Raw genomic sequence first — 72,089 nt, forward strand, 5'->3', positions numbered from 1 at the left:
GCTGCCAGGCATTCCTCATACGTTAACCCTTTAATTCCTACAATCATTCTCGTGAATCTTCTCTGAGCCCTCTATAATGTCAGTATATTCTTTATAAAATAAGCAGCCCGAATCTGCACACAATACTCTCTCACGGGTGCCTTATATAGCCTCAACTTCACATCCCTGCTCTTATATTCTACAATTCTAGAGGTGAATGTGAACATTGCTTACACTTTCTTCACCAGCAATTTAAACTGGAAGTTAACCTTTTGGGTATCGTACACAAGGACTCACAAGTCCATTTGCATTTCTGCATTTTAAAGTCTTCCCCCATCTAAATGGTCTGACCGTTTACTTGTTCCACCAAAGTGCAGAACCATTCACTTTCCAACATTGTATTTCATTTGCCACTTCTTTGCCCATTCGTCTAAACTATCTAATTGTTTCTGCAGGCCCTCTGTTTCCTCAATGCTGCCCGCTCCTCCACCTATCTTTGCATCATTAGCAATTTTAACCACAGATCCATTAATACTGTAGTTCAAATCATAGACATACATCGTAAAAAGCAGCGTCCCAAAATTGACCCCTGTGGAACTCCACTGGAAACTGGCAGCCAGCCAGAATACGATATATTTATTCCCACTCTTCTGCTGACCTAGCAATGTTCAACCACGCCAGTAACTTCCCTGTAATTCCATGACCTCTTATTGCTAAGCGGCCTCATGTGCAGCACCTTGTCAAAGGATTTCTGAAAATCCAAGTACACTATATCTATTTCATGTCCTTTGTCAACCTGGCTTGTCATTTCCTTGAAAATTTACAGTAGATTTCTCAGACAGGGTTTTCCTTTCAGGAATTCATGCTGGCTTTGGCATCTCTTGTCATGTGTCTCAGATACTCCATAATCTCATCCCTAAAAAATCGCTTCCAACAACTTCCCAACCACTGATGCCATGCTAAAAGGATTATAGCTTCCTTTCTTCCGCCTCCCTCCCTTCTTAAATTGCGGATAACTCTTGCAATTTTCCACTCATCCGGTACAATGCCAGAATCTGTTGTTTCTTGAAAGATCATCGTCAAGGCCTCTGCAGTCTCTCCAGTTACTTCCTTCATAATCCGAGGGAGCATTCCATCAGGTTCAGGAGATTTATCTACACTCAGACCATTATCTTCTTAAGCACCTTCTCAGTCGTAACTGTTACTGCACAAACTTCACTTCCCTAATACTCTTGAATGTCTGATATACTGTAGACATCTTCCACTGTGAAGACTGATGCAAACTACTCATTCAGTTCCACTGCCATCTCTGCATTTCTCACTACAGTAATTCCAGCGTAATTTTCTATAAATCCTATATCGACACTCAACTCTCTTTTACTCGTTACACACTTAAAGAAATAAATATATATATATATATATATTAGCCGCCATCTTCCCTTCATAATTCATCTTTTATCTTCCTAATGTATTTCTTAGTATCCATCTACAAGTTTTTTAAACCTTCCGAATCCTTTATTTTCCCACATGGTTTGGCTTCCTTGTCTGCCCTCTCTTTTACTTTTACAATGGCTCTGACTTAATTTGTCAGCCACGGTAATATCCTTCTTCCATTTAATTTTTATTTTCTTATTTGGAATATACCTGTCTTGCACTTCCATCACCTTTCGCAGAAACTTGTGCCATTGCTGGTCTGCTGCTCCTCCTGCTGGTGCGTCTTTCCCGTCAACTTTGGCATGTTTCCCCTCTTATGCCATTTTAATTTCCTATATTCCACTGAAATACTGACGCATTGGATTTCAAAGTGAATTCGAACATGGACGGGCTTTGGGGGATAAGGAGGTGAGACAGACGCCACAGGATTCCTAGCCCTTGACGTGCTCTAATAGCCAAGGTAGTTATATGGTTCAGTTCCCTATCTATGGAAATCCACAGGATGCTGATAGCCGAAAATTCAATGTTTGCAATGCCACTGAATATCAAAGTATGATGTTTAGATACTCTGCTGTTGGAGACAGTCATTCCTTGCACTGCGGGGTTCATAACTGAGGCTAAGCCTTGATACATCCAGGTCCTGCTGCACTTAGGGATGAAGTGCTTGACTATCTGAGGAGCCACGAATGGTCCAGAACACTGTGCAGTCATCTGCGCACATCCTGAGTTCTGACATTACGACGGAACGAAGGACATCGATGAAGCAGCTGAAGAACTCCTGCAGTGGGGTCCTGAAGATAGATGATTGAGCTCCAGACACCACAACTATCTTCCTTTCGTTCAACCAGCGGAGGGTTTCCCCCGTAAATCCCATTGACTACATTTCAGATAGGGGTTTATGAGTCATACCTGAACAAATGCTGCTTGATATCGAGGGCTATTACTCCAGGCTCACCTCTAATATTTATCTCGTTGGTCCATGTTTGGATCAAGGAGGTGATGAGGTCAGTGCTGAGTACATTGACGGAATCCAAACTGGGCAGCAGCAAGCAGGTTCTGACCTAGTAGTGCTGCATGACAGCACTGTTGATGACCACTTCCATCATTTTGCTGATGATGGACGGTAGGCTGGTAGAGCGGTGACTGGCTGTGTTGTCTGTCCTGTCTCTTGTGCACAGGACATACGTGGACAATCTTAAGCATTACCAACTAAATCCAGATACTGCAGATGTGGAACGAGTATATATGTACTGTCGATATACATAGCCTGATTAAAGATAGTCAGCGTGGCTTCGTGCATGGTAGTTCATTTCTAACCAATCTTGTACATTTTATTAAAGAATTTACCAGTAAAGTGGCTGAAGGCAAGGAAGTGGACGTTGTGTATATTGACTTTAGAAAGCCATTTGACAAGGTCCCGCATGGGAGAATCGTTGAGACAGGTTAATGGATGGGCAGTCAACAGAAGGCAGTAAATCAGACTGGGCATTGGCTTTCTGAAAGAATCCAGCGAGTGCTAAAAGATAGTTGCTTCTCTGATTGAAGCCCCATGACTTGTGGATTACCTCAGGGTTGATGCTTGTCATTAATAAGTGCTAGGAGGGAGATGGGTGGTCAGGGACAAATGGACAAGGATCCCTTTGGAAAGCACAAATTGGGAGTAGAAGAATTTGCATTTTGTTGGGATCCCGTTGGTGATTGCGGATGTTTGCGGACAATTATGTGCTGGATGCAGAAACTGGTGGTATGGCAGGTGAGGTCAAAAGTTCCCTATCATAGGTGAGGTGGAGTGAGGGTGGTGAGAGGGCAGATCTGCGGGAAATTGAAAAGATGCGGTTGGAGGACCGCGTTGATGGTGGAGGAAAAGCATTACCTTACTTTGAAATATATATTCTTCGTCTTGAAATGAAAAGCCTCATCCAGAGAGCATAAGAGGTGGAGATGGGAGGAATTGAGAGAAGGAAATGGTATTGTTACAAGTAACAGGATGGGAAACGGTACATTCCAGGTATCGTGATAGTCAATGGGTTTATAATAGACAACAGTAGTTAAGCTGTCTTTGGAAATAGAATGAGAGAGATCGAGGAAGGGAAGAGGGTTGTCGAAATTGACCAGGTAAACTTGAAAGCAGGGGGAATTTGGAAGCGGTTGATGAAGGCGACGAGCTAGCATTCATCGATGTCGCATAGGAAAAGTCGGAGTGTGACACCACTGTTGGTTTGGACCAAAGAATGTTTCACCGAGCGGACAAAATAGCAGGCATATCTGAGATCCATGTGTATGTCCATGGTTACAGGGCTATTTCAGGGGCGGGGGAAGTGAGTACTTCTTTATAGGCGCTGTATTTGTTATCTGGCTAGCGAGAATTGACAGGTTAATACATTTAGTCGAAACGAATCTGAGCTGGGTTTAGATAACCAGTGCCATTGCTGCCGGTGATGCCTGAGATCCCTCTTTGGTCGTCTGGTTCTGCTGACTGACGTCTTTAAGTTCAGATATTGTCGTTATGTCAGTGACGCGACAGTATAAGGAGCGAACTTATTGTTAAAATAAAATGATGGCTCTATATTAGCAGCTTCGTTCTCAAGAATTCCGGAGATGGGACATGGTTCATAATGAATGTATCTGAATATTAAAAGAAAATACGCATATAATGTATCTTCTGGTTTAAAACTTGAAGAAAGTCAGATGTGTCACGCTGTTGAGAACTTCGATCCGTACTGAAGGAAAAGACAATATTAATAGGTTCTTGGTGTTGGATATTGTCTTCAGCCACTGTACGAAAGGTGCACATATTTGAAATTTCTGATTTGTTATCCACCAACCTGCGACAAGGTGTTCATGTTAACTTTGAACGGCTTTCGCGCTGAAATGATCCTGAGAATCACGTGCAAGGAAATGTCACCATTAACGGACAGAAATATGTATTGGAAAACAGTCGGTCATATTGGATCCCTCCAACTGTAACCATGGTTCATTGCGAAGATTAACAATGATACAGCGAGTTTTTCAGTCAAAAGATTGAGCTATTCCCGAGATTATGCGTAAGAAATTAACAAAATTCAACGTTAAATGTCTTCGATAGTGCGGTCACTCGCTGGGATGCTTGTCCATTAATGACTTTACTCCAAGCTCTATAATATCAAGTTCAAGATAATTTTCAGGACAGTTCTGTTCGCAGCATCAGTAATATCTTGGTCTGACAGGGTTTGCAATGCTGTATTTAATGTAAATGCTGGATCGATTGTCAGCATTTCTTGCAAACGAACCGATCCTGGAAATGAAATATATTACCAATGAGATACACGTTGCGCCCAAATAATCAGTGCCGGTGTAGAAATATTTTCTGGAGTAGATTTTCAGGAATAAGGGAGAGTTGTGCGCAAGACCGACTAAATAGATATCTCCTGGCAGTGGAGATGGGGGAGGGGAAGTTGTGCCTGGTGGTTGAGTCGCAATGGAGATGGTGGAAGATGAGGGAAAAGAAGTCTTGCATGAGATGGCTCATGAGGACAATGAGACTCAATCCCTTTTATTATTTTCGGTGGGATGCAATGGCAATACCCGCAAAAACTGCGTCAGAGAATGGAGACGGCAGCAACGATCGTGGTGGAAGGGAATTTCCATTTACTGTAAAATGTCGAGAGTAAATTCTCAGGCAAGGAAATAATAGAATGGAATGTCAGTTTTGCAAGAGTCCGTGTGGCAGGAGGTATCGTCAATGTAACTGTGAGAGTCAATAGCTTAGCTTTGTGCAAGATGTCGGTCTCTCCCGTTGAGGACAGAGAGATCGAGAGACAAGAGAAGTGCCAGAAAGGGACAAACCTGATCTGCGGCAACGTGTAAAGTTGTAGGCAAGGTAGCTGAAATTGACGAGCTCAGCGTGGGTGCAGGAAGCAGCACTAATTGAGCCTTCAATGGACTCGCAGAAGCAATTGAGTCGTCACTGTAGGCTTGTTTCGGAAACACAGATGCCCTTGCAGGAGTATGGCCTTGCAGTTGCACCAATGTATCCGGCCGTGCAGAAGGACTACACGATGGAACGATGGCTCTAAACGTACTAAGAGCCGTAGGGCGGCCATGCGAAAATAGAGTGCCGAATGAGGGATGAGCATCGTGGCTGTGTAACGACCCTTCCATTACATTGCCGCTTGCAAGGTCTGAGTGGAAGAAAGATAGCGCGGGGCCTAGAAGAACCGACAGTACCCGCAATGTATAAAACGATAATTGGATCAGGGCAAGAGACGCCACTAATTCACGACTTCTTCGGAACAATGAGAGCGAGTGGAGATTTTACCACATTCTTCAGCTGCTCTCTGAACTTGGTCTGTGTCACGGCGTAAAAAGGCCATGTTTGTACAACAGCTCAGAAGCTGCAGAATTGCGCCCATCTCTCGCAACGAATAAGGAAGACGCACAGAAAGGGTAGAATCAAACAGCCGGTTCCACGCAGTGAACACAGTGAAAGGTGCCCACAGCAGGATGAAATTGCCCGAGACGATCAGCAAGAAAACGAGGGATTTCCTGCGTTTCTCCATCTCGTGTCTCTGGTGTTCTGCCCGTTTCCGGGAACCCTGAGTCTACTGCGACCTCTGCTAGTGACTAAGATGTACCTAACGGTGCAGCCATTCGTCAGCAGAACCAGAACAAAAAGGACTACACGGCTGAGGAAATAATAAAAGATTTCAATCTGAATCATGGTAAATAAATTCAAATGATGCGTACGCTCCCTGCAAATTAATGGAAAAACTATCCATGTGTAACTCTCTGACAGCCGAAAATACTAATTAATATTCTTTAAACAGTTGATCACCGTCACAGTTCCCAAAACCACGGCTGCAAATTTCCCAGTGCCATATTTTGTTTTAAGGATGTGGCAACAAATCTAGATAAACCGATCAAAGTTGATCGTGACGGTGAACTAGACCGAACAGATGTTGACGGTGTAAAGTAGAACAGCGTGGATATTACACCCTTTCTTCATTCATTGTCAGAAAACGTCAGTTGTAATGCCCAGTAGAGGAATCTTGCTCTATGTCAGGTCCAGGAAGAGAACCAGAAGATCCGCCATTGCCATGGCAACTAGGTAGCAAGCGACAACTCTGGAGAGGCCGCACTTTTCCCGAAACAAGATGAATATGGTCACCATGTTCACTGCGAACAGAAGAATCAATCAGGAAAATCACACCAGGAAGGGTTTTCTTAACGTAAGCATATAAACTAATCCCCTTTTCACATGTGACAATGTCAGACATGAGTGAAATGGACGTAATAATACAATCCTAGCGACTATCTTCCAATAAATATTAAACCATTTCGCAATTGTGTGTGTACTCAATTCATTCTGTTGGTCCGAATATCAGTTAGGAAACAGAGCACGAAAATTACAAATAGCGATTGTTGATGATTGGGGGATTTCGGATATGTTGGGGCAAAAAGAGCTGAATGTTGCTTCATCGATTAAATCTGTGGCATTTAAACTGTCGTGAAATAAGCATCATTGACAGCTACCACCTTTAGATAAAGAGCAGCTTTCCGTCAATGATCGTTACCCAAGGCTCCGTGATTTGCAAAAAGCGCAGGAGCCCAACACCCTACCAGTGCCTCCCATTTCCTCTTTCCGACTTTCAGGGAATGAGTATTACCTTCAAATTATACCGCAAGGGTCACCGTCTCCTCCTTGAACTTTAGCCTTTATACTCGTATGCTGTTCATTGAAGTTTCGAGAACGCTTTACTCTCTCAGCAGCCACGATATTGATTTGTCACCGCAACAATGCGTCATGATCAGTATTTCAAGAACTCCAGTGGCCTATCATGTTTTCAGAAATGTGTTACTTGGTCAAAACACCGTCAAATGCAGTTAGCGGGGAAGTCTCCATTAAGGATCTTTGCATTTTATAATTTTTGGATCCGAATCGGAAAACTGCATTTTAAGAACACAGTTGGGGATGGGCCGGAAGAAGGCCAGATGCAGAAGAGGGAATTCGCGATTATATCCACGGAGACAATGCTTCCTTTCCTTCAATGGGAACTCGCACAGCAAGTGAAAGTTGAAAAGGTGATCAGGGATTTATTATGTTTTATAGACAATAGGTGCAGAAGTAGACCATTCGGCCCTTCGAGCCTGCACCGCCATTCTGAGATCATGGCTGATCATCTACTATCAATACCCGATTCCTGCCTTGTCCCCATATCCCTTGATTCCCCTACCCATAAGATACCTATCTAGATCCTTCTTGAAAGCATTGAATTGGCCTCCACTGCCTTCCGAGGCAGTGCATTCCAGACCCCCAAAACTCTCTGGGAGAAGAAGTTTCTCCTTAACTCTGTCCTAAAACACCTACCCCTTATTCCCAAACAATGCCCTCTGGTACTGGACTCTCCCAGCATTTGGAACATATTTCCTGCCTCTATCCTGTCTAATCCCTCAAAAATCTTATATGTTGCAATCAGATCCCCTCTCAATCCCCTTAATTCCAGCATGTACAAGCCCAGTCTCGCTAACCTATCTGCGTAAGACGTTCCAGACATCCCAAGAATTAACCTCGTGAATCTACACTGCACTTCCTCTATAGCCAAGATGTCCTTCCTTAACCCTGGAGACCAAAACTGTACACAATACTCCAGGTGTGGTCTCACCAGGGCCCTGTATAAATGCAAAAGGATTTCCTTGCTCTTGTACTCAATTCCCTTGGTAATAAATGTCAACATTCCACTAGCCTTCTTCACTGCCTGCTGCACTGACTCATTCACCTTCAGTGAGTGATGAACAAAGACTCCTGGATCTCTTTATTTTTCTCTCTTACCTAACTCTACACCGCTCAGAGAATAATCTGCTTCATTTCCTTACTCCCAAAGTGGACAACCTCAAACTTATCGGTTGTATTCCAACCGATGCTGGTTAAAATGACATGGGAGAAACTGAGGAGGCGTGTTCATAATAAGGTTAATGTTTCTATGCGACAACAGATAATAAGATACACTGTTCTCAGAAACCTGCTCTGGATCATCACAATTGACAATATATATTTTCTTAGACAGGATTCCTAGATTCAGTAAATTATCGAAGTGCATACAGCAAGGATTTGCTTAATCATCAACTGGTACGTGCAAGAGCAGCATTAATTATTATTAGGAGAGATACACAGGAGAAGGGAAATGTACAGTGAAATGTGGTTTCATAATTTATCTTTGGAAAGATTCACCGGGAACAGCAATGATGGCGAGGACAGGGAATGAAATCACTTGAATGATCAGTAGAAAATTCATTATACGAATATCTAATGCTCATCTGAAAAATTAGGTCCAACAATCCAGAAGACATTTTTCCCATTTCCTGTTACATTCCAAGCTGTCCTTCCCGGATTCTGATTCATGACAGAGCAAGCCAGTCTGTCCTTACTTTCCCTCTTTGTGCCTCTCCGGATCTTAGCCTGTAGCAGGAGAAGCTAGGCCCGCATGTGTGTTTCATTGGATTTCCAGCATCTACAGGAATCCATGTGTTTAAGATATTGAAATGTACATATATTTTGAAAATCGGAAAAAGACGGAGACACATGGATGAGTGAATCCATAAGACCATCAGATATAGGAGCAGAAATAGGCCATTTGAGCCATCCAGTCTGCTCCACCATTCAACCGTGGGCTGATCAAATTCTTCTAGTCATCTCCACTCCCCTGAATCACCCCATACCCTTTGATGCCCTGACTAATCAAGAACCTTTCTATCTCTTCCTTAAATACAAGCACTGACTTGGCCTCCATGGCTGCCCGTAGCAACAAATTCCAGAGATTTACCATCCTCTGACTAGAGTGATTTGTCCGCATTTCAGTTCCAAATGGACGTCCTCAAATTCTGAAGTCGTGCCCTCTTGTCCAAGAATCCCTTACCATGGGAAATTAATTAATCCCCTACCATGCAGATGATACTAAGGTAGGTGGCGTTGTGGATAATGAAGTAGGTTTTCAAAGCTTGCAGAGAGATTTAGGCCAGTTATAAGAGTGGGCTAAACGATGACGGATGGAGTTTAATGCTGATAATTGCGAAGTGCTGTATTTTGGTAGGAATAATCCAAATAGGACATACATGGTAAATGGTAGAGCTTTGAAGAATGCAGTAGAACAGAGTGATCTAGGAATAATGGTGCATAGTTCCCTGACGGTGGTATCTCATGTGGATAGGGTGGTGAAGAAAGCTTTTGGTATGCTAGCCTTTATAAATCAGAGCATTGAGTATAGGAGTTGTGATGTAATGTTAAAATTGTACAAAGCATTGCTAAGGCCGAATTCGGAGTAATGTGTACCGTTCTGGTCAACGAATTATAGGAAAGATGTCAACAAAATAGACAGAGTACTGAGAAGATTTACTAGAATGTTCCTTGGGTTTCAGCACCTAAGATACAGAGAAAGGTTGAACAAGTTAGGTCTTTATTCTTTGGAGCGCAGAAGGTTGAGGGGAACTTGATAGAGGTATTTATAATTATGAAGGGAATAAATCGACTTGCCATGGATAGGCGTTTTCCATTGAGAGTAGGGGAGATTCAAATAAGAGGACATGATTTGAAAAGTTTAAGGGTAACAGTAGGGGAATTTCTTTACTCAGAAAGTGGTAGCTGTGCGGAACACACAGTAGAAGTGGTAGAGGCAGGTTCGATATTGGCATTTAAAGTTAAATTAGATAGTTATATGGACAGGGAAGGAATGGAGGGTTATGGGCTGAGTGCGGGTCGGTGGGAGTAGGTGAGAGTAAGCGTTCGGCACGGACTAGAAGGACAGAGATGGCCTGCTTTCGTGCCGTAATTGTTATATGGTTATGGTTATTAACTTTACCATATCTAATCTGTTCAGGACTTTTAACATTCTGAATGCCTCTATGAGACTCCCCTTCATTCTCTTGAACTCCAGAGAATACAGTCCAAAAGCTGTCAGACGCTCCTCATACGGTAACCCTTTCATTCCTGGAATCATTCTTGTGAATCTCCTCTGAACCTCTCCAATATCAGTATATCGTTTCTAAAATAAGGATCCTAAAACTGCACACAATTCTCGAAGTGTTGTCTCCCGAGTGTCTTGTAGAGCCTCAACATCACATCCCTGCTCTTATAGCCTGTAAGTCGGGTAATGAACGCCAACATTGCATTTGCTGCCTTCACCACCGACTCAAACTGGAAATTAACTTTAAGGGTATCCTGCACAAGGACTCCCAAGTCCATTTGCCTCTCTGTATTTTGAAGAATCTCCCCATCTAAATAATACTCTGCCCGTTTATTTCTTCCACCAGAGTGCATGACCATCCACTTTCCAACTTTATATTTCATTTGCCATTTCTTTGCTCGTTCCCCTAAACTAGCTGAGTCTCTCTGCAATCTTTATGTTTCCTCAACACTACCCGCTCCTCCACCTATCTTTGTATCATCGGCAATTTTATCCACAAATCCATTAATACTGTAGTCCAAGTCATAGACATACATCGTAAAAAGCAGCGATCCCAAAATTGATCCCTGTGGAACTCCACTGGTAACTGGCAACCAGTCAGAAAACGATATATTTATTCCCACTCTTCTGCTGACCTAGCAATGTTCAACCACGCCAGTAACTTCCCTGTAATTCCATGACCTCTTATTGCTAAGCGGCCTCATGTGCAGCACCTTGTCAAAGGATTTCTGAAAATCCAAGTACACTATATCTATTTCATGTCATTTGTCTACCTGGCTTGTAATTTTCTTGAAAAATTGCAGTAGTTTTCTCAGGCATGGTTTTCCTTTCAGGAATCCATGCTGGCTTTGGCATCTCTTGTCATGTGTCTCAGATACTCCATAATCTCATCCCTAAAAATCGCTTCCAACAACTTCCCAACCACCGATGCCAGGCTAACAGGACTATAGGTTCCTTTCTTCTGCCTCCCTCTCTTCTGAAATTGCGGATAACATTTGCAATTTACCAGTCATCCGGTACAATGCCAGAATCTGACGTTTCTTGAAAGATCATCGTTAAGGCCTCTGCAGTCTTTCCAGTTACTTCCTTCAGGACCCGAGGGTGTATTCCATCAGGTCCAGGAGATTTATCTACACTCAGACCATTATCTTCCTCAGCACCTTCTCAGTCGTAATTGTAACTGCACGGACTTCACTTCCCTAATACTCTTGAATGTCTGATATACTGTAGACATCTTCCACTGTGAAGACTGATGCAAACTACTCATTCAGTTCCACTGCCATCTCTGCATTTCTCATTACAATATCTCCAGCATCATTCTGTATTGGTCCTATATCTACCCTTGACTCTCTTTTACCTTTTATATACTTAAAAAAAGCTTTTAGTATCCTCTTTGAAATTAGTCCCATGCTTCATCGCATCATTCATCAGTTCCTTCTGAATGACCTTCCTGGATTTCTTCTGCATGTTTTTAAAAGCCTCCAATCCTCTATCTTCCCACTAGCTCTGACTTCCTTGTACACCGTCTTTTGTTTTTACTTTGGCTCTGACTTCACTTATCAGCCTTGCTCTTTTCAATGTTTTGGGTGATTTTCACTAACTTCAAAGGACTGTGCCTTAGACAGCTGAGTTGGTGCAATTCACCTCTCAAGTCTGACAGCAGAGTAAGGAGTGAATCTTCGATGGAGCAGAATCAGAAACCAAAGGGTTGCCAGCATGATTCATGGCTTTCTGGCTCAAGAAAGAGATGGGGCCTGGAGTTTACAAAGAGGAGGAAGACGAGGAATCAGACCAACAGGATGTGGCTACAAATGATAGATCAGAAACATTTAGAAACTGGTTGATTGAAAAAAAGGTGGTTTATTTCTGAAAAATACTGGTGGAAATCAACAGATCAGGAAGCAAATATGGAGAAGAATAAATAGACAAAATTTTGGACAAGTCCCTTCAGCATGCCTGGACTATGCTTAGCTGCTGCACGAATTGCAGATTTCCTCCTGCATTTTATGTGTATGTGTCTACATTTCCAGCAACAGCAGAATGTCTTGTGTTTCATATCTGCATTTTTAAGAAGGTTCTACTTTGGCAATAAACACGCGGAAAGTTTGCTGATATTAATTGTATTCTTTATGGGAGCTGTTTTCTGTGTTAAAGGAGCTGCTGAGTTTTCTACACCAAAAAAAAATGATATGGGATGTAACTGGTGTCTGCTGAAACTTTTAATGGCACCGTGATGACCCAGAAAGCGCTGCAATAATAAATTCGCCAGCTCTGAAGCCTTGATTGAATGCGCAGGCGTCTAAGATGCGAATGTTGCGCATGCGCAGTTTACAAAAGGCCTCGGGATCTCGGCGCAGGTAAGAACGATTCTCCGGTTCAGCCTTAAAAACACCAACTGAGGGACAATTGCAGTGAGTCTAGTCACTCTGACCCTTATTCCCGGCACAGTCCTGCTCTCGTCCCTCTTTCTCAGCCCCACGATCCGTACTCGGGCCCCGGGGAGCTTCCAGCTGATGAGGGAATGGGAACCGATGGATCTCTCAAACAGAGCTGAGCTCCAGCTATCTGAATGTGAGGATTGGGAACTCGGAGATAGGGCACAACAATCTTTTACATCAGCTCTTGAGAAAATCACATTTGTTTACCTCCAATCCCAAACAGGAGAAAATCTGCAGATGCTGGAAATCCAAGCAACACACACAAAATGCCGGAGGAACTCAGCATTAGTACTCTTTTCCATAGATGGTGCCTGGCCTGCTGAGTTCCTCCAGCATTTTGTGTGTGTTGCTTTGTTCCACCTCCTCCTGGTCTGAACTTTTCTACCCGTGAGAACATGTTTTGACTCATTCTCTCTGGGAAGGTAATTATATCAAACAGCTTTTTGCCCTTCATCACAAATGTGCCAGATGTCTCCAATGAGACAGTCTACTCCCCTTCCATTCAGATTCATAGGCATTGCCATCAATGAGTTCACCTAGGGGAGGGTTTGGGGAAATATTTATGTACAATACATAAACTGGTATTATCTGTGTCTATTGTGGAGATGCAAAAGTTGCTGGAGAATTTACAAGTGGGAAAAAGTGGAGTGATACTTGGAAATGTTACTTTTTGAATTGTAATTTAGCAAGCAATCCACATATGGACAAAGTGCAAAAGCTCTGGTGAGAAAATCCTTCATTACCTGTTACAGGCCTGTTACATAGGTTGTGTGACAGTGCAGCTGAACTTGATTAGACCCAGAGGAGATCAAAGTTGTTATCGACAGTGATTTGCTTGCTGTGAAAATGAATACCTCTCTATATGAAATTCACTGTGCACATGTTGACACTGGATTAACAAACATGCACAATAAAGGCTTCATGTGCACACTGGTCATTACAAGTTAGAGGGGACATTGGTGGGTAGGTGGGGAGACCTCCAGTGTTCCTGACACCCTCACCTACAAGATGCACATCCAGCTGCAGCTTGTAACCCTGCACTTAAGGAGTTGGAGCTGGAAATGGATGAATTCTGGATCATCCAGGAATTGGAGGAGGTGATTAATATAACATGAAGAGAGGTATTACACCCAAGGTGCAGGACACAGGAAACTGGGTGAGAGTCAGGAAGGGAAATGAGGTTAAACAGCCCTCACAGAGTACGCTTGTGGTCAACCCCACAACAACAGGTAGACCACTTTAGAAACTGTTTGGGATTACCTGGCAGAGGTAATTCAAAGGGTTGATAGAAGATTCGTTAGTTAGGGGAACAGAACAAGAAGGTAAAGCTTACTACAGCTAGTGTCGGGGGGTGGGGATGATCTGTTTTAAATAAGTTGTAGGGGGAATGGGAGCCAGAATGAGAGAGCAGATAGTGGAAAGGGTAAATTGAATTGATTTTATTACATACATCCTTCATATACATGAGGAGTAGATATCTTTTGTTTACGTCTCCATCTAAATGTGCAATCTGTAATTCATATAAATAGTTTGCACTTAGGACAGTCTATATAACATAGAAATCAATTAATCAGACTGATGGCCTGGTGGAACATGATGTCCTGGAGCCTGCTGGTCCTTTTGCTGCGGCACCGTTTCCTGGACGGCAGCAGCAGGAACAGTTTGTGGTTGTGGTGAATTGGGTCCTCAATATCCTTTGGGCCCTTCTTCGTCGGTACAGCTGCTCACCCTCTCAACAGCAAAGGGGATTACCCTGTCTCCATTCCTTCTGTAATCCACAACCAGCTCTTTTGTTTTTTCGACATTGAGGGAGAGGTTGTTTTCTTGACACCAGACAGATGTTGTTCAGACCTGTTAGTTTGTAAAAGCTTCCCAATATTTTTCGCTCAATTATTTAACCTCTCTTTGGCTTTTATGTTGGCTTTGGCTTCTCATTTCAGCCATTGTTCTGTCCTCCTGCCATTCTAATGCTTCATTGGGATGTATCTACCATGCAGCTCCCGAATTGTTCCCCGAAACTCCAGCCATTGCTGCTCCATCGACATTCCTACCGGTTTCCCTTTCCAATCAATTTTGTCCAGCTTCTCTGTCATAGAAACCTGGAGAAGTTCAGTGCAGAAACAGACCATATGTCCCATTGAGACAATGCTGAAAACATTTAAGCTGTCTGATGCAATGACCTGCACTGGGACAATAGCCCTCCATACCCCTACCATCCAGGTTCCTATCCAAACTTCTCTTAAATGGTGAAATCGAGCTCACATGCACCAGTGTGCTGGCATCTCATTCCACACTCTCACAATTGATTCAGTGAAGAGGTTTTCCACATGTTCCCGTTAAATTTTCACCTTCCCCACTTACCCATCACCTCTGGTTGTCATCACACCCAACCTCAGTGGAAAAAACCTCCTTGCATTTACCCTATCTGTACCCTCATAATTTTGCATACTTCCAACAAACCCTCAAAACAATGTATAGTTTGTTTGTTTATGCTTAGAGCCTTGTTTAGGTGAATAAGATGGTGAGGGGCTTTGATTGTGTGGATATTCAGAGGCTTTTCCCAGGGCTGAAATGGCTAACAGGAGGGGGCTTGGAAATAGATACCGAGGGAAAGTCAGGGGTAAGTCTTTATACAGAGAGTGGTGGGTGTGTGGAATGTACTGCCAGTAGCGGTGGTCGAGGCAGATACAGTAGGGTCTTTTAACATCCTCTTATACAGGTACATGGAGCAAAGTAAAATAGAGGGCTATGCGCTAGGGAAACTCTAGGCAGTTTCTAGAGTAAGTTGCATGGTTGGCACAACATTGTGGGCTGAATGGCTTGGAATATGCTGTGGATTTCAATGTTTTATGTTGAACAGTGAAATAACTTTGGCTATCCTACAATCCTCTAATAACCAACCCCGGTTCACCAAGGATGATTTGGTTATCTCTGCCAGGGGCCCGACAACTTCTGCACTTGCCTCCTGTAGGGTCCGAGGGGGTGCCAAGTCATGTCCTTTTCCACGCTCCCATAGACCCTGTGTCCATCTCCTGAGAAAATAGAGATGAAAAGATATTTAACATCTCCCCATCTGCTTTGGTTCCACACGTGGATTGCCATTCCGGTCTTCCAGAGGACCAACTTTGTGCCTTGCAATCCTTTTGCTATAAATCTATCTCCAGAATCCCTGAGGATTATCCTTCATTTTTTCTGCCATGGCAACCTCATGCCTTCTTTTAGTCATCCTGATTTATTTCTTATTTGTTCTCTTGCATTGCTTATACTCCAGAAGAACCTACCTGCCTATCCCTGTTTTATAACTCCGTTTTGTGCTTCACCAGGGTCTCAATATTTCTTGAAATCCAAGGTTCTCTACAGTTTCTATCTGTACCATTTATTCTAAGAAGCACATACCCACTTTGTACTTTCAAAATTTCACTTTGAAGGACCCCCACTGACCAAGCACACCTTTGCCATAAAGCAGCCTGTCCCAGTCCACAGGTGCCAGATACTGGTGTCAGAATTTGAGGTGTTGATCCATCCCTGAACACATCAGCCTTTCCTACGCTGCTCCTTGTATTGAAATATATAGTGTTCAGCATATTCACTGCACCATGCTCACCGTTTTTCATTCCTGACTTTGTCTGAGGTCTGTTCCACAACCCCTCCACTATCTGTTCTGTTATTCAGGCTCCCATTTGCCCTGCAACTTTAGTTTAAACACTCCCCTTACACCCACCTCCCACGATGCAGCACTATCACCGCTTTGGCTTTCCTCTCCCAGATCAATAAAAAGGAGGTGCATACCAAGTTCAGGCAGATAGGTACAAATGGGGTATGAAGTACAGGAAATTCAACTGAACACTTATGAAAGAAATAAAAGAAGGCATGAGGTTGACCCATCAGAGAACCTGAAGGGGAATCCTCAGGGATTCTGCAGATATGTTAAGAGCAAAAAGATTGCAAGCAAAAAAAAAAATAATGCTATAGAAGATCAGAATGGTAATCCATATGAGGAGACAAAATATATGGGGGAGATTTAAAAAATTTTTTTTGCATCCGTATTTACTCAGGAGATGGTCACAGAGTATAGAATTGAGGCAAAGCAGCATGAACTTCATGGACCCTGTACAGATTACAGAGGTGGAGATGTTTGTTGTCCGAAGGCAAATTAGCATGGCTAAATCCCCAGGGTCTGACAAGTTGTTCCCTGGGACTCCGTGGAGGATGTGCAGAAATTGTCGGGTCCCAAGCACAGATATTTAAATCATCATCAGTGACAGGTGAGGTACTGGAGGATTGGAGGACAGTCAATGTTGTTCCGCTGTTCAAGAATGGCTCTAAAAATGAACAAGAAAATTGTACATTGGTGAGCTTGTCATCAGTGGTGGGAAAGTTATTGGAACGTATGCGCAGGAACCAGATGTATAAGTATTTGGATAGATGTGGACTGATTAAGTATAGGCAGCATGGGGTTGTGCATGGTAGGTCATGTCTAACCAGTCTTATAGAGTCTCTCGAGGAACTTAACAGGAAAGTGGATGAAGACAAGGCAATGGATGTTGTCTACATGGACTTCAGCAAAGTCGTACATGGGGGTGGGTCAGAAAGGTTCAGTTACTCAGCTTTCAGGATGAGATAGTAAACTGGATGAGACACTGTCTTTGGGAGAAGCCAGAGTGTGGTTGCAGATGGTTGCCTGTCTGACCAGAGGCCTGTGTCTAGTGGTGTGTCATAGGGATCACTGCTGGATCTGTTGTTTTTGTCATCTATATCAGTAATCTGGATGATAACATGGTTAACTGAATCAGCAAATTTGTGGATGACACCAAGACTGGAGGTGTAGTGGACAGCGAGGAAGACTGTCATGGCTTGCCGTGTGATCTGGACTAGCTGGAAAAATGGGTTGAGAAACGGAAAATGGAATTTATTGGAGACAAGAGGGAAGTGTTGTATTTGGTAGAACCTATGTCTTACACAGTGACTGGTCGGGCTCTGAGGAGTGCTCGAGACAAAAGTGATTTGGGAATACAGGTCCATAATTCACTGAAAATGGTGTCACAGTTCAATGGGAATAGAAAGAAAGATTTGCCACTTTGGCCTTCATAAACCAAAGTACAGAGTACAGTAGATGGATGTTATGTTGACATTGGTGAGGCCTAATTTGGAGTGTTGTGTGCAGTTTTGGTCACCAATCTACAGGAAAGTAAAAGAGGCTGAAAGAGTTCAGAGAAAATTCAGAAGGCTGTTGTCAGGTCTGGAGAACTTGGGCCATAAGGAGCGATTGAACAGGTCTGAGCTTTATTCCTTGTAATGGAGAAGATTGAGGGGAGATTTGATAAAGGTATACCAAAATTATGAGGGGTATAGATCGGGTAAATACAAGCTGGCTTTTACCACTGAGATGGGTTGGGACTACAACTGGAGGCCATAGGTTTTGGGTGAAAGGTGAAACATTAAGGGGAACATGAGGAGAAACTTCTTCACACAGATCGTCATCTGGGTGTGGAATGAGCCAACAACCCAACTGGTGCAGGCAAGCTCGATTTAAACATTTAAGAGGTTTGTATAGGTACCTGGATGGGAGTAGACAGTTTAAATAGTTCAACACAAACTAGATGGGCCAAGAAGTCTGTTTCTGTGATGTACTTTTCTATGACTGTGACAAGAACCTGAAATAAGGAATTAGAGCAAATATTAGTATTTTAACAGCTGTTGTAACGTTCTCCTTTGGGTGTAACGAAACGCCGAATTTAACGTCCGGATAAACCACAGTTAATAAGAACCAGATCGCAGTAAGATTAACCATTTACTGTTCACTCTTCACATTAACATATGGTGAAAACTGTTGATAAAACAATACAAGATTGATACAGTATTTGTTCCTTCCTTAATATCACATTTCAAGTGTAAATACTTGCAAAGGTGACTATAACTACATTACACTAAGGTGCAGTATACAGGGAGAGTTTACCTGCTCCATTGACTACTTTAAATACACTTCCATGCAAACTATCCGCGACTCTTTAACTAACGAAAGCATAAACATTATCTACCGTCGTTACCTCTAACAGGATCAGCATTAACATCTTAGTTCAATATATCGATTATCTATTAACTTACAGCGTTGCTCTCACTGTGATTTCTCATGCCTGCAAAACTGCTTGTGCTCAGGTGAGCCTCGTGGAAAGCCCCCACCCTCGCGCTAATTTCAAACCGGTATTTTCCCACAAGACGCGGCGAAACCGGATGTGACGTCATCGCATGCCGATATATTTTACATGCAATGAATACACTTTAAACACTTCTAATTCTAACTAGAAAATACTATTGAATGAATTACTAAGCGAAAATATTATAAACTAAATAACTGTCGTAAAGACAGCACACTCCCCGCTTGACCTTCGTAAGGTCACAATGAGCAGAGTACAAAACTTAGTCTCTTAATCAGTCATTGGGTAGAAGTAGAATAACTTCTGTAACTGGCCCTTGGTAAATTTTCACATCGCCTTGGTCGGTAGTCTTCAATTCGATCTTCCTGACATGTCCATCCTCGCTAGGGAATGTAGCAGTGATTCTGGCCGTTGGCCAGATTCCTGTGGGGTCCTGTCCACTTTTGTCTCTGTTGCAACAAAGGTAGATATTTTTGTCTCCAGCGAGGCCAGAACTGATTTGCCAGAGCCTGGACTTGTCTCCATTGCTTTGTGTACAGATCCCTGTCTGAAAAGTCTCCTGGTGGAGGAGGTGCTCCTGCCTTCTGCATAAGGAGCGTTGATGGCGAAAGTATAAAGGGGTTTTCTGGGTCAGAAGACACAGGTAGGAATGATTGTGCGTTTATAATGGCTGTGACCTCTGCCATTAGGGTGCACAGTACCTCGTGGGCCAATCGGGTGCGTTGCTGTATCTCAGGTTTCCTTTTCCAGATTTTCCGTAAGGACGTGAACCGTTTGACTGCCTGCTCTTTGTTATCTGGTGAGCGCTGGCGTGGTTCTCTGATTGGCAATGGGGCAACCCCATTATTTGCTTCATCTCTGAAGACCTTGGTGTCTTTGGGTTTTAAAGAAATGGTATCTTGAGCTGATTGTGCAAGTTTGTTGTCATACTTCGTTTGAACGAAAACTGACTGACCTAGCGTCTCGTCGGTTACTTTATACTTGGTAATGTCTTGTTGTGCTTCTTTAGGGTACACCTCAGTGAGGCAGATCTCGGAACAAGAACGGCTTGACTGAGTTTGACCGCAAACTTCTGTACAGTTCGAGCTGACAATTGTTGTCCTGGAGTGAACCTCTCCCTCCCCGCCGTCCTGTTGTGGGGGTGAAGGAGCGTTGTCGGTTCTTTCATTCTTGACTTCGTCACGGAGCCGTGAGGGTAAATTTCCTTCCTCGTATGGATGTGATGCAATCGTGACTCTCTGAGGTTCCTCGTAGCTGGGGAAGTTATCGAATACGTATGGAGAGGGAAGACGAGCCTGCCTGTCTATTTGAGATTGTACATAGTCGTTTGTGCGTTCCAGTCTGGTCCTTTCTAAAGTAGATCTTGCTTCGGTCAGATCACGCGACCCTTCAGCTTCTTCTATGTACTTTGCTTCCGCCATGGCAGCTTCTTCTTCTCTTTCTCGCTGCAGCACTTGCAACTCTGTCGATATTTTTGCCATTTCCAACTGGGTTTCGGCTTCTCTGGCGGCCCTTTCTTTCTGGATTTCGGCTTCTCTGGCAGCCTCTTCTCTTTGTCTGGCGACCCTTTCGGCTTCTCTGGCGGCCCTTTCTTTCTGGATTTCGGCTTCTCTGGTGGCCAGTTTCATTTTCAAAACTGCTTCTTGTCTGGCGTAACGCAGTAGCACCTTGGCGGCTTCTGCCTTTCTGGCGGCCCTTTCGGCTTCTCTGGCAGCCAGTTTAATTTTCAAAACTGCTTCTTGTTTGGCGTAATGCAGTCGCACCTTGGCGGCTTCTGCCTTGGCTCTTGCCTGTGCGGACTTACTTGATGTCGTTCTACTGCCCTTGTCGCTGGGTGCCATCGACTTGATCCCAGATCGAGCTGACATTGCAGCACTTGGAACACCTGATAACGCCTGGGTGGGCTTACTTGATGTCGGTTTACTGCCCTTGTCGCTGGGCGGCGTCGACTTGATGCTGGATTGAGCTGACATTGCAGCACTTGAAACACCTGATAATGCCGCTTTTTCACTGTAACGTTCTCCTTCGGGTGTAACGAAACGCCGAATTTAACGTCCGGATAAACCACAGTTAATAAGAACCAGATCGCAGTAAGATTAACCATTTACTGTTCACTCTTCACATTAACATATGGTGAAAACTGTTGATAAAACAATACAAGATTGATACAGTATTTGTTCCTTCCTTAATATCACATTTCAAGTGTAAATACTTGCAAAGGTGACTATAACTACATTACACTAAGGTGCAGTATACAGGGAGAGTTTACCTGCTCCATTGACTACTTTAAATACACTTCCATGCAAACTATCCGCGACTCTTTAACTAACGAAAGCATAAACATTATCTACCGTCGCTACCTCTAACAGGATCAGCATTAACATCTTAGTTCAATATATCGATTATCTATTAACTTACAGCGTTGCTCTCACTGTGATTTCTCATGCCTGCAAAACTGCTTGTGCTCAGGTGAGCCTCGTGGAAAGCCCCCACCCTCGCGCTAATTTCAAACCGGTATTTTCCCACAAGACGCGGCGAAACCGGATGTGACGTCATCGCATGCCGATATATTTTACATGCAATGAATACACTTTAAACACTTCTAATTCTAACTAGAAAATACTATTGAATGAATTACTAAGCGAAAATATTATAAACTAAATAACTGTCGTAAAGACAGCACAGCTGTGCAGAGCAACTATGCATCTGAGTAGGAGATATTTACATGGCATTAAACTGTGGTACTTTAAATTAACAGTACATAAAAGAAAATCCCAGCTGCAGGTTAACAATGCTATTTGTGTGAGTGTTTCATTTACTGTGGGGCCAGGCCCCCATGCAGCTCAGTGGGAACAGGGAATAATACCAATGGAGACAGTCAAACTGAGCCAGGTCACAGATTGGAGATGACAGAAATGCCCCATTCTCATAGAGACAGGAAGGGCATCAGAGAGTTTGATGGTCATTCCAGACACCAGCTCTGTGCCCAGTTAGAAGATGATTTCTCTCTCCAGCTTGGGTTGCACCTCACTGTAACAGTGTGATTATCAGATCACACCTTGGCAGCTAAAGTGATCTCATCTGAAATGTTCTTCACCCATTGATGGATTTTGTAAATCTTTTTTACAGGTTAAAAATGACAAGGAATTTGTTAATGGAAATTCAAACACAACAGACCAGTTTTGTCTAGATATTTAAGAAGTGCAACAAGGGATTCAATCAACAATCCTTCCTGCTCAGACTGTGGGGAGGAATTCACTCAGTCATCTAACCGACTGGCACGCCTGTTATTTTACACGGGGGAGAGGCCATTCACTTGCTCAGACAGTGGGAGTGGATTCAGTTGGTCATCACAACTGAAGGTACATCAGCAAATTCACACTGGGACAAGGCTATTCACCTATTCTGTGGGTGAGAAGGGATTCAGTCGGTCATCCCACCTGTGGACACACCAGTCAGTTCACACTGGGCAGAGGCTGGTCATCTGCTGAATTTGCGGGGAAGGATTCTCTCGGTCATCTGACCTAATGGCTCATCAGCGAGTTGACACCGGGGAGCGGCCGTTCACCTGCTTGGACTACGGGAAGAGATTCTCTGAATCATCTAAGTTGAAGGTACATCAAGGAGTTCATACTGGGGAGAGGCCATTCACCTGCTCAGACTGTGGAAAGAGATTCACTCGGTCATCTCACCTACTGCTACATCGGTTAGTTCACACTGCAGAGAGGGATTTCACCTGCTCAGATTGTGGGAAGAGATTCACTCACTCTTCCACCCTACAGAGACACCAGTCAGTTCACACCAGGGAGAGGCCATTCACTTGCTCAGTCTGTGGGAAGAGATTCACACAGTCATCACACCTACAGAGACACCAGCAAGTTCACACTGGGGAGAAGCCTTTCACCTGCTCAGACTGTGGGAAGAGATTCACACAGTCATCCACCCTACAGAGACACCAGTCAGTTCACACTGGGGAGTGGCGGTTCACCTGCTCAGAATGTGGGAAGGGATTCACACAGTTATCCAAACTACTGGCACACCAGTCAGTTCACAGTGGGGAGTGGCCATTCACCTGCTCAGACTGTGGGAAGGGATTCACTCGGTCATCTGATCTGCTGACACACGGGCGAGTTCACACCGGGGAGAGGCCATTCACCTGCTGTGAATGTGGGAAGGGATTCGCTCGGTCATCTGATCTACAGATACACCAGCGAGTTCACACTGGCGAGAGGCCGTTTACCTGCTCAGTCTGTGGGAAGGGATTCCATCAATCATCCAACTTTCATAGACACCAGCAATTTCACACTGGGGTGAAGCAGTTCACCTGCTCAGACTGTGGGAAGGGATTCAGTCGGTCATCCTCACTATTGGCACACCAGTCAGTTCACACTGGGGAGTGGCCATTCACCTGCACAGAATGTGGGAAAGGATTCACTCAGTCATCTGAACTACTGGTACACCAGTCAGTTCACAGTGGGGTGTGGCCGTTCACCTGCTCAGAATGTGGGAAGGGATTCACTCAGTCATCCAACCTACAGAGACACCAGTCAGTTCACACTGGGGAGAAGCCGTTCACCTGCTGTGAATGTGGGAAGGGATTCACTCGGTCATCCTCACTATTAGCACATCAGCGAGTTCACACTGGGGAGAGGCCGTTCATCTGCTGTGAATGTGGGAAGGGATTCACTCAGTCATCTCATCTGCTGGCACACCAGCGAGTTCACAGTGGGTAGAGACCGTTCACCTGCTCAGAACGTGGGAAGGGATTCACTCAGTCATCCAATCTACAAAGACACCAGCAAGTTCACTTCGGGTAAAGGCCGATCACCTGCTGAGACGTTGGGAAGTGTTTTCTCAGCCATCTCCATCAAATGTGCATCATTGGGTTCACACTGTGGAGAGGCCGTTCACCTGCTGTGAATGTGGGAAGGGATTCACTCAGTAATCTAACCTTGTGACACAGTACCGGGTTCACACTGGGGAGAAAGTTTCAATAAGCTGCATGCTGGATATTTGTCCATCATTGTTGCAGAATGCAATTTCGAGAGTGACTGTCGGTGCTGAACTCTGCAATTATTGCTGCTATTCACCACACACAGTTCTGCACCCTGGTCACTGGGCATGGGAGGAGTTTCTACTGCTGCCTAGTCACCTTTAATGAAACTGGATCTGAGACAAATAAATCAGTTCTATTTTAAACTCTGTCTCTGGTACTTAGTGCATTTATAACACGCCTAGTGTACAGTAGAGAGTCAACTCAGGCCAGCTGGACCCTGCCAGTTATTCATTTCCATGACAGTCTATTTAAATCCCACCCCCCCCCCCCCCATTGCTCATCTCTCACTCTCCCTCTGGTGATGGGTTCCAAACAGTCATCATCTGTGGGTGAAAACGTTTTGCTTGAATTTTCTGCAGACTGAAGAAGTCGAGCTGATTGCAGTTCTGTCTGAGATGTTCTTCACCCCTCAAATCTCTGGGCTGAGGAAGAATGACATTGGTTGTTAATCTCCATAATCACGACTAATTTCCACATAATGGATCATTTTCCCTGCTGCTAAAGGGTTTTTAGAGAACATCACTGTCCCCTAAAGGCCGAAAACACAATGGGAAACCATCAGTTGGATGTTTAACTTAGCAGGGTCAGATACCAGAGGTGGGTCTGCACAGGGCAGAATTTGGGGCTCTGGACGATGGTCGGGTTAAGAACTTATGATGAGGAGAAGGGAATCAGCAGTGGGGTGTGGCAACAAATGTCAGAGTAGCAACATTTGGAAGCTGATTGACAGAGACAATCATTCGATTGACTGATGACACAAACAATGCCTGTGGTGAGGTTCTCCACTGGTTGAGGTACATGTGTGTTGGGAATGGTTTTATCCATTGAGGGATTTGTTCCTGCTTGTTTATCCAGTAATATTATATCCAGATGGTTATCATGGATTATCCTCTCTGAAATAATGTATTGATTATCAAATAATTTGTACAAACGTTTGTAAGATCTTGACTCTAAAACTGGGTCAGGCTTGAATTCATGGTGCCTTTATTAAGTTATGGTGGGCATTGATGAGTTTGTATTTTAAAGCAAGATTTTGATGAATGATATTTGCCACTTGATTGTACCTTTGTAGGTAATCAGATTGAGTTAAACTGCTGCGGGATCCTGGAATGTGTTGGATTGTGTCTGGTTTCTCTTGTCATTTTCTGCACTTACTGCCTTGTTTGTTTTTATGTCATGTATTTTTGTTTTTTTTTCCTTTTGTTAACCACCTTGCCCTGTATTTCTGCAAGAAACCCTTGGGTTTCTGTGAAGAGGTCTCCAACTCTCAGTCAGGTGCATGGTGCTTCCTTGTCACCATCTCATCTGCTCAGATCGTTGAGATGTCTCCCATGGAGGGTCATACTCATTCCACTGTTTAATGTTTTCTTCCAGAGTGATGATTTATTTTTCTGATTTGGCCTCTCATTGAAGTTTTCTGGTCTGTATTTCTTATCATGATTGCATATACACACATGGAGTGCTAAATCCTGTTCATTTTTGATGAAAGTATATACTTAGAAGTTTTACCTGACTGTTGTCTGACTTTTTTTCATGTGTGTTTTTCTTCTTCCTCCTTGTATCCAAGGTGGTGTTAACCTGAATGTGTCACTCCTGGTGAAGGGGTTCAGCCCGAATCATTGTCACTACCTCCTCCCATAGATGCTGTCTGGCCTGCTGAGTTCTGCCAGCATTTTGTGCTTTTATTTATTTCCAGCATCTGCAGATTCACTGGTGTCTGAGTGTGAATAGACTTTTCTAAAGTTCTTATTTATCTTTGTAAACTCTACTGATTGAAATTGGGCCAAGATGTTTTTATTAAAAAATGTCAGTGTCGGTATTGATGAAAGTGTTTATTACCTTTGTTGTATTTGTTAACTATTGAGCTCTGTTTGCCAAGATTTTTAAGTCTTGAACTAAATTCTGTCAAAGGCTTTCTCTATTTCGCACTACTTGCTTGTTGATATTCCAGATACGTGGGTATCAAGAGTCTCGATAAACTGTCTTGGCCCAAAATGTTGATTCCCATCCATAGATGTTGCCTGACATGCTGAGTTCCTCCAACACTTTGTGTGTAGTTCTCTAGATTTCTAGCATCTGCAGGTCGTCTTGTTTCACAGTTAATTATGTATCTTGAAAGAACAAGCTGGTAGTGGGGTTGTGTGGCTGTGTTGGTAAAATTTAATATTGGCATAGGGTTGGAAGGTGTAGAATCTGTGGGTAGAATAAAGGAACTGGAAACATAAAAAAAAAGATCCCTAATGGGAATTGTATAGAGACCTCCAAACAGTAGTAAGGATGTGGTCCACAAGTTACAATGGGAGATAGAAAATGTGTGCCAAAAGGGCAACGGTACAACAGGGGCTGTCATGCAAGTGATAAGGAAAATTAGGATGGTGTTGGTCTCAAGAGGAGGAACTCCCAGAATGCCTATAGGATGCTTTTTTAGAACAGCTCGTGGTTGAGCCCACTTGGGGATCAGTTATTCTGGATTGGGTGTTGTCATGATCCAAAAATTATTAGGTCTCTTAAGTTCAAAGAACACTAAGGGGCAAGTGATCGTAATGTGATCAAATTCACCCTGACATCAGAGAAGTAGAAGTTAAAGTCTGATGTGGAATAAAGAGAATTAGAGAGACTTGAGAGAATATATGGTCAAAATTGATTTGAGAAGAACACAGGCAAGGATGAAAACAGAGCAGCAATGGCTGGAATTTCTGGAAGTAATTTGGAAGGAACAGGATATATACACTGGCATGCAGAAGTTTGAGCACCCATGGTCAAAATTTCTTTTACTGTGAATAGCTAAACGAGTAAAAGATGACCTGATTTCCAAAAGGCATAAAGTTAAAGATGAGACATTTCTTTAATGGTTTAAGCAAGGATGTTTTTTTTTTAATTTCCATCTTTTACAATTTCAAAATATCAAAAAAGAAAAAGGGCCAGAAGCAAATGTTTGGGCAGCCTGCATGGTCAGTACTTAGTAACACCCACTTTAGCGAGTGTCATAGCATGTAAGCGCTTACTGTAGCCAGTTAAATGTCTTTCAATTCTTTTGTGTAAATTTCTGGGTTCAGTCATTAGCAGCAAAACACTGACAGTGGAAATTACGGATCAGAATATTATAAGAGTCACAAACCCCAGCAGTACCAAAACAGGCCCTTTGACCCTTCTCATCAATGCTGACCTGCTTTTATTTTTACTGCCTGGTTCCAACTACCTGCCCCAGAGCCTCCATACACCTACCATCCATGTCCTCACTCAGATTTCTCTCTTGTGTCTAAATCGAACCCACATCCAACACTTCCACTGGCAGCTCATTCCGCTCTCACCAAACTGTGAGTGAAGAATTCCCCGTCAGGTTCCCCAAAAATAATTCACTTTCACCCTGAACTTATGTCCAATGTCAGGGTGACAGGGCAGACAGTAAGGGCAGGGGGTGGTCAAGTGCGGAGAGGGAAACAGAGCTGAGAATTTATACTTAATATCTTTCAGAAAAACTAATTGTTTGTATCTACTGGCTATAAACCTACTATCCATGCCCTGTACGTCCTCAACCTAATTCTTGATCCAGATGACAAGTAGCAATGTTCAAAGTTCAAAGTATATCTTGTTATCAGAGTACACATTTGTTACCACATATGACCCTGAGATTTTTTTCTTCCCTAAAGGAACACTTTGCAAATCTATAGAATAGTAACTGGATGGCACAATGAAAGATCAAGTAGAGCATAGAATTCAACTAACTGTGAAAATGCAAATATAATTAAATATCAATGAATAATGAAAGCAATGGCTGTAACTCTGGGGAACCTCACTAGTCTGGGCCCTGAGTCCAATAAACTCTCTGCTTACTACCATCAAGACAACTGTGCATCCAGTTCTCCCTGGATCCCATGTGATCTGACTTTCCACAGCAACTTACCGTGCTGAACCTTAGCAAAGGCCTCACTGATGCCCATATTGGCCTCGATCCTGGGACAGAGGTGTCACAGCTCAGAGAGCATAGATGTAAGCAGAGGATGAAGAGGTTTCGACGGATCTGAGGAAGAGATTTTTCACTCAGAGGGTAGTTGAAATCTGGAACACACTGTCCGAGGTGGTGATGGAGGCAGGTCCCTTCACAATATTTACAAAGTTGATGAGCATTGAAACTGCTGAGGTACAGTTGGCTATGAACCAAGTGCTGATAAATGGTACCAGTGTAGACAGTGAGTGGATGGTCAGGACAGGTATGGCCGTCCAAAGGTCTGTTTCCGTGCTGTGTGACCCTCAACTCTGGATACACTAAATTAACAATCGTGGCATCAGAAGGGATTGGTTTCAAAACTCCACACCCCTGTCCAACCTGAAATAAACCAGATTGCACCCCTTTGTCGTCACTGCAAGTATCTGTTTCTCTCAAGTTAACATAGATTGGTCACTTCTGCTGATCAACTGGCAATTGATGAAGTTCCTGTGTCTTCTTCCATTAATATTGCTTCCTTACAGCAAAACTAACCCTCTCACTGTGACAGAATCAGTGATTAAATCTGCCCCTAAACACTGCTTTCATCCCTGCACATTGTAAGATGAACCATTTCACTGAGTGTCTGATGGACACACAACGCCTGCCCCTGCTTCTGACATTTTAAATACCCACAGAATGGTTCTCTGATACAGTCTGAAGGTTATGGCACATTCAGCTCGTCGTCAGACCTGACAAATCGTGCCTTCCCGCCGCTGGTCCTCCTGTTGGTGTGTCCTCTTTCCTCCACCTCCAGGGAAGCAGCATCTCCACACAAATTCCTCACTTCAGTCGATTGTCAATACCCTTGACACAGGAAATCACATCACTGTCACTAATCCAGCTACCACCATCCAGTAAGCGGAACCGCAACATAAAAGGCAGGACCAACAGGCTCTGGGACAGCTTCTTCCACCAGGACATCAGACTGATGAACTGACACTGATTTGAGTGTACTCTATATTACATTGTCGGTTTTATTTATTATAAACTATTATAAATTACTAAGATTGCACATTTCGATGGAAACGTAACGTAAAGATTTTTACTCTTCTTGGATGTAAGAAATAAAGTCAATTCAATTCAGTTCAATTCCTGATTCTGTATCTGACCTACTCGCCTCTGGGTATCCTCCGTCAACAAGCTTCTTCCTCAGTCACCACCTGTGAGGTTACACACAAAAAAAATCAAAACGATCTATTAGTCAGCTCCGGTATCCCTCCACCCTTGAACAGGTTCCCCTGTTAAAACTCTCTCCTCAGCCCCTTCTCTCTTACCTTTCCATTTCAGACTCCCGATGTGCCAGCAGATATCACAGGAGACTGGACAAACCCGTGACTTTCTCTGATGCACAGGTCAGTGACATCTTACCCTATCTGCACTCGCAGCCCATGGCGGCTGTCCTAGATTCTGGGGCTCTGTAACACACAATGTTGGAGAACGTAATCTTCTTAGCAGCAAGATTAGACAGTCATTAATATGAAGAGAGAATTGTTTCCTGAAAGGACATGCGAGCTAAGCTGTCTGATCCAATTCACGAGATCCTCCCTTGTTTACGACTAAATTCGTCTCGGGACCCGGACCCACATTCCACTCATAACCTCTACCCACACACAGACTGAGCCGCCTCTTCACCCCTTACCCCTCGGAGAACCATAAGGAATTGATTCCACAGTCGGGGCTCGGTCGCAAAGTGAAAACCGGGGCTGAGGAGAGCCTGGAGCCTCCAGTCGAGACAAAACCGCGCTGCCCACTCAGTCAACAACTGGGCACCGCCTGACCCAGGACTTTACGTCACACAGCACCGGATTCAGTGCTGAAACCGAAGTTTAATTTTGTTGTTCCAAATCGTACGGAACGAAAGGTGTTTTAAAATTGAAGCGCCCCCCTCACGTGACGTCACACAGGAGCACCTACGCGCCTGACGTCACCCAGGGTCTCCTCATATCTGCATCTGCTGTCATGACCACGGTGCTTCCCGTCACGCGCGCTGCTGAGCTCGAGCTGTTTCGGTTTCAGGGCTGAGCAATTAAGCACGAGCCAACGCCCACCCCCCCTCCCCGAACAGTCAACCGAGGAATTGAATTGACCGCAGAGCTGCGCTATTCCCATTGGTGCGAAATGACGTCAATCACTGGTTTCACCCAGTAATGAAGGCGGACCAGCTGAGAGGGGTTGAGCCGTCTCCCACTGCAGCTCGAACAGCACGTTAAAGCGGAACAAATTTCAAAGAAAATGTCCCGCTTTTTGATTTATATCTATTTCCATCCAAGGAAAGTTGGGGGCGTTTGTGAAGCGTCTGAGGAGGGAGTAGGAGACCATACGATCCATCGCTTGATGCCGCTTCCCCGTGGAGGGATCACGACATAAAATGTGAGGAGAGGGGGAATTTTATTGAAAGGATGAAGATGGTGTGAGAGGGGGCGGACAGGATGTTTGTCCCGGTGGGGACAGGAGGTGCTCATATGTGGAAATGCCTGAGCCCACGGTGGTGGTGAGCAGAGGGATTCACCACATTGGGGGAGGGGGGGGCAAACACCGGCAGACTGTTGCCATGCAAGCGGGGCCAATGGTCCGGACAAAGTGACAATTATGTGGGATTTGTTGAGATTGTACTTGGAATACGGTGAAAAATCCCGCTCCACATACTAACACGAGTTATACAGACCAAAGAACAAACTGCCGGAGGAACTCAGTAGGTCGGGCAGCATCTGTGGAGGGAAATGGGCCTTCAACATTTCGGGCCAAGACCCTCCCTCTGGACTGAGATTGGACGGGACGTAGTCAGAGAAAAGAGGTGAGGGGTGGGGATGGGCAAGAACTGGGCAAGAGGTGGATCCAGCTGAGGGGGGAAGTGGGGTTGTAAATAGTGGCAGGGGTGGGAGTTGAGCGTTTGGCGAAACACGGGGCTACAGAAGATGGAAATTAATTCCATATAGGATTAGCAAAGTTTTTAGAGAGTATTTGTTATAGAGAGTGCAAGAAGTTTCACCAGACTGACCCCTGGAGTGGTGGGTCATTATATGAAGAAAGATCAAATGTGCTAACCCTTTCATTTAGAGAATCGAGGACTGAGAGATGAACACATTGAAATGCACAGCATCATTACCAGTTGAACCAGGGATCCCAGTCTTTGGAAAAATGGGTGGACTGTCTGGGACTGAAATGAGGGGAAATGTCTCCAGTCCGCGGGATGTGAATGCCTGTAAATCCCCACCATAGAGGGCGGTGAAGACTTGGTGACTGTCCTCACATAAAACAGCGGCCGGCAGATGTGTGGAGACCAAAGGGATCGAGGAAATGAGGATCGAGGAGGAACATGTGGCTGAGATGCGAGAGCAGCCTGGGATGTCTGGACTGCTTACGCAGAGAGGTTAGAGAGACTGGGCTTGTTCCCGCTGGAATTAAGGAGATTCAGATGGGATCTGATTGAAACATATAAGATTATTAAGGGATTGGACAAGATAGAGACAGGAAATATATTTTCCAGATGCTGGGAGAGTCCAGTACCAGATGACATGGTTTGAGAATAAGGGGTAGGTCATTTAGGACAGAGTTAAGGAAATACTTCTGCCAGAGAGTTGTGGGGGTCTGGAATGCACGGCCTCAGAAGGTAGTTGAGGACAATTCTCTGGATGCTTTCCAGAAGAGGCTAGATAGGTATCTTATGGATAGGGGAAGCAAGGGATATGGGGACAAGGCAGGAACCCGGTATTGATAGTAGTTGATTAGCCATGATCTCAATATGGCGGTGCAGGCTCGAAGGGCCGAATGGTCTACTTCTGCAGCTATTGTCTATTGTCTATTATCTTGTTGATAGTTAGAATGTCCCACCTGTTTCTCACTTGATGTGTCAGTGTTCCTGTCCAGTGAGGCCAGAGGAATGTGAATAGAAATTAGTGTTTATAAGCATAGACTGATTTAAATGAAACCAGCACATTTCCTGTGTGGGTCTGAGCACGTTTCACCGCGGATCCGCAACACCTGTGGGTTCGTTTCTGAGGCCCCGCCCACTGCCTGATGACGCTATTACAGATCGCGCATGCTCAGGCCAGGTTGTGTAGTTTTTTTCATTCTTTGTGGAAGCGGGTCGGCGGAGGGACCGGGATCGGGAGGGTTCCTCCCCCCTGGGGCCGAGATCCAGGAACGGATTATTCTCTGTGGGGCAACACCGACAATTTCCCTTCGTTGAGTACTGAAGCTGGTCCCGAGCGGGACGTCAGGTAGTGAATTAAACTCAAACAAGAGAAACTCTGCAAATGCTGGAATTGCGAGCAGCGCGCACAAAATGCTAGAGGAACTCAGCCGGCCGGGTAATAGCTAGGAAAAGAGTATAGTCAACATTACCGGCCGAAACCCTTCGGCGGGACTGGAGAATAAAAGGTGGTGGGGTGGGGAGAGATTCACAAGGCAATCGGCGAAACCTGAAGGGGGAGGGGATGAACTTCCCCGAACTGGCGGCCTCGCCTCGCTTCCTTCACAGAGTCTGCCGGGGTCGGTCCGGGTTGTGAGACCTTCACACCGAACCGTCTGTGATGCGCCACCGGCCCCTATTGTTCTGGTCCGATTAGCAAGATGACGTAAAACATGTTTCTATATTGTTACTGACAGAGAGTTGTATAATTTATGTTCCGTGTGTTCTCTGAATGTACTTGCCTGTGATGCTATTACAAGTCAGTGTTTCTCCGTACGTGCACTTGACATCAAGTTCAGCAGGATCTGAAAAATTTCAGTGAGATTTGATCAGTGATGATCATCTTGGCAGCTCGGTAGGTCGAATGTATAAGACAGTACACTGTTTAATGCAAAACCCTGAACAGTGTTGAGGATCAGAGGGATCTCAGACTCCAAGTTCATCGCTCCCTGAAAGAGACTGCACAGATTGATCCGGTGGTTAAGAAGGCAAATGGCCTGGTTGTCTTTATTAGTTGAAGCATTGAGTTCAAAAGTCGGAAAGTTGTGATGCAGCTTTATAAAACTAGTTAGACCACACCTAGAGTGCCCTCATTTTCGGAAGGATGTCGGGGCTTTGGAGGGGATGCGGAAGAGGTTTACCAGGATATTGCCTGGATTAGAGGGCATGAGATGTAACGAGAGGTTGGACAAAATTGTTTTGTTTTCTCCGGAGCCGTGCCGGCAGGGGTGAGACTGGATAGACGTTTATAAGATTACCAGAGGATGAGAAAGGCAGCGTCCATTATTAAGGCCTTCCAGCACCCAGGGTTTGCCCTTTTCTTAATGTTACTATCAGATAGAGAGGTACAGAAGCTTGAAGGCACACACTCAGTGATTCAGGAACAGTTTTTTTTCTCCTCTGCCATCCAATAGCTAAATGGACATTGAACCCCTAAACACTACCTCACTTTTAAAATATATAGTTTTTCTGTTTCTTGCACGATTTTTAATCTATTCACAGAAACAAAGAAAACCAACAGCACAATACAGGCACTTTGGCCCACAAAGTTGTGCTGACATGTCCCGACCTTAGAACTTTCTAAGGGTACCAATCGCCCTCTAGTTTTCTAAGCTAGTTTCTCTCTTTTTTTTTTCTCTGATGTCTCCAGGTACCTATCCAAAAGTCTCTTGAATGACCCTATCATATCCGGCTCCTCCACTGTTTCAGGCAGCCCATTCCACACGCTCATCACTCTCTGAGAAAAAGACATCTCCCTGACATCTCCTCTGTACCTACTCCCCAGCACCTTAAACCTGTGTCCTCTTGTGGCAACAATTTCAGCCCTGGGAAAAAGCCCTTGACTATCCACACGATCAATACCACTCATTCCCTTATGCGCTTCTGTCAGGTCAGCTCTCATCCTCTGTTGCTCCAAGGAGAAAAGGTCCAGTTTACTCAACATTTTTCCATCAGGATGCTCCCCAATCCAGGCAACATCCTTGTAAATCTCTGCACCCTTTCGAAGGTTTCCACATCAGTCCTGTAGTGAGGCGACCAGAACTGAGCACAGTGGGGTGTGACAAGGGTCCTATATAGTTGCGACTTTACCTCTCAGCTCCTGAATTCAATCCCATGATTGATGAAGGTCGATACACTGTATACCGCCTTAACCACAGTGTCAACCTGCGTAGCAGCTTTGAGTGTCCTATGGACTCAGACCCCAAGATCCTTCTGATCCTCCGCACTGCCAAGTCTTACAATTGATGCTATATTCTGCCATCATGTAGATAGCCATATCAGTATATGAAAATCTACCCCTGCCCTTCCCCTCTCACCCTCCCTGAGATGACAGGTTGCAACTAGTCACCACTCTATGTGATGGGAGATTTGTTACATACCCCGTAACTGGGTGTTTAAAACAGCAGAGAAACAAGAATTCGTTGGAGTCTGGTGGTACCAAACTAAAGCTGTTTATTAATAAAAATAAGCAAAACCATATCAATAATGCAAAGATACATATAAAATAAGTTAGCAGTAATAAGCCTGAAAGTGTAGGAATAATAATAAGCAATAATAAACAAACTCTATTGATGTCTAGGGGTAAATGAATTGTCATAGAAAAGTATAAAGTTCAGTTCAGTTCATGAGTACTGATGTAGTTATGGTTGTTGTATTGTAATCGTTGGAGAGAGAGAGAGAGAGAGAGAGAGAGAGAGAGAGAGAGAGAGAGAGAGAGAGAGAGAGAGAGAGAGAGAGAGAGAGAGAGAGAGAGAGAGAGAGAGAGAGAGAGAGAGAGAGAGAGAGAGAGAGAGAGAGTGAGAGAGAGAGAGAGAGAGAGAGAGAGAGAGAGAGAGAGAGAGAGAGAGAGGAGAGAGAGAGAGAGAGAGAGAGAGAGAGAGAGAGAGAGAGAGAGAGAGAGAGAGAGAGAGAGAGAGAGAGAGAGAGAGAGAGAGAGAGAGAGAGACCTTCCTTTGCTTTCTTAATCCGTCCTACCGTTGTGGTCATGCAGTTATGACCCCTCTGGTCTTCAGCCAGAGCGTTCTTCTGTGGAGGACTCGTCACTCTGGCATGAGTGGACACACACACGTCCCCAGCGCTCCTGCTTTTACACTGATAGCCTTAATGAACGACTTCCGGGTTCGGTCTCCGAAGCCCCCACCTTTCCTTGTTGGTTCCAAAACTCATTCAGTGTCCACTGGTATGTCTGAAGGGTGTCTCTCCAGACCTGTCTTTTATCCCTACTCACGGGGACTCAGCTATCCATCATTCCAAAATGACTGAGTCCATCAAATCAGGCCACCCCTTCAGTCCACTGAGGAATGTTTATGAGCAAAATAACCCTTGCAGAAGTCATAATACAGTAAATCAACAGACTTCCTCCCCTCTCTTATCAGTAGCAAATGTTCTTGCCTGTTTTTCGTCTCTTTCTCATGGGCAGCATAGCAACAGTATTAGTTCGTGTTTCTCGGGGGGGGGGGGGGGGCGATGGTTAACTCTTCACCTGATTCTCCATCAGATCTGTTCACTCATAACAGATTTCCCTTTAATTTCATAGAATCATAGAAATCTACAACACAACACAGACGCTTTGGCCCACAATGTTGTGCCGACCATGTAACGTACTCTAGAAACTGCTTAGAAAAAACCCTGCCGCATTGCCCTCTATTTTCCTAAGCTCCATGTGCCTAACTAAGTGTCTCTTAAGAGACCCTATTGTATCCGGCTCTATCACTGTTGCTGCCAGTGCATTCCACACACCCACCACTCTTTGCTTAAAAAACTTAGCTCTGATATCTCCTCTGTACCTACTTCCAAGCAGCTTAAACCTATTCCCCCTCGTGTTAGCCGTTTCAGCCCTGGGAAAAAGCCACTGACTATCCACACGACCAATGCCTCTCATCATCTAATACACCTGCATGAATCTCCTGCATGATTTTCTCCGGGCTGAACAAGACGATGAGCTCAATGTGGTTGTGTCGTTCTTCAGGGCTCCGGACGAAATTGGTTAAACTCATTCTTCCCAGCTCTTTTCAACGTTTTGGGTCATTTTCCCCAATTTGAAAGGACTGTGCCTCAGACAGCTGGGATGTTGCAATTGTTACGTACCAGCAGCAACAGATCACTAATGGAGTCTGGCTTCCATGTTATAACCAATATCTTTATTAGTATTGTAACGGGGTCCTGAATTACCCCTATGAACTGTGTTTTTTGAAAAGAGAGTGGGAGTTGTTGTTCAACACCGATCACCTTGTTGGAGAGAGGGGGGGGGGGGGGGAGACAGAGAGAGAAAGACTGCTCAGAGATGGTGTTATGGTTTCTCTGCAAGCATGTTTACACTTTTACAAGGACACTGTCAGCATCTGTGTTCTTACAGAGAGAGAAGGGAGGAACTGTTTGATGGACAGCTGGGGCTCAGCACAATGAGATAAGTAGGAGGTCCGCTGGTAGACCTCCAGACACATGGTTTTGGACACTGAATGAGCTTTGCTGTGTTCACAGAAAAAGGTGGGTTTTGGATGATCGATCAGTGGCACTAGCAGTGTGAAAAGGCTGTGACCGGTGGGGAGATATTCGTGTGTCCAACCCTCGCCTGGGTTAATAACTCCACCACAGAAGAACGGTCACGTTTGTAGTGGTCACAGTCGGTGACTTCCAAAGGATTTCGGAGGACGACGGGACTATCGACGGCGTCAGCTTACCTGAAGACTCAAACCGTCCCTCTGTCTCTCTCCGTCACTACTCGACTCAATCCCACGAACTGAACTGAACTTCACTCATCACCGTAAGACGGTATCCATTCACCCCGAGGCGTGAAGACACATATAATCATTGCTAACCTGTTTGATATATCTGCATTTATATTGCTGTACCGCGTAGTTACTGATAAACAGCATTAGTTTACAGCAATACCAGACTCCACGGTGTTTTCTATTTCTGCTGGTTCTTTGACCCGTCACGGGGTACGTAACAGTATCTACTCCGAATATAAAAGATTAAAGGAAATAAACAGAATTTAACCGTGTAATGCGTATATATAGCTCCCAAACTATCAAGCTTGAGAAACCATGCTTAAAGTCTTCAGATGGTAAAGTGGAAAAGTTCAGTAATCCACGGAATAAGTGAGTGAGAGGAGAGATTTGTAAATCAACACGAAAATGTAGAGAGAAAGCAATTACGAAGAATTCAACACATATTCCGCGCTGTGTAAACGAAATAACAGTCGCCGAAGATCTTATCCGTCGATTAGTTCCGAAATCCTCTTCGAAATATCACCAGGTGACAGTGACAGGAATATCGTCTTCAAGTGGTTACCACAGAACACCCCGATTCCACGTAAGGGCCAACAAAACAGATACCACAGGATGCTCCAGAAAATCCACACATATGGATGATACGAAGTGACAGGCACACATCCGTTGTGCACTGCGTGCCGATGATCAGATCAACCCAACCTTTTGGGCAAGGAAGAGTTGCATCCCATAGCAGTCACACGCTGAAGTTCCAACAGCTTGTCCCCCTCTCCCTCTCCCGCTCCCGCTCCCTCAGGCTGCCGCAGCATGTGTCTGACGTCACAGCCCCGCCTCACTCAGCCACTTAAAGCGACACTCACAGTAAACGAACCTGCGGTCTCGTAACACAATGCACCTCTAAAGTCTGACAGCAGAATAGCGAGTTAATCTTCGATGATGCAGAGTCAGAAACCGAAGATTTGCCAGACTGAGTCGGGGCTCCAGAGAGAGATGGGTTCCAGAGGAGGAGGACGAATAAGACCAGCACGATGTGGTTAAAAGTGAAAGATTAGAAGCATTTGGAAACTGGTTGATCGAAAAAAAAGGTGGTTAATTTCAGCAAAACACAGGTGGAAATCAACAGATCAGGCAGAAATTTTGGAGAGCAATACATAGAAAACGTTTAGACAGAGCCCCTTCCGCATGCCTAGCCTGTGTACTCCGCTGCTTAGTTGCTCTCTGAATTGCAGAGTTCCTCCAGCGTATTGTGTGTGTGCGTCTCTGTATTTCCAGCAACTGCAGAATCTCCTATGTTTTATATCAGCATTTTACATTGGCATTAGATACACGTTGATATTGAGTATATTGTTTATGGGAGCCGCTCTCTGCGTTAAAACAGCGGCAAATTTTTTTCTATACTCACGATAAAAAAAAATGAGGTATGGACATTGAACCTGTGCTTGCAGAAAGGTTTAATGGCACCTTGATTACCCATAGGGCCCTGCGTTAAGAATTTCGCCGGTGCTGAAGCGCCGATCAAATGCGCAGGCGTCAGGCTGAGGAAGTCCCTGAGTTTCACGCATGCGCGCAGTACACAAGGCTTTGAAAATGTCGGTTGCAGGTAAGAGCGATTCTCCATGGGTTAATCTTAAACAGCGACTTCGGGACGATTCTTGTGAAATCCGGACACCGTGATCCGCAATCCCGGGACAGTCCTGCCCTCTTCCCTCTCTCTCAGCCCCACGATCCGTACACGAGCCCCGGGGAGCTACCGGCTGCTGAGTGAATGGGAACCGATGGATCTCTCAGACAGAGCTGAGCTCCAGCTATCTGAATGTAAGGATTAGGAACTCGGAGAAAGGGAACACATTCTTTTACATCAGCAGTTGAGAAAATCGGCATTAGTACTCTTTTCCATAGATGCTGCGTGGCCTGCTGAGCTCCTCCAGTATTTTGTGCGTGTTGCTTCCTCTACCTCAGGGGTGGGCAAACTTTTTGACTTGTGGGCCACAAAGGTTCTAAAATTTGACAGGGGGGCCGGACCAGGAGCAGATGGACGGAGTGTTTTGGTAATACACCTCATAAGAGAAGTCCCATAGTATTTAGCTATTTATTGAAATGACTTTTAAAACACTGAAAATTAAATGAATAAAATACAGCTTTTTTAAATAGTAACAGTTAATATTTTAAAGCACAGAAAATTCTGTTATCCTTCAAGATATTATCATCAACTTGTCCTGCTCCTTCTTATTCAATTGTCCCCTGTGCCAAAACTCAACAACAACCAGCCAGTATGCGGAGCGCGTTATTTGATCTGGAGCACATTTTTTATTTTGAGAACGTACATGCACCTGCGCACTACTAAGGTCCATCACTTAACAGAAATGACATGTAACATGTAAGGCTTATTGAAAAAAATATTTTCAAATGCATTTTTTATATAACACAATGAAGAAACTTATGTTTAATTTCAGTGGGAACAGTGTTGTTGGTCTCCCTTTTTAGCCAGCACATCAAAGTCTAGATTTAGTTTTGTTGTTGCGATTCTCAGGATGGATCTGAGGTGTTGGTCAGTTAACTTGGAGCTGTGGCTGGCTTTGTTGATGTTCATGACGCTGAATGCCTGTTCACACAAATAGGTCGAGCCGAACAAAGAGTAAAGCGCAAATGTGGAGTAATATGCTGCACCTCAACAAAGTCAATGTGTAGCGGTGTGCTACATGCAGCGCTAAAATTACGACACAGAGTCGGTAACTGCAGTCGAAGAAAAAAACTTTATTCGAAATCCCCAGCCTCACTTCTAAGCCTCCCTAAACCTGCCCTCCTGCACAGAGGCTCCAAAGCTCTGTGCTCGCAAATCCCTGCAGGCTATCTCCCTTAGCCGGAACGCTGGCTAATTGTGAGCCGGTTCGGATGTGCCAGGAAATGGGTCGCCCCAAATGTATATAGAGTGCGTCATCTATTGGGAAAACACCAGAATTGCGGGGAAAAACGTTAACAAGGTTTATTAATATAATTTCATCAATTTCTGCGGGCCGGAGGCCCCCGGGACGTAGTTTGCCCATGCATGACTTAGCGACTCTGCAGTGGAACCAATTATTACAAATTAGAGGGGAGATTATTACAAATTAGAGGGGTATTAGAGGGAAGGAGGGGAGACCTCCAATGTCCTTGATGCCCTCACCTACAAGATGTGCAGCTTGTAACCCTGCACTTCAATGAGCTGCAACTTGAAATGGCTGAATTCCAGATCATCCAGTAGTTGGAGTGGTTGACAGATATGACATGAAGAGAGGTGAGTTACTCCCAAGGTGCAGGACACAGGAAACTGGATGAGAATCAGGAAGGGGAATGAGGTTAAATAGGCATTGCAGAGTACTCTAGTGGCCATCCCCCACAACAACAGGTGGACCACTTTAGAAACTGTTGGGGGGAATTACCTGGCAGAGGAAAGTCAAAGGGCTGATAGGGGATTCATTAATTAGAGGAACAGAACAAGAGGGGACAAATATTCTGGTGGTAAGGCTTGCTAGTGGTAGTGAGCAGGGGAGAGGGTGATGTGGTTAAAATAAGTTGTAGGGGGAATGGGAGCCAGAATGACAGACAGATAGTGGAGAGTGTGAATTGAATTGACTTTATTAGATACATACTTCATAAACATGAAGAGTAGAAATATTTACCTTACATCTCCATATAAATGTGCAATGTGTAATTTATATAGATAGTTTGCACATAGGACAGTCAATATAACATCGAAATGCAATTGTATCAGCATGAATTAATCATTCTGATGGCCTGTTGGAAGATGATGTCCCGGAGCCTGTTGCTCATTTTGCTGTGGTACCGTTTCCTGGACGGTAGCAGCAGGAACAGTGTGTGGTTGTGGTGAATTGGGCCTGTTTGTCCCTGGTATTCGTTCGGCCCTTTTTACACACCTGTCTGTGTAAATGTACTGAATCATGGAAAGTAGATTGTGCAATGTATAATTTCCTTGTTTATATTTAGAGACATTTTTTGGTGTATAAAATGATGAGGGGTATTGAGAGTGTGAGTGGCCAGAAGAGTGTTTTTTTTTTCCAGGGTTGAAATGGATAATGCCACGTTTCCACACTCCCATAGATCCTTTGTCCATCTCCTGAGTAAATAGAGTTTGAGAAATATTTAAGATCTCCCCCGTCTGCTTTGGTTCCACATGTGGATTGCCATTCCAGTCTTCCAGAGGACCACCTTTGTGCCTTGCAATCTTTTTGCACTTCATCTATCACTAGAATCCCTGAGGATTATCCTTCACCTTTTCTGTGACAGCAACCTCATGCCATCTGTTAGCCATCCTGATTGATTTCTTATGTGTTCTCTTGCATTTCTTATACTCCATAAGAAACTGATTGCCTATCCCTGTTATGCAATTCCATTTTGTGCTTTACCAGGGTCTCAATATCTCTTGCAATCCAAGTTTCCCTACAGTTTCTGTCTTTACCTTTTATTCTGACATACCCGCTTACTACTTTCAAAATTTTGTTTTGAAGGCCTCCCATTTACCAAGCACACCTTTGCCATAAAGCAGCCTGTCCGAATCCAAGGTTGCCAGATCCTAGTGTTGATTCCAGGTGTTGATCATGCCCTGAACACATCCAACTTTCCTACGCTGCTCCTTGTATTGAAATATACAGGGCTCCGCATATTCACTGCACCACGCTCAACTTTTTCATTCCTGACTTTGTCTGAGGCCTGAACAACAACTGTCTCCACAAACTCTCCACTATCTGTTATGTTATCCAGGCTCCCATTCCCCTGCAACTTTAGTTTAACCCCTCTTACCCCGAACCCCAACATGCAGATCTATCACCCCTTTGGCTTTCATCGCCCAGATCAATAAAAAGGAGGTGCATACCAGGTACAGGCAGATAGGAACAAATGGGGTACTTATGAAATACAGGAAATTCAAGTGAACACTTATAAAAGAAATAAGAGAAGCCATGAGGTTGCCCCAGCAGACAAGGTGAAGAAGAATCCTCAGGGATTCTGCAGATATGTTACGAGCAAACAGATTGCAAGGGAAAAAATTAATTCTCTGGAAGATCAGAATGGTAATCCATATGAAGGGATAACTTAGACTTGGGGAGGTTTTTTGCATCCGTATTTACTCAAGAGATGAGCACATAGTCTATAGAAGTGAGGCAAAGCCGCGTCAACTTCATGGACCCTGTACAGATTACAGAGATGGAGGGGTTTGCTGTCTTGAGGCAAATTAGTGTGGATCAATCCCCAGGGCCTGACAAGTTGTTCACTAGGACCCTGCAGAAGGCAAGTGCAGAAATTATTGGGGCCTTCGCACAGATACTTAAATCATCCTTAGTGACAGGTGAGCTACTGGAGGATTGGAGGACTGACAATGTTGTTCTGCTGTTCAAGAAAGACTGTAAAAATAAACTAGGAATCTATACGTTGGTGGGCTTGACATCAGAACTGGGAACGTTATTGGAATGTGTGTGCAGGAACCAGGTATATACTGTAAGTATTTGGATAGCTGTGGACTGATAAAGGATAGACAGCATGGCTCCAGCCAATCTTATAGAGTCTCTCGAGGAAGTTATCGGGAAAGTGGATGAAGGCAAGGCAGTAGATGTTGTCTGCATGGACGTTAGCAAGGCACTTGACAAAGTCTCATATGGGAGGTTGCTCAAGAAGGTTCAGTCACTCAGCATTCCAGATGATACAGTAAATTGGATGAGACACTGTCTTTGGGATAAGCCAGAGTGTGGTAGCAGATGGTTGCCTCTCTGACTGGAGGCCTGTGACTAGTGTTTGCCACAGGAATCAGTGCTGGATCTGTTATTCTTTGTCATCTATATCAGTAATCTGGATGATAGTGTGGTTAACTGAATCAGCAAATTTGTGGATGACAACAAGACTGGGGGTTTGGTCGACTGCAAGAAGACTATCATGGCCTGCAGTGTGATCTGGAACAGGTGGGAAAATGGTTTTAGAAATGGTAAATGGAATTTAATGCAGACCAGTTTGAGTTGTTGCACTTTGGTATGACCTACCAAGGGAGGTCTTTCACAGTGACTGGTCGGGCACGGAGGAGTGTTGTAGAAGAAAGGGTCAAAGGAATACAAGTCCTTAGTTCACTGAAGGTGATATCACAGGTAGATAGAGATGGAAAGAATGATTTCAGCCCATTGCCCTTCATGAACCAAAGTACTGATAACAATAGATGGATGTTGAAGACCTTGGTGAGGCCTAATTTGAAGTATTGTGTGCAGTTTTGGTCACCTGCCTACAGGAAAGATGTAAAAGAAGTTCAGAGATTTCAGAGAAAATTCACAAGGATGTTGCCAGGTCTAGAGGATTTGGGTTATAAGGAAAGATTGAACAAATCAGGACTTTATTCCTTGGAATGCAGAAGATTGAGGAGAGATTTGTTTGTGATAGAGAGGCACAGGTAGTGTTAATGCAAACTGGCTTTTTCCACGAAGATTGGGTGGGACGACAACCAGAGGCCATGGGTTAAGGGTGAAAGGCGAAATGTTAAGGAGAACATGAGGGGAAACTTCTTCACACAGACGGTCATCCGGGTGTGGAATGAGCAGCCAGCACAAGTGGTGCATGAGAGATCGATTTCAACACTTAAGAGGTTCGTGTAGGTACCTGGATGGTAAGGGTGTGGGAGTTGTCTGTTTAAATAGTTCAGCACAAACTAGATGGCCCAAAGGGCTTGTTTCTGTGTATAAATTTTCTATGATTGTGACAGGAACCTGAAATAATACAAAATTTCACTCTAACCCCTTTTGACAGCTGTGTGAACCAACCAGTCATTTCAGCAGGAATTTTTTATATGGCGTTAAAACTGTGGCACATTACGTTAATAATACATAAAAGAAAACCCCTGCTGCATGTCAAGAAAAGCTATTTGTGTGAGAGTGTTTCAGTTACTGTGGGGCCAGGCACCCATGCAGCTCAGTGGGAACAGGGAATAATACCAATGGAGAGAGTCAAACTGAGCCAGGTCACAGATTGGAGGTGGCAGAAATGCCCCTTTCTTATAGAGACAGGAAGAACATCAGAGAATTGATGGTCATTCCAGATACCAGCACTCTGCCCGGTCAGGAGATGATTTCTCTCTCCAGCTTGGGTTATACCTCACTGTAACAGTGTGATAACAGATCAAACTTTGGCAACTCAAGTAATCTCATCTGAGATGTTGTCCTACACCCATTGATGGATTTTGTAAATCTTTTTACAGGTTAAAAATGAGAAGGAATTCGTCTCCAGGAATCTCAAACACGACACACCAGTTTTGTTGTCTCTGTCTGGATATTTAAGAAGTGGAACAAGGGATCCAATTGACCACCCTTCCTGCTCAGACTGTGGGGAGGGATTCACTCGGTCATTTGACCAACTTGCACACCTGTAATTTACACAGGAGAAGGGCCTTTCACCTGCACAGACAGTGGGAATGGATTCACTTGGTTATCACAATTGAAGGTACATCAGCAAGTTCACACTGGGCAAGGCCATTCACCTGTTCTGTGTGTGAGAAGGGGTTCAGTCAGTCATCCCACCTGTGGACACACCAGTCAGTTCACACTGGGCAGAGGCTGGTCGACTGCTGAGTATCTGGGAAAGGATTCACTCAGTCATCTGATCTAATGGCACACCAGTGTGGTCACACTGGGGAGAAGCCATTCACCTGCTCAGTCTGTGGGAAAGGATTTACACAGTCATCTACCCTACTGGTACACCAGCGAGTTCACACTGGGGAGAAGCCTTTCACCTGCTCAGTCTGTGGGAAGGGATTCACTCAGTTAGCTAACCTACAGAATCACCTGCGAATTCACACTGGGGAGAAGCCGTTCACCTGCTCAGTCTGTGGGAAGGGATTCACTCAGTCAGCTAACCTACAGAATCACCTGCGAGTTCACACTGGGGAGAAGCCGTTCACCTGCTCAGTCTGTGGGAAGGGATTCACTGAGTTATCTAACCTACTGAGTCACCAGCGAGTTCACACTGAGGAGAAGCCATTCACCTGCTCAGTCTGTGGGAAGGGATTCATTCAGTTAGTTAACCTACAGAATCACCTGCGAGTTCACACTGGGGAGAAGCCGTTCACCTGCTCAGTCTGTGGGAAGGGATTCATTCAGTCATCCAACCTACAGAGACATCAGCGAGTTCACACTGGGGAGAAGCCATTCACCTGCTCAGAATGTGGGAAGAGATTCACTGAGTCATCCACCCTGCTGGTACATCAGCGAGTTCACACTGGGGAGAGGCCGTTCACCTGCTCAATCTGTGGGAAGAGATTCACTGAATCATCCACCCTACTGGATCATCAGCGAGTTCACACTGGGGAGAGGCCATTCACCTGCTCAGTCTGTGGGAAGGGATTCATTAAGTCAGCTAACCTACGGAATCACCTGCGAGTTCACACTGGGGAGAGGCCATTCACCTGCGCAGTCTATGAGAAAGCATTCACTGTGTCATCCACCCTACAGAGACATCAGCGAGTTCACACTGTGGAGAAGCCGTTCACCTGCTCAGAATGTGGGATGGGATTCACTCAGTTAGCTAACCTACAGAGACATCAGCATGTGCATACTAGGGAGAAGCCATTCACCTGCTCAGAATGTGGAAAGGGATTCACTCAGTTATCCAGCCTACAGAAACATCAGCAAATTCACACAGGGGAGAGGCAATTCACCTGCTCAGAATGTGGAAGGAGATTCGCTGACTCTTCTACCCTGCAGAGTCATCAGCGAGTTCACACTGGGGAGAGGCCATTCACCTGCTCAGTCTGTGGGAAGAGATTCACTCATTTATCCAGCCGACAGAGACATCAGCGAGTTCACACTGGGGAGAAGCCATTCACCTGCTGAGAATGTGGGAAAAGATTCACTCAGTCATCCCATCTGCTGGGACACCAGTCAGTTGTTATGAATCCCTAGGTTTTGTTTGCTGTGGACATTCATTTTAAGAGACAGAGTGATTAAGAAGGCAAATCAGTCTGGCTTGCAGCTTGTTTACATCACTCACAGCTTGTTTAGTTTTAACCGAGGACACTGACACTCAGAGTCAGACAGAGACAAAGGAGGGAAAATGGCAAGAATCGAAACCAGGGAACTAGTGGCCAAGGGTCACTGTTTGGAACTTTCCTTTGCCCACAAGGGTGGACAAATTATTGATTCACCATACATTGAATGTGTGGTTATCACCTCATTTGATCCATAGCAGTGGATCTGATTTGGGGTACCCTGCGGAGACCACTTATGTGTTAACCCTTGCCTGGCTGTGGTGTGGTAATTCATTTGAAGACAATACCACTTATGACAAGTCACTTTGGATGATAATTAGAATGTGGATTTGGAAGGATGACAGATAAAATCTACAGCGACCGTTGGTCTTGTTTTACCACCATGAAACCTGTGGAATACGACATAATTGCCTTCTCTCAACATTTACCCTGGATTACAAATATCTCTCTCTCATCACCTGTTCTGTAGTTGAACTGAACTTTCATACTTTACCATCTCAAGACTCCAAGCCTTGTTTCCCCCGAGCTCAATAGTTAGGGAATTTTATTTATACACATTTATACACATAACACTCACGAGAAAATCTGCAGATGCTGGAAATTCAAACCACACACAAAAAATGCTCGTGGAACACAGCAGGCCAGGCAGTATCTATAAGGAGAAGAACTGCTGATGTTTCAGGCCAAGACCCTTCGTCAGGACTAACTGAAAGGAAAGATACTAAGAGATATGAAAGTAGTGGGGGGAGGGTGACATGCGAAATGATAGGAGAAGACCAGAGGTGGTGGGATGAAGCTATGAGCTGGAAAGGTGATCGGCGAAAGTGATGCAAAGCCGGAGATGGGAAAGGATCATTGGACAGGAGACCTCGGGAGAAAGAAAGGTGGGGGGAAGCACCAGAGAGACATGGAAAACACGCAAACAATTGAATATGTCAGTGATGGAGTGAGAAGGGGAAGAGGGGCATTAACGGAAGTTAGAGAAGTCAATGTTCATCCCATCAGGTTGGAGGCTACCCAGCCGGTATATAAGGTGTTGTTCCTCCAACCTGAGTTTGGATTAATTTTGACAGGAGAGGAGGCCATGGATAGACATATCAGAATGGGAATGGGACGTGGAATTAAAATGTGTGGCTACTGGGAGTAGTCTGATGCTGCTGGTTCGTTTCTAAAGCGTTAGGGTTTGTAACAAAATGGGGCCTGCATCTGGGATATGAACAAATTTAAGGATTGATTTCATATCAATTTGATTGGGGAAATCCCTTTTGATTTATTTGTGTGTGGAAAATTAGCAGCAATGGATGTTGATAGATATCTGGAAGTGTGAACCTCTCAGGCATTAGAGGACACCAGAAGGATTGAGTTGTTGAGTATTGCTAAAACGTTAATACTTGCTAAGGTGAAATTGACAATGAGGATTGCACAGATGCAGAGGATAATAGCTGAACATTATGTATCTGAGCATGTGTTTAAAGTGGAGGAGGAGTTTCCTGAAAGTAAACCAAGTGAGCTTGAGATCCAGTACAAGTTAGAACAATTAAAGATGGAGGCTCCGGAAAGACAGAGACAGATTCAGGCTGGAGAGGCAGAAAAGCAGAAAGAAAATTCTCTTACAAAGTCTAATTAAGGGAAAGACTTAGCAAGCCTATTCTGCTTTGACAGTTGCTGAAGCAGCTTATTATTTATTTATTTATGCTGCCTCAATCATTGCTACTGGGCTATAAATGTGCAGGAGCTGTGTGTGGTTCAGTGCTTTGCTCAAGAACACACACGCTGCCTCGGCTGAGGCTGAAATTCATGACTTTCAGATCGCGAGTTCAACACCTTAACCACATGGCCACGCACCACACATTCTGACCCAGTGAAACAGGCTCTGCTCAAAGCTTACGAGTTGGTCCCAGAAGCAGACCGGCAAAAGTTTAGAAATTTGAAGAAATCTGTGAACCAGACATGTGGAATTTGCCTATGAGAAATTTGTGTGCATTGACCGCTGGTGCACATCTGAACATGTAAATGATTATTTTAACAGCTTGTAAGAGTTGGTTTTAATTGAAGAGTTCAGAAGGCGCGTCCCTGATGGCATAAAGACGTATTTAGATGGAAATGATGCTGCCACTATGCAGGAATCTGCTGGATTAGTAGACCAGTTTGCTTTAACTCATAAAGTTATGTTTACCCTGACTAAGAGTTTCCAAAAGGCACTTGTCAAGTTGTGGGTAAACCTACTGAGCTCACCCCAGTGGCCTATACCTGTATTCGGTTAACCATTTTCCAAAGTTGTAGTGGATTGTGTTGGCCCATTGCCAAAGACTAAAGCTGACCATCAGTATCTGCTAACTATTATGAGTACCTCATCCAGATTCCCAGAGGCAATACCTCTCAGAAATATTAAAGCTAAAACTGTGGCGAAGGCTCTTACCAAGATTTTCAGTTTATTCGGTTTGCCTAAAGAAATCCAGTCTGATCAAGGATGTAATTTTACATCTGGATTATTCCAGCAGGTAGTTTCTGAACTGGGAGCAAAACAAATTGCATCATCTGCGTACCGTACAGAATCAAAAGGGGCTTTAGATTGATTTCATTCTACCCTCAAAACAATGATTAAGACATATTGTGTTGAAAATGGAAAAGACTGGGATGAAGGAATACATTTGCTTTTGTCCACAGAAAGAGAGTCAGTACAGGAATCACTGGGCTTTACTCCATTTGAACTTGTATTTGATCGCAGAGGGACCTTTGACCTTGTTAAAAGGAACGGTGGATTGATGTTAACTCGTTAGACTATGTTTTGAAGTTCAAAAATAAACTACAACAAGCCTGTAGTCTAGCGAGCCAAAACTTAAAGATATCTCAAAACAAAATGAAGTGTTGGTTTGATAACAGGACTCCCGAAAGAAAATACCAGATGGGAGATAAGGTGCTTGCCTTATGTTGACGAATCCACTTCAGGTGAAATTCAATACACCGTATGAAATAGTCTCCCAAATTAATGATGTGAATTATGTTATTAAAACACCCAACTGACTTGAACTAACACAGGTGGTACACATAAATATGATAAAGCCTTTTCTGACAAGCAGGCACCATCTGTGGGTGTTGTTATCAAAACAAATGAAACTGGCAACCTTGACAATGAAACACTTGACTCGTCCGAGACTTTTCAGAAGCCAAACATGGCACCAGTTAGGCTAATGAATTCGGTTGTTCCAGAAAACATTGCTAACAAGTTGTCTCATCTGCAGCCAAAGCAACAACAACAGCTGAAGGAATTAATTCTGAAGTTTAAAGATTCATTTCCCGATGTTCCCAAGCAAACAACAGTCGCAGTACATGATGTAGATGTTGGTCAAGCCAAACTGATTAAACAACACCCACTTCACATGAACATGGAAAGGTGTAAATTGGCTGACCAGGGAATTGAGTATATGCTGGAGAATGGTATTATTACGCCTTCAAAATGAGATTGGAGTCACCCTGCGTTATTGTGCCCAAACCTGATGGTAGTGTTAGATTTTGCACTGATTATGGAAAGGTAAATGCAGTAGCAAAAACAGATGCTTATCCTATCTCTAGAGTGGATGATTGCATCGATAAGGCTGGAAAGGCTAATTTCTTACAAAGATTGATCTGTTGAAAGGGTATTGGTGTGTTCCATTGACGGACAGAGGTAGAGAAATCTCTGCGTTTGCGACACCATCTGGGTTGTATGAATACAATGTTTTGCCTTGTGGAAGGAAAAATACTCCATGAACATCCCAGAGAATGATTTATTTTGTAATTCGAGGGTTAGAACACTCAGATACCTATATTGATGACTTTAGTTACAGGGAGTGGCACTTGGGAAGAGCATATCTCTGCAGTAGAAAAGCTATTTGACAGGCTTTCCTAGGACAACCTTACAGTGAATTTGGCCATGCCAGTGTGACCTGTCTTGGCTATGTTGTCGGTCAAAGCAAGTTGGCTCCTGTTCGCGCAAAAGTCCAGGCAATTTCTCAAGTTCCTATTCTGACTGCTAAGAAGGCTCTTAGAAGGTTTCTGGGAATGGATGGATGTTATCGTAAGTTCTGTAAGAACTTTGCTGCTATCGCTCTTCCTCTGACCAATCTCCTGAAGAAGTGTGAAAAGTTTGTTTGGACCGAGACTTGTCAGAAGGCATTTGATTGATTGTTATCAGTATTTGAGAGTAGGCCAATCAATGTAGTGCTGTCAGCAAATTTACTTAGCAGATTGGAGCTGTGGGTGTCAACACAAGTCATGGGTGCACAGAAAGTAAAGGAGGGGGCCAAAGAGACAACCCTGTGGGTTATGTGTGCTGAGGGTCAGAGAAACAGAGGAGATGGAGCCCACTCTTCCAACATGCTGGCGATTTGACAGGAAGTCCAGGATCCAGCGACACAAGGCAGGGTGAAGGCCGAGGTCTCTGAGCTCCATGTCGATAAATCACGACTTTCATGTGGCTACTTCTCTGCCCATGACTGCAAGGAACTGCAGAGAACTTTGGAGAGCAGAGAACATCAGAGAAACAAGCCTCCACTCCATGGACTCTTCCCACACTTGCCCTCCCTCGGAAAAGCAGGCCATGTACTCAAATAACCTCATAACCTGGACAGCCTTGCTGCAAGCCCGCTCCCCCATCGGGGAAGAGATATAAAAGCCATAAAGTGCGTAACACCAGGCTGAAGGTCGGCTTCCTGTCTGCAGTTATAAGCCAAATGAATGATAAAATAGACTCGACCTCACAATGTAACTCGACGTGACCCTGCACCATATGTCTATCTGCACTGCACTTTCTCTGCAGCCACAATGCTTTGTTACAGTGATTATTTTGTTGTACATCAGCTCAATGTACAGTTGTAATGTATCTATCTGTGCGGATGGTACATCAGGCAAGATTCTCACTGGAGCTCAGTACATGATGATAATAAACTAATTCCCCATTTTAATTCTGTGGAAATATTAGACAGACTGAGCTTCTGCTCTGGAACCGCAGAAGGAAACTGAACTGTTATCGTTTCTGTGGAAAGCAAATATATGGAAAAGGCTTCAATCTCACATTGCGATCTGTGGTAACTGCGATCAGGTGACCGGTGGTGGGTCTCCCATATCAATATCTGAATCAGGTTTAATAGCACCGGCATATGACTTGAAATCCGTTGTACCTGTAATAAACTATTTTAATTGCGTAAATGCAATAAACTTTTAATTGTGTGGTACTATTTGACTGATTGGGTTGTTGCTTTGGAAATTCTGAAGTGAAGCTGAACTAAACTTTAAACATTTATAAGAAGCTCAGAGAAATGGAAAAGGCTAAACTCTCACATAAACGGGTCAGACACCCAGAAACATCGGCTGCACTTCAGCACCTCAAAACAGTGAATAAAACATGTAGAGGCTATTGCAGAGAGAAAAAAAACATTGTCCACCCACAACGAGAGGACGTGACAGATCCGGATCTCACTGCCTTGTCTGAACGGGTGAAAGGTGAAGCTACACGTACACCGAGAGCAGTGAGCCGCAGATGCTGCAGATCTGCAGAAAATCATGAACGGGAAACGGGATCAGGTGATGGGTGGAGGGTCTCCCTCCTGAACCGGTGACTCTGCTCCTCGTCCCTCACACGCTGCCCGACCCATCCACCACATTCCCCACGTTATTCCATATTTACCCCAGATACATGTTTATTTTTCCACACCATATCTTTAAATACATGGATGGAAATTACAATGGACAATATAAGCTTCTGATAATCATAATCTGCAACAATTAGATTCATACTGGGAAAAAATGGTTTAACTACATAATGTCTCATAGGCCTGATTTGATTCTTACAAATTGATGAATATGTTCTAAAAAAACAAATTCACTCCCTACTTTTACATACTTCTTTCATTTTGCTTGCTTTTTCTTTCCACTTGTTCTATGTGTATACCTCAGATAAATACTTTGTGGAGATTTGTGATATATATGATTATATGATATATATGTACAATGTCTGAAATACATGTAACGGAAATGTTTGTTTGATGAACTTCATTAAAAAATAAATCACAAAAAAATCAAGGTGTCCGTTGGAATACGGGAAAAAGGAAATTAACTGAAATGAGGAGTCAACGGACCGCACTGTGACACGAATAGCATGCAGAATGATGTCGGGCCGAATGCATTTGTTTCCAATTAACTTAGTGTCGTTGAAGGTGCTGCTCCATACAAATGTCATCATTCATAGCTCACGATGTATGTCACAATTTTAACATAAACCAACTCCAGACTCCAGACTCTTGTTCTAAAAATAGCTTAGGGAATGCAGAATCTACTTTAAGACTACTTACCAGATCAGAGGAACAGCGGATAAGAATGAGAAAAAAAAATACACCCGCGCACATTGAATCAGAGACTCACAAGACCATGATAACACGTTTTCACACTGTAGCAAAGACTGACAGGTACAGTATGAAACCCACACTCTCACACTGTTGCAGAGACCAGCATGTACATAAAGAAATGCATACACTCATACCGAACCTGAGCGTGACACCTTCAGAACCCCACACTCTCAGTCTGTACCACTGATTTGCACAAAATGAACCCCACACTCTCACAGTGCACTGAGGCCACTGATTACAAAATGAACCACTTCTCTTCACACTATTCCCGCGGCAAGACGGTAGAAACTGATCAACACACTCGATTGAATGTCTCCAGTTTGTTGATTGCCTTTGTCTTGCGGTCGTTCTCTATCACTAACCCGCAATTTATGTGAATTTCATATCAATCGTCTCCTCAATTTCAGCTCGAAACCTACTGCATCCTGAATCCTTTTCTGTCCAGCACACTGAACTATTATTCTCTGTTCTTCCAACTCACTGTGTTATTCCTCTTGTTCCGCTATGAATGACTCTTGTTTCTGCAACCTGGTCCTGCGATAGTTTCAATGAAACTTCAGCCTAATCAGTAAGCAGACTCTGTTCAATCATGGCCAGTATTGGAAGAGAAAGACATAAACAGGGCCGTCGGCAAATAACGTAATATAGTTACCGGAGAGAGGTTGAGAGATGCTTACACACACACACACACACACACACACACACACACACACACACACACACACACACACACACACACACACACACACACTTCAACACGCTCACGGATACACATACAGATACTAAAGATGTGGGGTAGATAGATTAAGTGATGGAGGGAACCGTCACAACTCTGGACTTCGACGTATCAAAATTCAATATCATACTGGAGTAGGTGATCTAAATGAAGCAAGCATTAATGTCGTCTAGACCCTAATGTCGTCTAGGGTGAACTGGACAGAGAGTTTGTGAACACAGCGGATATGTTTTATCTCTGGTGGCACATTGTTCGACGGGGTGGGGTGGGTTTGTTGCCGGAACTATGACGCCAGATTCTCAGTAGTTAATCAATCAAATGTGAAACGTGACTTCACTCACACTCCTGCTCACAAACTCTCTCAGAACCACACGGAACAAGACTGTTACTATTTTATCAGTGAACATGAATGTCGCGATACAGGCCAGACCGATGCTGTCATCAGAAAATCGAAATGATCATTATATTACTTATCAGTGGAACTCACTCGAATAAACTCACTCTCTGGTTCACAAACAAAAGAGAGCAGAGATACACGGTGAAGGTAGCAATTTCGAATTGTTGAGAGAAAAGTATTCGTATAAATGCTGCTCGAACACGAAATGTGCTGCCTATGTGAGTTTTATTTCAATCAGATGCAGAATGAAACCCACACTCTCAAAAAGTAACAGAAAATGACAGATACAGAGTGAAACCCACACTCTCACACTGTAGCGGAAACTAACAGATACAGAATGAAACTCATATTCTCACACTGTAGCAGAGACTGACAGATACAGAATGAAACCCACACTCTCACACTATAGCAGAAACTAACAGATACAGAATGAAACTCATATTCTCACACTGTTGCAGAATCTAACAGATACAGAATGAAACCCACACTCTCACACTGTAGCAGAATCTAACAGATACAGAATGAAACTCATATTCTCACACTGTAGCAGAGACTGACAGATACAGAATGAAACTCACACTCTCACTCTGTAGCAGAGACTGACAGATCCAGAATGAACTCCACACTCTCACAGTGTAACAGAAACAGGATATATTTGCAGATAAAACCGCAGATGTGACAATGAAAATTGCCAAATATGCAGGAAAAATCGATTCCGGATTGTTTGTGGCAAGAGAACCACAGTGAAAGTTCTGGTTGGAAAATGGGAACAGTCGTGACCGCTGCCAATACAACTGTGGAACGTTGTAAACGAAGCCGCTCATGACTCACTTAATGGTTTCATTACACATTTTGATCCAATTACACAGAGGGATCAGACTGAGGCAAAGCCAATTGATAGTGACGTGTTCCTGTTACATTTCCACATTATTTGCCCCTGAGACACTGCCGATGATGCAATTTGTTTGTTCAGTAACAGTGGTCCAATGTGGGACTTGTCACTGGAGATCGATCCCCTGTATAAATCAGAGCCTGTTGCAGTACGTCAGTCCAGAGTGTCTTGCCGAGCTTTGGAATTCAGAGCAATAGCGTTCGCTGCGTCACTCAGGTGGGATATCCAGTAATCTGGCGGATAGAAGACATTTACTACCCTGTTATTTCAGCCGGTGGAATTCCCGGTATGCCGCTGTCACACCTGCAAACGGCAGAAACTGAGAGTTAATACGAATATTCTTATTCTGAAGTGTTTTTCTCGCTACTTGTTCCCATAGTCACCAGTCAAGTCCCCGCATTTCAGTCATGGGCAGAAGGCTCTGGCAATATTAATCCCTTTGCTTTCGTAGCAGGCATCGTTCCATATTGGAGCCGAGATGCTATCTGATTGAAATCCTCTCCGCTGTCCCGATACATAGAATAACGGTGAATTGAAATGTCTGCACAGGAGGGTACCGGGTTATACCGCATCTGTGAGAACCAGTCGTCCTTCTGTAGGTCTGTCCGTAGGAATTGCGTGTGAATTGTGTGACTGGATAATGGGACAACGTTAAGGGCTAATTTATTTTAGAAATGTGATCAGAGGGAACGGCAGATGCGGATTTAATTTTGTTCCTGTGATGCGGTTGTTTCATGTCCATCCTTCACTGTTTTTGCCCCCTAACTCTCAACTCTCAACTGCGGCCGAGAAAGCCTTTAAGCAGCTCCGCTCTCGTTGGTTTTGATAATTTCCCCCAGATTTAACACATTTACAAAACTCGTGGCAAGTTCCCTGTCACGCCAATAATGCACAGTCAGCGGGTTCATAAGTTCTACGTCCGGTTTTGAGACAGAAACAAATCACAAGATCTAATCTAAGTCTATCACACTGCTGCTCAATTTCCTGAACTCGTCAGTAGTTTCACTGCTTCCTTCCCTCTCTCTTGTAGTTAACCTGGTGGCGATTGTTATCCTGTTCCGTGGAAAGTGCGGTCTCTCCAAATGTATCACTCGCTGCCTACTGGGAATGGCAGCGGCCGATCTCATGGTCGCTCTCTCTGAACCTCTACTGAAGTGGACTGTTATGATATATTTCAGATTTTCTGTCTTCCGTTTGCAGGGTCGTTTATTGCCTGCTTTTAGCCAGCACCGGGACCTCTGTCTGGCTGACAGTCGCGTTCACCTGTGACAGATTTGTGGCCATTTGTTGTGCAAAGCTGAAAATAAAATATTGCACGGAAAGAACAGCGGCTGTGGTTATCGGAACAGTGAGTGTCCTGGGTTGTTTAGAAAGTATCCCTTTCTACACATTGCAACCTACGAAGATAATTAATGGAGCTTTCCATGGTTGCGTGATCAAAGCGAGCTTCTCTACGTCCCCCTCGTGGGCCGCATTTGAGATGATTCATCGCATTTTCCTGCCTTGTCTCCCGTTGTTTCTGATTTTATTGTTCAATGTTCTGACCGTTAGATGGATCTCTTTCGCCAATCAAGTCCGAATGGGGCTCCGGGGCCGGAACAACGGAAAGAATGACAAGGATCCAGAGACGGAGAGCCGAAGGAAATCGGTCGTTTTACTGTTGAGTATAACCGGGAGTTTTATATTTCTGTGGTTAACACGGGTGGTAATTGATATCTACCAGTGGATTACAAAAATCCCTCGCTACTCGGCCGTGGATCCTGTTTATATCGCAGACTCCACGGCGGCGATGCTGCAGATCCTCAGCTCCTGCACCAACACATGTACTTACGCAAGTTCAGAGCAAGTTCAGAGAGGAGCTGAAGAACGCGGTGAAATTCCTGCTGAAACTGATAACTAAATATGTTAAATCATAGAGCGACCAGTTTCGTTCTGCAGTAGACAGGACTCAAACACCACGTTCCCTCTATATCTGACTGCCGATATGTAGAACAACCGCGAACAGCTGAGCTCTCTAAAATACGCATATGTTTTATTTTTCAACTCCGGCTCCATCTCCGGACGGCTCTCTCTTTGTCCCAGCATATTTCCGTCTTTACCTCCGTTCACGTCCCAAGGCCTCGTGATATTCTGTTTTCTTACTTCGCCTTCTATTTTTTGTTTCTCTCTGTCCACTCGCCCAGTCCCTACATAACAAAATAAACCTCTTTGTTGTATGTAGTGCATATATTTACACTGATAATAGGTGTACGCTGAACTGTAATAAAATTCCAAAGCCACGGGAAAAAGTTGCTCGTTTTTGTATGATCTCTCACTCTCTCTCTCTCTCTCTCTCTCTCTCTCTCTCTCTCTCTCTCTCTCTCTCTCTCTCTCTCTCTCTCTCTCTCTCTCTCTCTCTCTCTCTCTCTCTCTCTCTCTCTCTCTCTCTCTCTCTCTCTCTCTCGATCTAACTGAGTTCTATCTGGAACTGTAATCGGTATTTGAAATCCGATTTAAACACGGAAATTACTGGATACGCTCAGCTGGGTAGGTCGAGTCGGTTGGAATGTTAATTAATATTTGATCATCTGAGCCTACCGTTCATCACAAGGAAAATGAATCAAGCACCTCGTGTCTGAGGATTGAAAGACAGCGTTTTTTACAGAATTACTTTAAATGATGCGGTACCGCTTGCTGACGGAACATTCCTCATTTTTTTTGCATTTCTAGCTCCGTCTCACTGATACACCGCCCTGCAGCCGATCAGCGTTATATAACACCGGTATAACTCATGCAGTTTGAGTGGTTTGACGACTACAACAAAACTGTCCGGCAAGATTATATGACAAGACCACCGCATTCCAGAGATGGCAATGACCTGGGCTTAATTCGGTTGTGTGAATGCACCCCATATCCTCCTGATGCTGACTGCTGTCTGAGTACAATCACAAACAAGACTAACCTGCAAATGCTGGAAATCAAGGTACTACCCACAAGATCCTGGAGGAACTCAGCAGGCCATGCAGCATCTATGTAAAAGAGACGTTTCGGGCCTCGACCCTTCAACAAAGTGATCCAGCACAATAGGATTGGACTTTTCTACCGTGATTGCAGTGTCAGCGACAGATCTTAGACAACCTGGCATGCCTCTTACAAATGGTGTAATTGTGCAGAATAATAAGGAATGGGTGGGCTGAGGCCCCCATGTCGTCGTGTTAAAATGCCGCTAGCAAACCCTTGTTGTACATTCACAAATAATTGGAAATGAGCTGGATTGTCAGATATGTCCAGAGCAGAGGAAGTTGACAACGCGGTGTTAAGAGTATTAAAGGCTGCGTTCTTTTCCTGAGTCTGTTGCATTTCGGCAGACATGCTCAGTAATGCGGCTTGTCGAAGAGGAGCCTCCATCAGTTGATATTCAGGAATCCAATGTCTACAATAATTGAAAATTCCCAAAACGGGAAGCATTTCAGTTCGGGAGCGGGGTGGTGCTTCATTAGTAAAAGCTGCAATTTGTTCTTTTGCCTGTTGCCGAGTTCCTTACGAAAGAATGTGCTCTAAAAACTGTGGAGTGTCCTGCAGTTTATTGAGGGTTACCCCGTGACCACTTTTAGGCCAGGTTTCTCAACAAAGCAATAATACTTTTTTCATGATTAACCAGGGTGGGAGAGGCAACAAGAAGATAATCAAATTTTTGGTAAGTTCTACTTCCCCTGGAAACCGGAAGGTGCATAAATCTAGTATTTACTGCGGCGGTATAAAGAGAGAGGCTGTCAGTTTACCCATGATACAACCTGGTCCAATTCACTTTCCAGTGTCACTGTAAGTAAAAATAAACAACTACTGACTATCCTTATGTAATAAGACCTGAACAGGATCCAGAACAGAATAACATTCCGATGTGACAGGAATACTGGAGTGGATGACGTTGGAATCGGCTACGATGGGAGGTATAGATATATTTGTTAATAACCATTAAGTATTGTAAAAACAAGTCACTCCTTATCACAACCTGGTTTTGGAATCATAAAACAGGAAAATTACAAGGACTACAGGTTGGTAGCAGAACTTCCTGATCAGAAAGTGCTTTTATGATAGGCTTCATGCCTTCCACTGCCTCGGATGACCGTACAGAGGTTAGAATAGCATTGGGCTTCGTGTGGTGGGGCGCAATGTACACGGTTCACATTTTTTATGCATTGCCCACGGAGAGGGAGGTACCTGCGAAACCAACCAGATTACGAAATACCCGGTCGTACCGGGCGGTGGAAAACAGGTCATGCTTTGTTTTAACGATGAAGGAAATATTATACATCCAGCCTGAATGGAATGAAGTTGTCCAATAACATTAGTATTAGGTAGAGTTAAACTGAGTGCGGTTTAACTCCTGTGAAGTCGGAAACACGAGTTCGAGTAGTTCGGGAGTTGCAGTGTGTTTGACTATAGTGACATGACTGGTTAAGGTTGGCAATTTAAATCGCTCATTCTGTTGTTCAATAAAAAACAATTCTGCCACTATTCCCTCTGGATAAGTTGAACAAGTAAGTATACTTGGAGAGCACAGGACCACACAAGATCAAAGAGTGAGTCTATGGCTGCTGCCAGAGTTAGCATGTGATATACAAAATTATTCATTTGTATTCATTGGAGTTCTCTGAGGAGAATGACATGGAGAAAAGTGAGGTCAGGGAGGGAGCATAGTGATATTTTCAGACGTACTGATACTGAGGAGGTGATGATGTCGTGTATTAAGTTGTGCATTCCTTTGGGGGATTCAGTCCACTGGGGACAAAGGCCCCATCCAGGCAAACATGCAGTATAAATTTTCATCATGGACAGTAAACAGACATTGCGTAGAGGGGGCTGTTCCTGTGCTATACTGTTCCCAGTTTATTGGTCAATGAATTGAAGCCCAGTGGGCAACGGATCAATTGGGTCTGCGACTGTGGTTCTCGAGCGGGACACAGAGCCTGCCAGGTTGGGGTGATCAAGCAATCAGCATGCTCGAAGAGGAACTGGGAACGTTATTTAGGAAAATAAACTTATCGAGCTGTCTGAAGAAAATGGGGGACGGGACGGAATGAATGTTGTTGTAGCAGGAGCTAGTATAGGTTTGATGGGCTGGATGATCTACCCCACCCACAGTGATCCCATGGCTACTAATAACATCAAACTCTTAGTCTGATCTCCAGGGGAATTGTAATCCATCTGGGCCCACAAGATCAGTTTATTAAATAAGGGCACACGTCTGTAAAGTCACTTACACTGTATTCCAAGCAGACCCAGCTGCCAGAGGATGCACCGGTCAGTAAGGACACAGACCAGTACAAGACTCCAATACAAGAGTAGATTTGTTTTCAACATTGAATACCTATATCTGGACAATCCCAGTTTGGCACTGTAGCTGTGATTAAAAAAAAAGCACCATCAGCATTGTGTTATAGTGGCATAAGCATTTGCAACACCATGCACGGTATGGGAAGGATAACCACCTCTGAAAGAGTTGGCACCAGACCGAAGACAGACATCTCTGCAATAGTCGGTGCCATTCTGTAAGACCACTGATCTTTACAACAGCTGGCTCCGCTCTGCAAGGTACACATGTTTACGACAAATGACAACGAACTGTAAGGATATAGATCTTTACGACAGCGGCATCATACTGTAAGAGTAGAGATCTTTATTACAACTAGCACCATGTCCCAAGGGCAGAGACCACGTCAAGAGCTAGCACTGGATTGTAAGGGCAGAGATCTTTGTAACTGTTGGCAGCATGCTCTGAGGAGACATTCCTTTACAACAACTAGATAGCAAAAGACCCGCACAGCCACGGATAAGTTGGGCGTACAGAGGATGTTTCCAGTGGTAATGTGTCCAGAACCAAAGGGGACAGCCTCAGAATTGAGGGGCGAACTTTTACAAAGGACATAAGGAAGATTTTTTTTCTTTATCCAGAGAGTCGAGAATGTGAGAGACAGGGGTAGAGACCAAGTCCGTAGGTAAATTTAAGGCACTGTAATATTGTCCCTGATTAGAAGTACAACTCCACGTTCTTTTACCTCCACCTCTGCGCTTTCTAAACTTATGAAATCCTTTTATAGTCATCATCCATTCTAGTCCCGCTCTCCGTCTGGTATCTGTAATGTACTCGTCGCATTAGAAGTCTGATTTCAGCCCAGCAAATAACTTAATTGAATTTTGCCTCCGCCTTTCTTCATTTTCTGATCCGGTGCTCTCGTTCCGAGCCCATAGGAAAATTAGTTTAAACCCTCGTCAAACAGTACCTAACCTTCCGGCCAGGGTATTAGTTCCCCTGACAAACACGCTGGTTGAACTCGGCAGGTCGGGTAGCATCCGCTGAAGCGAGCAGTTACCGTTTCGGGCCGAGACCATTCGTCAGGACTGAAAAGAGAGGGGGCAGGGGCCCTATAAAGAAGGTGGGGGAGGGTGGGAAGGAGAAGGCTAGTAGGTGCCAGGTAAAAACAAAAACTAATCAGAGGAAAGATCAAGGGGTGGGGAGGGAAAGCAGGGAGGGTATAGGCAGGATAGGTGAAGAAGGGATCTAAGGGGAAAGCACTATGGGTACTAGAAGAAGGCAGAGTCATGAGAGGTGATAGGCAGCTAGAAGAGGAGGCAGAGTTTAAGTGGGATGGGGCACGGGAGAGGGAGGGAATTAACGGTTGGAGAATTCGATGTTCATAACAAGGGGCTGGAGACTACCCGACTGTATATGAAGTGTTGCTCCTCCAACCTGAGTTTGGCCTTATCGTGGCAGTAGAGGATGCCATGTATGGACATATTCGAATGGGAATGAGAAGCAAAGTTGCAGTAGGTGGCGAACGGCAGGTCCTGTCTTTTGTGGCGGACGGAGAGGAGGTGCTCGACGAAGACGTCCCCCAATCTGCGTTGGGTATTGCCGATGTAGAGGAGGCCACACCGGGAGGACCGGATGTAATAGTTGACCCCAGCACACTCAAAAGTAAAATGTTGCCTCACATGGAAGGTCAGTTTGGGGCCCTGAATTGTGGTAAGAGAGAAGGTGTCGGGACTGGTGTAGCACTTACGCTTGCAGGGATAATAACCTGCTGAGTTCATCCAGCGTGTTTGTACGTGTTCACTTAACCACAGCATCTGCAGTGTACTTTGTGTTTACCATTAGTTCCCCTCCAGTTCCGATGGAATCCGACCCTCTTGTACGGATCACCCATTCCCCGAAAAAGCGTTCCAATGGCCCAAGGAGTTAAAACCCTGCAGCCTGCACTATCTTCCCTCAGACACACATTCATACCATTCCGACTTGCGCCAGCTCGATTCAGCAGAAGTAATCCGGAGACAGGTACGTATGGAGGTCCTTCTGTTCAGCCACATTCCTAACTCTACATACTCACTGCGTGAAGCTCTTCCTCATTTTGCCTGTGTCATTCATTCCAACACACTTCACAAGCTCTGACTGTTCAGCTTTCAGCTTGATGATATCCTTGAGCCACTCCGATGCATCCTGGAACCTTGCGTCCCGGAAGCAATACACCAACCTTGTGTATTTGCTGTCATAGTCTCCTGACTGTCCCCCTAACTATAGAGTCGCCTATCACTACAATACTGCCTGACCTTTCCCTTATATACAGCGCCTTAGAGCCAGCTCCGTTGCTCCGGCTGCTGTTGTGCCCTAATGGGTCATCAACCCCACCCTGTTCTATCCAAATCAGTATACTTGTTGCTGAAGGGATTAGCAATAGGAAAACTGCCAATAATGTTTAGTCAGTTTTTGAACTTAAATAAATTCGTATAGTTTGGTACAGACAAAAGTCATCGATAGTGTCATCTCACTCGGGCTGTTGTCTGAGAATCTGATTTAGAATCTGCTGTGCTCTGACACCGGAGGTCTCGGACCAATATTCGGAGCCAAATTGTGAATACTTGGAGTAACATGTGACTGCACAGCCCTCCTTCCATTGACCCAACGCGATCTGAATGGCACGTTCATTGGCAGAGGGATACCGTCCTTTGTGTGCATAGGTGACAGAAGGAGGAAAGAGGCGATGGGTGACTTGGAAATCACCGTGTTCAGTGTCAGTGCCATATCGGTAGCAGTTATGACCTTCTGAGTCTGACTCCCTGTTCACGTTCAGAATGGATCGTTTGCTCTTGGATGTGGAGCAGCAAGAGCAGGTGCCATATTCCAGGAACAACTCTCACCAGTTCCGGGACAAGGTGAATTTCTCCACTGTGGCTGGATGGGACTGGTGTACTGGGAATGCGATTTCACTCACAGTGGGTTGTTCTGCCATTCCACCCCGTGTGTCGAAAGGAGCTCGCCATGAAACGAAAATCATACCTCATTTCTGCTCAGTCCTGTAGGAATAATAAGTCTGTTCTGGAGAGTCCTGTGGGATTATGTTACATTGGAAAGACAAGTTTAGATCTCCAAAACCGTATGTACAAATTACAACAACTCGCTGCTAAGGGTAAAGTCACGGGAGCTCGTAGCTTCTGCCCACTCGCAATGCACTAGGACAAAATTCAGCCATCTTGCAAACACCGTCTGTACAGGGCAATGGACTGAGGCTGAATTACATTCTCCCCAAATGCTGATAATTCCGAATTAATATTCTGCTAGAATATGCATTAATATTCGTGTATTTGTTCCTGGAGGGGAGGAGGGTATGTTTGATGTTTGATGTTTGAAATTTAAAAAGTCATGAAGTTTACAGAGGAGATTTACCAGGGTGCTGCCTGGTTTAGAGAGTATGGATTATGATCAGGGATTGAGGGACCTAGGGCTTTACTCTTTGGAGAGATGGAGGATGATAGGAGACATGATAGATGTGTGCAAGAAATTAAGAGCAATAGACAGAGTGGACAGCCAGCGCCCTTTCCCCAGAGCACCACTGCTCAGTGCAAGAGGACATGACTTTATGATAAGGGGTGGAAAGTTAAAAGGGGATATTAGAGGAAGGTCTTTTATTCAGAGAGTGGTTCGTGCGTGGAATTCACTGCCTGAATCAGTGGTGGGGGCAGATACACTAGTGAAGTTTAAGAGACTACTAGGCAGGTAGATGGAGGAATTTAATTTGGGGTGGGGTTATGTGTGAGGCAGGGTTTGAGGGTCTGCACAACATTGTGGCTCGAAGGGCCTGTAATGTGCTGTACTATTCTAGGTTCTGTGTTCTATGTTCTAATATGAATACTTGAATACCATGCATATTCGACTATAGCATTGGCAAACAGTTCATCTACTGATGTCGGTGGCTAAAGTGAATTGGTAAATGACAGGGAGAATAAATAATTTTCCAGTAATATGAGAAACTGAGATGAGTTGTTGGCATTTGAAAAGGTATCCCATTTACTGCAAAGGAACTGCCGCAGTTTAAGCAATTGGTATGATCGGATTAAATCTGGAGGATGCATGGTAATGCACAAGTGCAGACACAATGCAGACAAAATGTCTACGTAAGGCCAGGAGATCCATATCAAATGCTGGAATGTGAATTACAACGGTGGACCAGGGGGATCCCGGAAGCACATGGACAGATCTTTGAAGGTAAACGCCCAGTTCGGTGGGAAATTTAGCAGCCGAATTGAGATCTGATTCTGTTGACTGACGGCAGTGAATGCCAGAGCAGGTAGCTCTGCTGGATCTATAGCAACACTAGTCTGCATAAAGATGTAGTGTTGTGCGCAGTCTGGCCAGTCGGCCAAAGGGACATACAGACACAGTAACATTAACATTAGGAAGATGTGATGTGCAAGCACACTTCTGCTTTCAACGTCAGGCATGAATTCTTAAGAATCCAAACTCCATATCGCGGTATAACTTCTGGAAACCTTTAGACCTTTATTTGTCACATATCTACGAACAGCAGCTTGAAAATACTCAAAACTACTCTCCTACCACAATTTCGGGGGAAAAGGTAACAAAGATACAGGAGTGAATACAACATCACCCTGAAAACGCGTGTTACGGGGCTTTATTACAATATTTATTATACTATTATAGAATGTGTTTATAATTATATGATGTATAATATAACATTGGCTTCACAATCTGTCTATTTTTGATGTTGCACCTTATCATCTATCTTTCACTACAGCGGTTATACCTCACTCCGCATTCCGTAATTCAACTACTACGACCACAGTTACATAATTGAATAACGTAGAACCGTTCCGGATCTAGAACTACTGAAGTTCATGCAATAGCGTATGTTAATAATTAGGTGTGAACATTGACATTGTCAGCCGGTTGTCCTATTCCCGCCTGAAAGAATTTTGCAGTACTATTCCAAAATAACTACTGTCGTTCGGCGGTCTGTGTGTATAATGAATTTGGAGGTGTCATCTGCAGGTAGCTTGGTATAGTTGTGCAAAATGTAGTTTGAATAAAAATGCTGCTGATTATACAGGATGATTTAATGTCAGATTTATGGGATAAAAGCAAAAAGAAAAAATATGATCCCTTCACTCTCAGGTGATATCAGAGACCGAAAGATACACAATGAACTCCAAACACTCACACTGCAGAAGAGACTGCGAGGTACAATATGAAATCCACACTGTTAAACTATACAAGAGAAAGACAGGTACTGAATGAACCCAATACTCTCACACTGTACTAGAGACAAATACGCACAGAATTAAACCGACACTCTCACTCTGCAGAAAAGTCAGCGAGATGCAGAATGAAATCCACACTCTCGCACTGTAGAAGAGACACAGAGATACAGTATGAAATCCACACTCTCACTCTCTAAAATGCACCAGCAGGAACAGATGAAACCTACACTATCATACTGTACCAGAGACATGACCTGATGTCCATTGTTTGGCTCCTTCTTGGCGACTTTGTAACTCCCCAGAACCATCTCTGATGATCGCTGTTTCGTTGGTCTTATGCCTGCTTTTTTCATCCTCGGGAATGGATATTCCACATCTTGTCACAGACATGACCACTTCGAGTTACCATCCTTTCCCTACCTCAGTGGGGCAAACCAACCCAGAACGCCAAGCACTAAACAACTTACACATTTCTGTTGGGCTTTTCCCTGAACACATCAGTTCCTAGTTTTCATCCCCAGGTTCCTGCCTCATAGCATCATAATGGGAACTCCCCCCCAAATTAAACACTTCCCAATATATTCTGCTCATGTCTTTGTCCGTGGCTATGTAAGAGTTCAGGGGGTTGTCGTCAGTATCAGCAAAACTCACGCTAAGCCTCGTATAACTTAGTTGAGCTTATTCTCTTCAAGCATCAACTTTCTAAATTATTTCTAAACTTTTCTAAATTAAAAAAAAACTACGTCACTGTTTGAGTTCTTTTTGCGCCACCTCACTTGTTTATTTATTTTTTATTGTTTATTTTAGCGCCGATTTTGGACGTATTGTACTATACACACATTTCACGACATTTACTGGAGATAGTAAACGTGATGCTGGTTCCGAGTCTGGTGATGGAAATGAGGAGCCAATGATGATCCATAATATGCACCACCATTTATTGAGACCTTATTCGGAGCCATGGAAGTTCCCGCTGTACGACAGTGTTAAAGTACCCCCGCTTGTTATCATTGAAGGCTAAAGATCTCTATAATAACCTCAGTGACAAATATTACCAATACCGAATGGGCATCGGCTTTTCTGGCTCCGAATAAGGTCTCAGTAAATGGTGGTGCATATTATGGATCATCATTGGCTCCTCATTTCCATCACGAGACTCGGAACCAGCATCACGTTTACTATCGTTGTCAATCATGCCTGCGCAAAGGACTGCTGAGATCATTGTGACTGAAGAAGTATGGATAAAGTTGGAATAAAATGACGGAATCCGTACGGTCCACAATTACTTCAGGCAAATAACTCAGACTGTTCAAGCTCGCTGTAATGTTCATATGATGTGGGATTGGTTTCAGGATAAATCGTGAGCTAACAAAGCTATAATTTGCTTTGAGAGATATGCAGGGAGATGTAATACTATTAAGAACAAATGAAATTGATATGAAGGCAACAATAGAAATAGGTGCTGGGTCGTGACTGGCATTTCAATTTGGAATGCGCGGAACAGCTTTAAAAAGTTTCTGATTGTCTACTTTTCCAGACGGTGTTATGGACTGAGCTTTCCGTATTCCCTGTGGCGCCGTGAGAACACAGAAGTAGAAACGGCGCATTGTTTGTTAACTGACCGTAACTAACTCGAGTTATGTGCAACCATTGTTGTTGTTGTTGTTTTTTTTTTTAACCGGGGTATAGATTAATGCATAAAAGGGCAGCGAGATCAGAACACAGCGGAGTGGCGCTTAGTGCAAGAAGTGCGGCACATTTTGTACAATATCCGAAAAATGGCTCTACTGACAATCCGGCATGTGGCGATTGTATTTTACCCTATTCTGGCAGCTTTCGGTGTTCCGGGTAAGTGTACACATCCTCTGTCTGAAATGTTATGACGCTCTTCTGTTAACAGTCATTTCACTGGGTATTCCTTATCGCCGAAACCAACCCAGCGCGGAGACACGGCAGACTATTGCTGCTGAACGGTTCGTCGCCGCTCTCTACGCTGATGCAGGATCAGGTTCACTGCTCCCACTCCCCCCGCCGCCTCCAAAGTTCAACGTAGGCGATGGTGCTCAAATTCAGAGAGACCAATCCTCCCCGAAGTTGACCACTGTCAGCGTAAATTTGATACCGCGGATTGAAATGTATTTTGTGATCTAACATTTGGTGAAGGAGCAGTACAACAGTATGAACTGTGGGAACGTTGCAGATTGTACCAACTGCCACCGTTGCTGATCTCTCTCTCTCTCTCTCTCTCTCCCTCTCTCTCTCTCTCCCTCTCTCTCTCTCTCCCTCCCTCCCCCCCCCCTCTCTCTCTCTCTCTCTCTCTCTCTCTCTCTCTCTCTCTCTCTCTCTCTCTCTCTCTCTCTCTCTCTCTCTCACTCTCTCACTCTCTCCCTCCCCCTCTCTCTCTCTCTCTCTCTCTCTCTCCCCTTTGATAATATGTCTCACTCTTACCAGTTGGGAATTATAGTAAATATAGCCATCACAAGAATGGAGTGTCCAGCTGGATATTTGAATTAATTTCTCCCTATCACACCTTGAAGGTGATAATAAATTTGATCAAAAATGGCAGATATATCGAAGTGTAAGAGCTATAAAAGTGTAACACTTCTCCTCGCCCTATTTGTAATTCACACTTTGTATCTCTTTCCCTAGCGAACCTACTGACAATAGTGGTCCTCTTCCGAGGGAATTGCGGCCTTTCCAAATGTATATCCCACTACATGGTTGCCATGGCAACGGCAGATCTCATGGTGATTATGTTCTGTGTAATCGGGTATCATATCGTCATGTACCAGTATCCAATATCCTTCCTGTCCTACACATCCGCCTGTAAGGTTGGTATGTACATCAATGTAACCAGCCTGCAATCTTCGGTCTGGTTCACTGTCCTGTTCACGGTCGATCGATTTGTAGCGATCTGTTGTCAGAAGCTGAAAGCGAAATATTGCACAGTGCGGACAGCTGTTTCCGGCATTATAACCGTGGCGCTCCTGTTGCATTTACAGAACGTCCCGTTTCTATTTGAGTTTAAACCCGTCAGTGTAGTTAACGGTATTCAATGGGGCTGTAAGCGGAGCTCGTGGTTCAAGACGTCTCTTGTGGGAGCCTCAGTCTCCATTCTGCAGAGTATTTTAACTGTTATATTACCTTTTGTTCTGATAGCCCTGTTTAACTGTGTGACAGTAAGGCGCATTTTATTAGCCAGTAAAGCTCGCCGCGGACTGCGCGGTCACAGCAGTCAAACACAGAAAGATCCGGAGATGGAAAGCCGCCGGAAATCCATCATTTTACTCTTTAGTGTGTCCGGCAGTTTCATTCTGTTGTGGCTGACGGCCGCCGTGACCATTCCTACCACCCGACTCACAGGAACCGCGCATTACGACGGCAATTACACCGACTCTGCCTACGTCGCCACTGAAGCCGGCTACATGCTGATGTACCTGAGCTCCTGCACGAACACCTGCATTTATACAACGACCCAGGCTAAGTTTAGAGAAGAAATGCGGCGGGTGTTAAAATCTCCTTGGACTTTGTTTTCAATATTGTTTAAAGAGCACAAGGAACGCAAAGCACATGTTCCTAAAGGTCGAACGTTCATTAACCGCTAATTCTCCGCATCGGGCACCCGCCATTGGGTCGCGATGTGCATTGGAGTTTTATGTGTTTAAGTATAATGGGTCTGGCTATTGACTTGGAACAAAATAACACTCAAGAAGCGTCCTTGACGGCCGTGACGTCATCAACGTTCCCCGTATCTGATCACTCAGTTGATTTCATTCACTCTTTCCGTTTCACAGCTGCGTTGACACTCAGGGCTTATCTGGCCGCAGGGTAACTCGGGTAAATTTGGAGCAATCGCAATGACTTTTATACTGGTAATGTAGATTCGCTGCTGTCAGCGCTGTGACAGAGCCACCTTCTTATAGATTGCAGCGGGGGATCAATATTGCATAGATTCTGCCCCAGCTCGACTATGGCGAACTATGCCAATCCCCAGAGCTATAATACAGCCCGTATCCCTCTCTGCATTTGTAACCAAAGGCTATACAAACACTTTTCCAATATTTTATTATCACCTACATAGAGCACGTCTGCTGTAGATATAACCACGCACACGGGGCGAAAAAAGAATGTCTTCAGGTCTGTGTATGCACGTGCCTGTAGGTTTAGCCACTGCTGACGTAGGAAAAGACAAAGCTGTTGGCTATCTGTACAATATACACCTCCTCTTAATTGAAAAACTTCTACAAGGACCATTCACATCATTTTCTATTTGAAACAAACACACTTCTCCGTATAATTTATCCCCTTCCCCACAGTCCAGAAACAAACGTGAATTTTGATCTACCATTATTCAGTTCTTACAAAATCCTTCACATGGCGTGGGAATCAGAATTGCACCCGTTGTTGTCACCCTGCTCTGACCATTGCTCCGTACAGCTGTAAGATCGAGTCGGAATTCTTCCACTCAAAGTTTCGGCGTACAATGCACGTATAACAAAAAAACACATGTACTGTTCACTTGTCCCACTGCATTCAGAGAGGTATGTCCTAGCATTGCAAGGTTACAACTAAAATCGTCCCTGCCAAGGTCTATATGTCCTCCCAGAAGTTTTTTTTCACAAAGTGCATTAAGTCACTTTTTGATTCACATACGGTTTTGTGAACAATAAAGGACCCAGCAGTAAATCTACACTCGCCGCTTATAGCCGGCGTCCGGGAAGAGAGAGACACACGCACACGACCATTTGCATCCATTTACCGAGCTGATATTGTGACTAGTTTGCCAATTCATCTCGGCGTCCCCGTATCTGTCATCGGAGTCTTCTTAGAAACCTTACTGAAGTCCTTCCAAACTCCCTCTCTCTTCCTGCTTTGTTAAATCGTCGAGATTATTCCTTTAAAATCACAGTCACATTTGTGAGACATGCCGTCCCCGTCACAAGACCAAACTGATTCTGTATTCGCTGAGATGAACTACTTTCCGGGCTGTCTATAGATCAATTTTGTTAATCGGAATTTTCCCCCATGGCATTCCTATACCGATAGAAAGGGAAGTAATCTCAATATTCAAGAAAGGAAACGATAAGGGGAGCGATGTGGAATCGGTGAAGGGAGAAAAATACATTTAAGAGCCACAAACGATAAACGGAGTTAGGGGAATAAATTGAAGACAGATCTTTACATGTCTAACGACAGCTGAATCCAGAACGCTGGGTGTATAATTTCATGCACTTGTATGGAAATCACTCCAAAGTCCCATCTGAATCAGTCCCATGATCTCAGTCATTCCCGCATGGCATTCCCTCCACCGTAGACGTCCATCCTTCGGCTACCTGAGGTGAAAATTCAGCAGTAACATCCGTCCGTAGCCTGTCCATTCCTTCGACTCTTGAGCATTGTCTCAGTGGAAAACTGGGCGAGATACGCTCCCGACAAAAACTCATGTACCAAAATTCCCCAAATGATAAAGGACACGTAACTGAAAGCGTTCCAGCAGAACGAATAGAGCATATCCTCCTGGGTAATAACTGGGGAACAGCGATCACACTGCGAAAATTCGCGGAAATCCGGATGGACGTATGAAATACATGCAAAAGCTATTCCTTAATGAGACATTATCACTGCTAATATTTTCCCACGAAGTTTTTCCTTTTTCCGCATCTAATCTCATCGATTTATATTAAAAATGAATATTCTGAAGTATTTGAAAGACTGCGCCTCCGCGGAATCTCGGGTGTAATGTTGCAATCGTGCACTACATGGGCTGAAGGGTATTTTCCACGTCACAGTTCCAGATTATCCCATTTCCTAACCCCTCACCTGGGGGAAAGTCTCTCTGTTTCCTTTCTATTGTATCCTGTCTTAAGTGTGGAAGTTTGATTCAGTTCATTTCTGTTTCTTGTATTCACTCCATGGTTCTCTTCAGCTCTGCCCTCCTGCATCCATTCTCCACCATCATACTCCTCATTTGAAGCTTTATTCCATTCTCTCAGTTTCCATGTCGCCGCTGTACTTTTCCAATATTGGAAGCTTCTCAACGCGGGTTTCTCTGAAGTTCTGTCCCTCTGCCAATGGAGAGAAATCGCTTTCTAAATCTCAATTATTTCCTCTCCTTCTTCTCCCAACACCTCTTCCGAATTCAGCACAGTGAGATTGACCGGCTCTTCATGCTCTTCAATTTCTATTAGTCAACAAGATTCTACCAACCTTCATAACTCTTTTTATTTTCTCTGCCACTCCACATCTTTCAGCATTTTGAAGGGAACATTTCTACGTGATTTTCTGAGCTATTTGGCCCTCGCCATCATTATGTCCTGGCCCTGGATGAGGCACGTCCACTGTGATTCAAGTACACGGAGCTGAGCAAAATAGCGGGCGAAGCGCCAGCGAAATTCTTGGCAGTGTCTAGAGTAGGTCTCTCTGTTGTGGGCCGAAGGGCCTGTAATGAGCTGTAAATATCTATGTTCGATGTTCATACAGTTTTTTTTTCACACCACGCAGAGAAACAGTGATGGAGTGGTACATCTGTTAATTCTGTGTGCTTCATGGAACGTTTAAAGGCACGTCGCCTGTGCTTTGGACTAACGACAGGCGAATGAGAAACAGCGCCTGCATATCGTCGACGATTTAGTTCCTGCCACTTTAATTCCCTATTCCGTTAAATTCTGATCTTTATGTGTCTGGCCACATGCACTGATATACGGGTGAAACACCCCGGTTTCCTTGGCTGCGTAAGTCTAAGGAAAGCACACTTAATTCCCACCGAACTCGTGAGTTTGAGACCTCGAGTCCACCTCAAACCCTTGTTTGCGTGGATGCTGTGTAATCTGCTATCCTGTTACAAATAACAGAGTGTCCGCTGCACATGATTAAAGGAGATATACTTATGAATCTTGACTTAACTGAAAGGCTGGTAAAGAATAATAAAAATAAAAAAGCCCAATCCAAATTAAACAGTCAAATGTGCAGAATTTGAAACTCATCTGGAACTTCTCTGTCCCGCACGCACTGGGCCCTCTGTCATCATGAAATAACATACCGCTTTCCGAACGTCGCTCGCAACCCATCTCGAACAAACGGTTCTCCCATCAGATTCTGTGCTTCGAGCGGTTCTCCACAGCGTCTTCTCTCCCCATTGCCCGCCAAAGAAAAGCCGAAGCCCAACCTTAGTGTCCCTCTCCAGAGAAACATCCCCTGAATTCTACCATCCGAATTGGATGGCGCCCAAGTCTCCTCATCTCTTGTGTTCCACCACAAGCCAAACAAGCTGAAAACAAGCTATTTTTACAGAACCCCTAAAAAGAAACACATACACCATAACAGTAAAAGTAAGAACCGGGGGATTACACTCTTCCCATACCAAAATAGTAATTTCCTGATGACTTGGAAGTAATCTGTCATCTCAGATTAATAACACCGTTTTCAGTAGAATTTCGTGATGTCAGCAACTCTAATCCACTTGTAAAGGGTAGTGACATATCTCCCCAGTGGGATATTCGTAGCACTCTG

General features: G+C 44.2%; 2 protein-coding genes and 2 long non-coding RNA genes across 9 annotated transcripts; 2 read left to right on the forward strand and 2 right to left on the reverse strand.

The window, feature by feature from the left end:
• Positions 1-12,655: 12,655 nt before the first annotated feature.
• On the forward strand, positions 12,656-51,677 carry LOC132389307 (zinc finger protein 234-like). Of its 4 annotated transcripts, none has more exons than XM_059961824.1 (6): positions 12,656-12,706; positions 22,072-22,556; positions 29,274-29,338; positions 30,257-30,356; positions 38,106-38,229; positions 43,855-51,677. In XM_059961824.1, exon 6 carries the CDS (start codon positions 44,261-44,263, stop codon positions 45,482-45,484), a length of 1,224 nt encoding a protein of 407 aa, XP_059817807.1. In that variant the 5' UTR covers positions 12,656-12,706; positions 22,072-22,556; positions 29,274-29,338; positions 30,257-30,356; positions 38,106-38,229; positions 43,855-44,260; the 3' UTR covers positions 45,485-51,677. The 4 variants fall into 4 exon arrangements, with proteins under 4 accessions (XP_059817807.1, XP_059817808.1, XP_059817809.1 ...); XM_059961825.1 differs by lacking the exon at positions 12,656-12,706 and adding an exon at positions 12,717-13,209; XM_059961826.1 differs by lacking the exons at positions 12,656-12,706; positions 38,106-38,229 and adding an exon at positions 12,717-13,209.
• Positions 18,511-22,061, reverse strand: LOC132389306 (uncharacterized). Of its 2 annotated transcripts, none has more exons than XR_009510478.1 (2): positions 18,893-22,061; positions 18,511-18,614 (listed from the first exon to the last, which is right to left on the reverse strand). XR_009510478.1 is itself a non-coding variant. In XM_059961823.1 (2 exons), exon 2 carries the CDS (start codon positions 20,913-20,915, stop codon positions 19,326-19,328), a length of 1,590 nt encoding a protein of 529 aa, XP_059817806.1. In that variant the 5' UTR covers positions 20,916-21,082; positions 21,361-22,061; the 3' UTR covers positions 18,523-19,325. The 2 variants fall into 2 exon arrangements, 1 of the variants encoding a protein (XP_059817806.1); XM_059961823.1 differs by having other exon boundaries at positions 18,523-21,082; positions 21,361-22,061.
• LOC132389308 (uncharacterized) lies at positions 23,685-30,015 on the reverse strand. 2 transcript variants are annotated; one of them, XR_009510480.1, is made up of 3 exons: positions 29,901-30,015; positions 29,261-29,401; positions 23,685-29,146 (listed from the first exon to the last, which is right to left on the reverse strand). It is a non-coding gene; the product is annotated as an uncharacterized LOC132389308 (long non-coding RNA). The 2 variants fall into 2 exon arrangements; XR_009510479.1 differs by lacking the exon at positions 29,901-30,015 and adding an exon at positions 29,626-29,890.
• A 3,577-nt stretch (positions 51,678-55,254) lies between the features above and the next one.
• LOC132389309 (uncharacterized) lies at positions 55,255-57,491 on the forward strand. Its single transcript, XR_009510481.1, has 3 exons — positions 55,255-55,395; positions 55,599-55,706; positions 56,757-57,491. It is a non-coding gene; the product is annotated as an uncharacterized LOC132389309 (long non-coding RNA).
• The last annotated feature ends 14,598 nt before the right edge of the window (positions 57,492-72,089 follow it).

The sequence above is a fragment of the Hypanus sabinus genome, unplaced genomic scaffold (genome assembly GCF_030144855.1).
Source record: "Hypanus sabinus isolate sHypSab1 unplaced genomic scaffold, sHypSab1.hap1 scaffold_53, whole genome shotgun sequence".
Classification (NCBI taxonomy): Eukaryota; Metazoa; Chordata; class Chondrichthyes; order Myliobatiformes; family Dasyatidae; genus Hypanus; species Hypanus sabinus.

Excerpts from the sequence above, each read along its gene's own strand:
- LOC132389306 (XM_059961823.1), bottom strand. The coding sequence starts at position 20,915 with ATGTCAGCTCAATCCAGCATCAAGTCGACGCCGCCCAGCGACAAGGGC.
- LOC132389307 (XM_059961824.1), top strand. The coding sequence starts at position 44,261 with ATGGCACACCAGTGTGGTCACACTGGGGAGAAGCCATTCACCTGCTCA.